General features: G+C 47.9%; 1 non-coding gene across 1 annotated transcript; it reads right to left on the bottom strand.

Annotated features, from left to right (window-relative positions):
• Nucleotides 1-43,332: 43,332 nt before the first annotated feature.
• TRNAR-UCG lies at nt 43,333-43,417 on the bottom strand. Its single transcript has one exon. It is a non-coding gene; the product is annotated as a tRNA-Arg (tRNA).
• Between the last annotated feature and the right edge of the window lie 28,672 nt (nt 43,418-72,089).

Genomic DNA, 72,089 nt, shown 5'->3' with positions numbered 1-72,089 from the left:
ATTCTAACCAATCTAAGGCTCTGTCCCTATGGAAAGCGGGCCGATTTCTGAGACTAAAGCAAATTAACTGAATGGATTAATCTCTAAACTGAAGACTCAAGAAATAATGAAGTAAAGAAGGAGGGTTCAGGGTGCATTATCATGTAGCTTCCCACCCTGCTACTCTTTTAGAAAGCCAAGTGGAATCTTACTGAGTTATTCACACCACTGCTGTCCTACTCTCAGCATCTGAAAATTGATACAAAACAAAGATAGATACAGAAACCATAACGTAACTTCAGATCCCCCATTCATGCCTATAATTGAATGCCACACAATTATTGTGCCCGAGGCCCAGATGGGAGACACTCAAATTATGCTCAATGCGCTATTCAGTTTTATAATTCTCAGGTGTCTCAGCTGGTTAAGTGTCTAACTCTTGATCTTGGCTCAGGTCGTGATCTCACAGTTGTGAGATCGAGCCCCATGTTGGGCTCTGTGCTGACAGTGCAGAGCCTGCTTGGGATTCTCTCTCTTCCTCTCTCTCGCCCCTCCCTCCCCTCAAAATAAATAAATAAACTTTAAAATTCTCAAGATATCACTAGAAGTGGGACCCAGAAGAATAATTCAAGAATAGACAAAACGAAGACAGATGAAAAATGTCAGCAGAACTAAAGGTAGCTGGCAGATTCCATACTGATGTATTAAGCACATTCAGTTCGATTTACGACAATTAATTGGGAAGACTCCTTAAAGTTAACCAAGTCCAGAATGTAACCTAGTAAGTATCTGTCAAGGAGTACTGCCGTTAAAATGTTTGGCTCTGCAGTGTTTGGGCGAGTTAGGAACAGGCGTGGATCTTTGGTAAAGATTTTCTGAATTCAGTGAATGAATGAAAGGACATCTGAAGGAATAAACACGGTTGATAAAGCCAGATCTCCTTAGTGAAGGATCCGGATACATGATAACCAATTATGTGGAAATGATCTAACAATAGCACACACAACACACACTTAATGAGGTCTCAGTGCATGCTAAGTTTGCTCTAGGTAGTTCACACAAGCTAACTTACTTCATTCCCATCTAATAAATCGATGAAATACACCCAGTTATGATCGCATCCCCATTTGTTGTGGGAGCAAGTGACACACAGAAGGATGAGGTAGATTTCTTAAAGTCATGAAGTTAAGTGTGGCAGTCGGAATTCAAAATCCTGCGGATGGTTGCCACAGCCCCCCATTTTATTCACTCTTCTCTGCTTCCTCTCACTGTTTCAGTTAATTCTTATAATGACTGTAGGAAGTAGGATTTGACAGAACAGAAAGCTAAGGCACAGAGAAGTGATAAAGGTAGGATTTGGATCTAGATCGAAACCAAATGTTACGTCTCTCTTCACACCAGAAGGCATCATCCCTTAAGGAACTTTTGGCTCATCTAAAATTGTCACTCTACAAGAATTTTATGCAAGAGATCTCTGTTGTTCCTGATGTTTCTTGGATTCCTCACCCTGGAAATCCACAGCACACCTGAATTCATCTAGAACCATGGACAGCACCCAGGGTTTGGGAACGTCTTCTCAGGTTTTCAGGAGTAGGGTGGTGCAGGTTCTTTCCTTCTTGAATCAAACCAGCAATCATGTATCAATCAGGCTTTATTGGTGAGAAAACAGGTTGGTTCATCTGGAGGTTTATTTGGAAGTAGCTGCTTTACATCACTAGCCACAGAGTCTTTGATGTTGACTTGGTTTGTCAACCTCATCACCAGACATCATCTAGCAAATCATCAAATTGTTTCCAGAGAGCCGGGTATTTTTTAGCTTGCTGGAACCACACTGAAGGCGAAGCCAAAGATATAATTTTGGTCTCCCAAATCATTTTTTCATTGATACCCTCGGTCCTCTACCAGGAATAATCTTAGCCTAGGAAACCTGTTTCAAGTTACACAAATGCCTGGCAGAAATAATGCCATTTAACCAATCTCTTACATCTTCACATTCATTCATGAAAGAGAGGTCAATATGAACCCATATTTTTCATATGGGTAAGGGAGAAACAGACAGTACTCAGAGAAAACACACATATTCTACTTTATCATGTGACCTAGGAACAGTCCTAAGTAAGCTCTTTGGATTCCTGCTCCTACAAAATAACTTGACATTTATTAATTTATTAATTTAATTGATTATTTACTGGGCTTTAATGAGTTGTTTCTGACACACAGCCCCCTTCGCTTCTTTACTCTTACTATATTGTAAATGTTCTTAATATTAACTGTTTTCTGACTTATTGTTATATGTTCTTCTTCCTATTTTTGAGTGTGAGCTCTTTGGTGACAGGGACTATGTATGTTTTCTCATCCTTCATTCTTGTTTCAGTTTATAGCATATGCAAGACAATACAAAAATGTTTTATGTTCTACTGGATGAATCACATTTTTAGTGATTGTGCCTGGCATTCTTTTCTTTACTGATACATTCATCTGTGTGCCTTTCTATCTGCTTGCTCATCAATTAATCGAAGTATGCATTTGGCTATCCGTCCATCTATTCATCCATTCATCTATCTGTCCAGGCATCCATCCATCCACCCACCCACCCATTCACTCATCCATCCATCCATCCATGCATCCATGCATCCATCCATCCATCCATCCATCCATCCATCCATATACCCATTCTTCCCCTGATCTCATCCCACTAGCAATTCAGACAAAGCAATCAGGCAAATTCACCAGAAGAGCTGACAATTGATAAGGCCTTCCCATTCATTCTTCTTTCTTTTATCCTGTACTAATTTGCTTTCATCCAACATCTTTCTCCTGTGCTATCCCGCTTCTCTTCTTCTCTCAGGAGAGTTACAGGAACGAAAATGAGATGGCTCCTGGGGGCTGGAGAGGGGAGTAAATTGCTTGGTGACAGCTTGGGTCCAGGGACAGATGAAAACCTTAGCCTTAAGCAAAGTTCAGGGAAGCCCAAGGAGCGAGCTGATGGACAGTCTGACTTGTCGAGGGTGAAATCAATTAAAGTACATCAAATCCAGAATTCATGCTTTCTCAGAGTGACAAATCTATGCTGGAAACTGAGAAAGACGAAGGGAGAAAAATGTCTTTGACCTCTCGGAGACCGGCTGTTCCTTCTGTCAGGGGAGCCAGGCTTGGAGTGAGATGCGTTCATGATGAATTATAACAGCCAGCCAGCCACCTTAAAAAAGGACGGGGTGAAAAGGTTACCAAAGAGATCCAAAATGTGAGGAATTCAACCAAACACCAAGATAAATCAACTCGGGGCCAGGAGTGTTTGTGCCATGCCTGTTCAAAGTGCCATGGATAAGCTCACTTAGCCCCACACTTTCAGGCTTGATACGCACCAACATTTACAACCACACGCACGTTGTTTACCAAGTCATGGGAAGGCAATCAGAAGGGAAGAGCCCCGAAGACTGTTCGGTTTGGCATCAGAAGTCTGGAGGCATACCATCTCTGGGCAATGCTGTCCAATAGAACTTTCTGCAATGATGGAAATGTTCTGTGGTGATATCCAATATGGTAGACATTAGTCAATGTGACTCCTGGGCACTTGAAATGTTTTACATTTAAATAGCCAAATGTGGCTAGGGGCTGTCACATTAGAGAGTAAAGTTCCAGGGCAAATGATGTTTTTGTCTGTGAGGGTACCATCACAGAAGCAGGGATGGGTTTAATGTCGGATTGCAATGCCTACTGGTCAAGTTGTTCTGAAAATTGAAAGCATACCATGGTTTGTGCACTTCGTAGAGCAATGACAATATCACTTATCCCTGTATATCAGGCATCTGCCATAGCACCTGACACATAATAGGTGTCTATCCGTGTTGAATAACTGATTAAACAAATAACAATAGCCAACTTATTGAACACTTGTTATGTGTCAGATATTGTGCCGAAACTTTGTGTGCATTCTCTCCTTGAATCTGCCTAGTAAGGCCATTGGGGAGGCACTAGCAGAAATAATTATAGTAAACATGGCTTACAACATGGCAAGCTCTCCCCAGAAAGGTTTCCTTGTATTAACACACTTGTTACACCGATTCTACAAGATAGATACTATTATTATCCAATTTGTTTTGGATGAAGAAACTGAGGTGCCAGGAAACCCAAGCAATGCATATTATTATAATTGTGATTAAAAAACAAGTAGGTGCTGGAAAACACCCTGTGTGACTGGTGATGTGCCGGTGATGTGTGTGTGTTCCTGTCTGTCTGTTTAGCCCAAGATGTTCTGGTGAAATTAATGTCCTGTTGGGTGCCCCAGATACATACTCAGCTGTTCTAGCCCAGGCCTGGCTAACACCATGATTTTGAGAGGTGAGAGGCCAGTGAGCATGACTTTTTCTTACCCTAAATGTGTCTGGCCCCTGTACCCCAGAGCCTATCGTAAAGACCTCCAGAGAGGGAGAGGTCAGGAGTCAGGTGTACATGGCTTATAGCCGGGGTGCAGATTGGGGTTTTATGTCAACACTGCCTGGTCTGTCTCTCCCGTTCCCTCACCATTTTTGACCAGTTGTCCCAGTTTCTGGGTCTTAATGAGATGAATTTCCCAGATAACTATGATTTGCATTCTTTAGCATCCACATTTACATTATTTCCAAATTTGAGCCATTCTGCCTGGAAAACCATCTTCTAAGCTTTAATACTTATGTGTATAAAAACAAGATATGGAACTAGACTTAATCTTTGCTCTTTTTTTCCCCCGAGTATATATTTATCCTTGAAAATTATGCACATATAAAACAAGCAGCAAACAAATGTATATTTATAGATGCTTGTGAAATTCACATAGCATAAAATTAGCCATTTGCAAGTTAAAAATTCAGTGGCATTAGTGCCTTTGTGTTTAGTGTTGTGCAGCCACGATCTCCACCTAGTTCCAAAACATTTCCATCATCCCTAAAGAACATTCTCTGCTTTGTAAGCAGTCACCTCCTAGTCTCCCTACCCTTGAGTCCCTGGCAACCACTAATCTGCTTCTTGTCTCTATGGATTTACCTGGTCTGGATATTTCCTAGAAATGGAATCATGCAATTTGTGATAATTTGTGTCTGGCTTCTCTCACCTAGCGTGATATTTTTGAGGTTCCTCCACATTGTGGTGAGTGCTGGTACTTCATTCCTTTTTATAGCTGAGTAATATTCCAGTATACAGATATACTATCTTCATTTGTCCATTTGTCAGTGGATGAACAATTGGGTTGTTTCTGTGTTTTGGCTAATATAAAATAGTACCACTACGTATACTTGGGTAGAAGAATTTGATTGGCGAGGATGTGGGACAAAAGGAACTTTTGTGCACTGTTGGTGGGAATGCAAATTGGTGGAACCACCATGGGGAACAGTATGGAGATTCCTCAGAAAAATTAAAAATCGAACTACCATACGATACAGCCATTCCACCTCTGGGTATTTATCTGAAAAAAACAAAAACAAAAACAAAAACACTAACTTGGAGAGAAATCTTCCCATGTTCACTGCAGCATTGTTCACAATAGCCAATATATGGAAACAAACTAATGTCTACTGACAGATGAATGGATAAAGAAAATGTGATAAATGTATATACTTATATAGATTATATAATATATACAATATATGATATTATATAATAACATATATAGCATGTATTAATAGCAAATATATATAATACAATATATTAGAATTTAAATATTATATATGTAACTTATCCAGAAGAAGAATGAAATATTGCCATTTGCAACAAAGTGGACTGATCTTGAGGGCATTATGCTAAGTGAAATAAGTCAGACGGAGAAAGACAAAAACTATATGATCTCACATGTGCAATCTCAAGAAAAACAATCTCATAGATATAGAGGACAGACTGCTGTTGGCCAGAGATGGGTGGTAGGGAGCGGGCAAAATGGGTGAAGGAGGTCCAAAGGCACAAAGTTCTAGCTACAAAATAAATGAGTCATGGGAGGTAATGCACAGCATGGGCACTATAGTTGATGATGCTATACTGTGTATTTGAAAGTTACTAAAACAATTTGAGTATCTGTTTTCCAGTCTTTTAGTATATACTTATGAATGGAATTTCTGGGTCATAGAGTAATTTTTGAGGAAGCACTACTCTTTTTTTCACAATGACTGTACCACTTTATATCCCCAATAGCAATGTCTAAGGGTTCCAATTTCTCCACGTTTGTTCTAAGACTTGTTTCCTTTCCTCCATGCCTCTTTCTCTTTCTTTTTTACTTTCTTTCTTTCAATTATAACCATCCTAGTGGGTATGAAATGGTATCTTATTGTGATTTTGATTTACATGTTCCTAACAACTAATGATATTGAGTTTCTTTTCATGTACTTATTGGCTGTGTATTTTATTTACAGCAATGTCTATTCAAGTTCTTTGCACATTTTAAAAAGACTTAAGAGGTCTTTGTATACCCTGAATGCTAGACTCTTATCATATATATGATATGTGAATATTCTTCTCCATTCTGCGGGTTACTTTTTCACTTTCTTGGTAACACTCTTTGATGCACTGGAGTTTTAAATTTTGATAAAGTCCAATTTTCCTATTTTTCTTCTTGTTACTCGGGTTTTTGCCATCATATATAAGAATCCATTGCCAAATCTAATGTCATGAAGATTTATCACGATGTTGTATTCTAAGAGTTTTATGGCTTTAGCTCCATATTTGGATTATCTATCCATTTTTGAGTTAATTTTTACATATGGTGTGAGGTAGGGATCTAATTTCGGTCTTTTCCATGTAAACATCCAGTTGTCCCAGCCTCATTTATTGAAGAGATACTTCTGTCCCCACTTGATGTTCATGACACTCTTGCTGAAAATTATTTGGCCATTGATGTATGGTTAATCTTTTTTATTCTTAAGTTCCTCCATTACTGCTTTCTTTTGTGTTTAGTTGATATTTTGTAGTTAATCATTTTTTGACTTCCCTCTCCTTTCTTTTCCTGTATTAAAAAAATATTTTTGTAATGTTTACCATGGGGAGTACAATTAACATCCTGAATTTCTAACAGTCTAGCTTGAATTTGTATCAACTTTGCTTCAATAGCATACAAAAATCTGTGGTCCTATACAACTTTACCCCCTTTGTGTTATTGTTGTCACAATATATTGTCTTTATACATTGTGAGCCATCAATGTCAACTTATAATTATTGTTTTATGCATTTGTCTTTGAAATAGTATAGGAAATAGAAACAGAAGTCACAAACCAAAAAAGGCAATAATACTGGCTTTTATGTTTACTTATGTAGTTACTTTTACTGGAATTCTTTATTTCTTTGTATGGCTGTGAGTTACTGCTTAGTGTTTTCTCGTGTCAGCCTGAAAGGACTCCCTTCAGCATTTTTTGTTGGATAGGTTGACTAGTGATCAACTCTGTCAACTTAAGTTTATCTTGAAATGTCTTAATTTCTCCTTTGGTTTTGAAGGGTAGTTTTGCTGGATATAGAATTCTTGGCATCCCATTGCTTTCTGGCCTCCTTGAGAAATTGAGAAATCTCATTGAAGCTCTCTTGTAGTCATTGTTCTCCTGTGCTTGTCAAGATTCTCTCTGCCTTTGGCCTTTGGTAGTTCATTGTGATGTGTCTAGGTGTGGATCTCTTTGTATTTCTTTTTCTTACTATTCATTAAGTTTCTTGGATGTGTAGTTTCTTTAATCAAATTTTGGAAGATTTTGACCATATTTTTTCTCCTCAAATATTCTTCTTACCCTTTTCTTTCTTTCCTTCTCCTTTTGGAATTCCTGTGATGCATGTTAGTACACTTGATGGTATTCCACAGGTCTCTTACACCGTGTTCATTTTTCTTCATTCTTTTTTACCCCCTGCGCCCCAGATCAGAAAATTTCAATCGACTCATTTTCAAATTCACTGATTCTTTCTTCTGACTGCTCAGGTCTGCTATTGAAACCCTGTAGTAAAGTTTTCATTTCATTATTTTACTTTTCAACTCTAGAATTTCTTTTGAGCTCCTGTTCATAATTTCTGTCTCCTTATTGATATTCTGCATTTGTTGAGACACCCTTCCCTTGGTTTCCTTTAGCTTTCTGCCCATGATTTCCTGTAGTTGTTTAACCCTATTTAAGACAGTTGATTTAAAATCTTTTGTCTCATTTGACAGAGTCCTTTGTCTGTATTTCTTCAGGGATATTTTCTGTTACTTTATTTTGTGCATATTCCATATGTTAGTTCTTGCATTATTAGAATTTTTGTTGAAAATTATACATTTTGAATATTATGATGTGGTAACTCTAGAAATCATATTCTTCCACCTCCTCTACATTTATTTGTGTTGCTGGATTTGGGCCATAGCAGTTTATTTACCTAGTGATTTTCCTGAACTATTTTTATAAATCCTATAGCCTTTGTCATGTTTGGTCTCTGAAGTCTCTGTTCCTCTAACTTGTGTTAGGGTAGTGCTTTGACAGGAACTTCTTTAAACGCTAGGACCCCCACTCAAAAGAGAAAGAAATAGAGAAAAGGAAGGAAGGAGAAATGGAAAGGAAAGCAAAACAGAAAATTCTCAGTCTTTGCAGATGGGCTGTATGCCGGGGCACACTTTCACGTGTAGCTAGGCTATTTACAACTTTGTCTTAGCCTTCATTCCTGTGTGTACGAAGCCTAGATATCTGCTAGAGGAAAAAGTCTGTAATCTTCTCAGGTCTTTTCTGAGGATCTATCCTTCCACGTGCCATGCCATCGGCATGCGCATGGCTTTTTAAATTCCCAAGTCTATGTGGTGACTCTTGAATGCCCTAATCTCCCAAGGAAACTCTCTTTCTAGTTTGTCTTACCAGGCTCTCAGGACATTTACTGTTTGTGTCAACTGTAATCTTTGGGTCCAGATGGCAGTGAGTTATTCATTTGCCTTATGTTTTGAGGGAGGACCTTCTGTGTGGCCACTCATCTGCGTTGTGTGGGTTCTGAGTTAGCCAACACAAAGGCTGCAACATCTAATGTTATTCCTTCAGTAACCTCCAGACAGGTTAGAACAGACAAATACAATTCTTTAAGAATAAGGTCTATCCTTACTATGGTTTGAATTGTGTCCCCTGCGTTCAAAATCACATGTTGAAGTTCTAACCACCAATGTGATGGTGTTTGTTGGTGTGGTTTGGGGGAGGTGTTTTGGTTTAGATGTATTCATGGGGATGGATCCCTTATGATGGGATTAGTGTCCTTACAAAAAGAGGAAGAGACCAAAGCCTCCTCCTCCCCCCCACCACGACTCCACCACGTAAGAAGATGGCATCTGCAAGCCAGAAGGGGCTCTCATCAGAGCCCGACCATGATGAAACCCTGATCTTGCTCCCCCAGCCCCAAGAACTATGAGGAATAAATTTCTGTTGGTTAAGCCACCCAGTCTGTGGTGTTTTGTGGTGGCCGCCCAAGCCGACTAAGACAATTCTGCATCCTCCAGAACCAGGGACCAGGGCCCCTCACTGGGAACGCAGCTCTTTTCAAGACCACCCCCAAGCAGAGGAAGAGGGTGGGACAGGGTAAGTCAAGAGTCACAAAGCTTTCCTACCAGTTTTAAGTTGCCTTCTCTTCTCTCTTGGTCGTTGTAAACCTCTGACCATTTTCCAGAGTTGAGGAAAAGTTGATTCTGCCCATTTTTGCTTGTTTTTCAATGTGTCTATGGAGTGACAGGCGCCTGGGGCTACCTGCTTCATCATTTTCAGTGACATCACTCCAAGACTTGGTACATACTGTCCCCTGAGAGGCCCTGCTGGACCTCGGTCACTGTGTGGTATTGAAATAAACTCAAGGATGTCCACAGTCCAGATATGTAAGGCTGCTTGCTGTCCACGCAGTGGCCTTGCATAGGTAAGCTTTGTATGTCTTTGTGAGTGACTTTTGAAGCTATCTTTTTTCTTTGTTAATAGCCATCATTTACAGAAGTACATATAGGCTGTCTCTAAAAAGCCTGTGTTCTCCCACCAGCATGACCAACTGTTGGGATTCACCAGAGCTGTGGGGTTTCATGAGACGCAGGATTTTCAGTGCTAAAATCAGATAGTCTTGAGCTAACCAGGATGGTTGGTCATTCTACCTCCCATCCTTGAAATGTCTCATACAGCCCAAACACATTTACGCACAGCCCCCCTACACTGTTACAATATGTTCCTTTTGATATAAGTAGTTCCTCTAGCTGATTACATTCTTGGAGAAGCAGAATACAGTTAGGCTCAGGGTGAGTGTGAATGAACACCTTCCATGCATGGTCTTGATGGCCGCTCTTTTGACTGCACAAAGGTAGGTTTGCCAACCCCAGGCTCTTGGGTGGGTTTCAGATATTTGTGTGGGTTGGCCGTGTGACCCTTCAACATTACTCGAATGAAAAGTGTATAATAATGCAAGTAATGATCTGCATATATCTTTCATTGAAATACCAAAACTCAGTTATTTCACTTGGATTCTCTTATTCGAAATCAACTTGGGGGCGGGGGGGGCGCCTGGGTGGCTGGGTCAGTTAAGCGCCCGACTCTTGATTTCAGCTCAGGTCATCATCTCGCGGTTCGTGAGTTCGAGCCCCACATCGGGCTCTGAGCTAATGGTGTGGAGCCTGCTTTGGATTCTCGCTCTCTGCCCCTCCCCTGCTAACTATCTGTCTCAAAATAAATAAATACACATTTAAAAAGTCAAAAGCCAATGTGGTTTTCTTGCATGTATTCACTAATTCCCCTCCTCTCACTCCAATGTTAAGGACTCTAGAACATTCTAGGTTAATGAATTGTGACTGTAGAAAATTGGCTTTCAGTGGAGGGGGCGGGCATTTTGGACCCTCACAGCTGGGGAGAGGGCAGCCCTGGCCTCTAGGGGTAGGGGCATCCAACATTGGACAACCCCTACCAGAAAGGATCACCTGGCTCAAGGGTCAACGGTGCCCAGATCGACAGGTCCTGCTCTTGAAGCATAAATTGGAGCCTGTGATTCAAGTGAAGTCAGCGAGGCAGTTAGAACAGACTTTTAAAAGCGTCTGTGGAAATGTTTTCCCTTATTATTATTATTTTTTTTATTTAGTTTAATAAGAGGCAACCTCTCTACCCAAATATGCTCTGGCTTGCAATAAAAGCTCCATTTTCGGACCTTGGAAACTCAAGTCCCGGATTCAGTGAAGCCCAAACCACTTGCCACTTCTGCTCCTCTCTCTTGGCAGAAGGTTTTGGTGCAAGAGAAGAGCAGGAGGCATACGCCGTATGTTTTTCATTCATTTATGCTGAAGTCGTCGAAACGTTCCTTCTTTTATGAGCCATTTGATGTCCAACAAACCTTTTGAGTTGCATTTATAACCCTTTAAAAAGCTCATTCCTCTTCGAAACAGGAAGCCACTTTGTGAATAGAGTAAACACAGCCAACAGCGTGGAAGATGGGAGAAGAGAGACACCCCCCCCCCCTTTAGGAGACTTTGTGTAGGGTGAAAGCTTCGCCGCCCCTCAGGGGACCTCCTCGTGGCCGTGGTTGGGGGAGGGAGTGGCAGGACCAGAGTGGACAACAGTGGCCTGTGCTGATGGAGCGGCTCTGTACTGGGCGCACCTGGGATTGGTCATCCTTTGTGTGTGTCTATCACGGGACCGTGGAAAGGATGCTTTGCCAATTCTGGACCCGTCTCTGCCTCCTCAAGGGACTCACAGTCTGGTAATGAGCCTTTTCCACCGACCTCAAATATGAATTCAGAACTCCTTTCAACAGAGTCCCCCAAAGTGGCCCCTCCCAATGATTTAGCACTGGTCCACCCAGAACAAAGCAGACCACAGGTCAAGCACGGCCCAGGTAATAACAGGAGGTACAGTAACAAGTCCTCTAGAGAAGAAGGCTTAGCTAAGACCCAACTGTAGAAGCAGGTGCAGTTTAAAAAGAAAATAAAATATAGGGGCGCCTGGGTGGCTCAGCCGGTTGGGCGTCCGACTTCGACTCAGGTCATGATCTCACGGTTCGTGGGTTCGAGCCCCGCATTGGGCCCTGGGCTGACGGCTCCGAGCCTGGAGCCCGCTTCGGATGCTGGGTCTCCCCCTGTCTCTGCCCCTCCCCTGCTCATGCTCTGTCTCTATCTGTCTCTCAATAATAAATAAACATTAAAAAATTTTTTTAAATTTTAAATAAAAGCAGTTTTTACGTACACAAAGTCTTAGAATAAAACAAAAAATGGGAATAATTTCTATTTACATAATACGTAATGTAGTCCTGACAGTGTCCTAAATTGTCACAACGGCCTATAAAGCAAGTATTTATTAACATTATATGTAGTAACATCTTTTTAAAATTTTTTTTAATGTTTATTTATTTTTGAGACAGAGGGAGACAGAGCATGAACGGGGGAAGGTCAGAGAGAGGGAGACACAGAATCTGAAACAGGCTCCAGGCTCCGAGCTGTCAGCACACAGCCCGACGCGGGGCTTGAACCCATGAACTACGCCATCATGACCTGAGCCGAAGTCAGACGCTTAACCGACTGAACCACCCCGGTGCCCCTATACATTTTAACATCTTTGCCTTATTGAGATGCAGACAGGGAGATGCTGGAAGGTTCTCTTACTTAAGGACACAGGGCCAAAGACAGAGTTGGGATTTGAACCACGGCCCTCTGGTACCAGCTTTCTTGCTTTGGCCTCACTTAACCCTGGGACGGAAACTGGGGAAGTCTCACTCTTCTCCTTTCTTGGCGCACCAATGGAGACTCCGGCTGTGACGTGACTTTGTTTGGGGTCGTGTTGAGAAAACATTATGGATCCTGGGGCTCACAGCTAAATAGGAAAAATAATCACAGTGTTCTGTAACTTACGATGTTAATCTCCCATTGATCGTTGGCTCTGGGACAGAGACTGTGCCTGAGGGCTGCTGCCTCCTCCCCAAGTTTTAAGAGGCCCAGGGGAGCCGGGAAGGAAAGACACTTCAACTCGTTGGAAAGTTGAACAAGATGTATGTTCCCAGGGAGATTTCAGCAGATGGTCTGTGACATTTGTTCATTCGTTCAGGAGGGCAGTTATTGAAAGTCCTCTGGATGTCTGGTCGGGTCAAGACACTTGGGTGAATGCGGTGCTGGTGGGTGGGGCTGGCGGGTGGCGGGGCGGGGGGGGACAGGCTGGGAACTTACAAAGCGTACGTCACGTGACAGGGAACAAAGCAAATTGGAAGGGCACCAGCTTGGAAATGATCCTCAACTCCAGTTGAAGGCTGGCTGTGCCACTCTTTAGCTGTGTGACCCTGGGCACATGACTCCACCTCTCTGAGACTAATTTCCCCTCCGTGTAAACCAGGGCGAGCAGTAGACATCTACTCAACTCATGGGGCGGTTGTGCGGGCTTACTTGAGATGCAAGATGCCTGTCAGATTGCCTGGCACGTGATGGGCACCTCAGAAAGGAAGTCGAAACCATTAGTTGTGCAGCAGATGTTTACTGACCACCTACTGCGTACCAAGCATAGTTCTTAGCACCGGAGAGCGCTATCCATCGTTATTACTGTCTCATAGTGAACTGCAGACCCAATCTCCTGGGGTTTCACTGAGGTGTCCTGAGATTTACGTTGGCTCTCAACCCAGGAGGCGAGGTGTCGAGGACTCACAAATTCTCCAGGGATGGAGAAAGGAGGTTTCCAACGGAGAAAGGAGGTGAGGCACATTTCACCTTGTGTCTGGGGCCGTTCAGATCCCTTCTTCCTCACGGTTTTCCCTCCTTAGATGATTTTTGACTGAAGTACTGATGACGTGGCGGTGGACGGCGTGGGTAGGGGGCACAGCTGGGGGGAGGGGCTCTTCCGATCCACCGCTAGCCCTCACACCACCTTTTCAACCTTCCACGGCTGCCCCTGGGGCAACCATGATGCAGTGCATTCTTATCTTGAACCTGGACCAACTCCCTCTGGCCCAATGACAGGGATGATGATGTCGATGTCGTGCTAGATGACGGCGATGGTGACGTTGGGGAATTACCAGAGGCTGGGCGTCCGTCAACGCGGTTTTGCGTACCTTCTCTCCGACCCTTGCGGTGACTCTGCAGAGGAGGCCTTACGCTGCAGGAATCGGAGGCAAACAAACGCCAAACCCCTAATTTTGCCGGTGAAATTATAATACCGAGTCCACAGCGTTCGTCCGCGCGCCTAGTATTTGCCAGACTCCCTTTACATGTATCACCTCGTGTAAGCCCACCGCCCTATGGGGTGGGTACACTTGTTTTTTACAGACTCCGAAAGGGAGGCACAAGGGTTAGGACACTTGGCCGCGCTCAGAGAGCTGGTTGGCTGTGGATCAGAGATGTATACCTAAGCAATGTGACCACGCAGCCTGCACTGGTCTCAGTTTTATTTAAAAATACGTGTATGGGGGCGCCTGGGTGGCTCAGTCGGTTGAGCGTCCGACTTCAGCTCAGGTCATTATCTTGCAGTTGAGGAGTTCGAGCCCCGCGTCGGGCTCTGTGCTGATGGCTCGGAGCCTGGAGCCCGCTTCGGCTTCTGTGTCTCCCTCTCTCTCTCTGACCCTCCCCGTTCATGCTCTGTCTCTCTCTGTCTCAAAAATAAACAAACATTAAAATAAATAAATAAATAAATAAATAAATAAAAATACGTGTACGGAAGTCTTAATTTTTCATGGAGGTATAATGTGTGCTAATAAGCTGAATGAACGCCTATGCCTACGCAACCCCCACCGCTAGATAAGCCTGAGCTACTAACCCCCTCGGCCATGCTAATCTAATCCCCCGTTTGATGTCAGAATTACCTGATGTCACTTCACCTTCCAGATTTATCTTCCGCACGAATTCACTGTGTTACTACTAATTGCCAGCCCATGTGGTATTTATTATGGTCTACGCCCTGTTCTAAGTGCCTCACGTATATGAACTCGTCGTGACACCAGCCCGTGAGGCTGGCGCTATTCCCGTGGTTCCCGTTTTGCACACAGGACGATGGGGGCCCAGGGAAGTTAAGTGACCTATCTCATGTTACACAGCTCGGGAGTCACGGAACCACGAATTCAAGCTGGACGTCTGGTTCTAGAACCCTCCACGCGCTCGGTTTCTTGAATGCGCCCAGAATCCCTACAGAGAAAGGGCACTGATCAATCTCAGTTCACAGGTAAGGAAGTGAAGATTCCGCAAGGTTAACGTAAATTGCCCAAATATCTCTACGAGTAAGCGACAAAGTGAGGACTGCCCTGACTTCCGAAGACATGTCTTTTTTTGCTGTCCTGACAGGTGCCTGAAACTTCTCTGCTTTAGATAAGAATCACTGATGTACCTGTTCATCCCCTTCCAGGAATACCAAGTTTATGGAGAGCAGAAGCTCTCTCTTAGTGGTCTTTTGTCATCTGTGGCCCCCAGTCCCGGACCCCGCGCTCGAGTGGAGCCCTGTGAGAGGAGGGAAGTTTCTGGAAGAAACGTGCTTGCTGTCAGAAATGCCGGAGTCCCAGGCCCCCGCCTTGATGAGGCTCTGACCAAATAAATGTTTGTCTCTCCAACTCACCTCGGCAACCCCCGCTCCCCACCGCCCCCAAGCTCCTGGGTCCACCCCTTCCTAGCTTTACCTAGGGGGATAGTAAATCTTGACTTTCCCATTTTCCTGCAGCTCGAAAGGATATGAATTCCGTAAATCTTGGCCTGAGTGACCATCGGGATGCATGAAATATGACAGGAAGAGGCCAGGGAGGCAGAGTTTACGCAGAGCGCAGCATCCAGGGCCGGGGATGGGCAGGCCGGGGGGGCCCCTAGGGACGCCTTGGGCTACAGAGAGACGCCTCCACGGTCTGGGCTGTAACAGACGGTCAGGGTCCCCGCCGTGCCGAGGTTCCAAGAGCACTGCCGCTGCGTGGGGCAGAAGTGACTCGCTGCGCAAAATCCATGCGGTCCCTGTCCTGGTCTTCACTCTTGGCCGCTGCCTCCAAGGATGTGGGGTGGCAAAGGTGCCCCATCCATTAGGGCTGACAGGGCAGCAGGAAAGACCTAGCTGTGATGAGAGGAAGAACTTCCTGCAAGGAAGGTTTATTAAGCCCTGCTGTGAGTTATTGACGGAGGCGGAGCAAGTGACTTCCTGACTTTGAGACCAAGATGGATAGTTGTCGGTCTGCAAGAGTCTGGCCCAGCCGTCTGCTGCGCGGGCCCTTGACCCCTTTCGGGGGGACTGCGTCAGCTGCGTCTGCATTGGAGGGCATTGGAGAATGCTCGCCGATGATAAAATTCCTCTTTGAAGGCAGGTTTAGTGTTTTTCTTCTTCTCCCTCCTCCTCCCCCTCCTCCTCCCCTCCTCCTCCGTCTCCAGAATAGAATTACTATATGTTCCTTCCAAATTTTTAAAAATCCAAATAATCTGCAAATCCCATTCCCCTTTCGACTGCTAACAGTCGGGGTACATCTTCATGGATGTTCTGAGCGTGCATTCACCCACACGCTCACGCGCACCCATCTCTGTTTAACCACACAGACGGGCACATACTGCATTCATTGGCCTCGGGTTTGCTCTCCTGCCCTGCAAACATCGTGGGCGTCTTTCCACGGCGGTACGCACATTTCATTCTGTTTGTAAGACAGTAACTTCATATTCCATAGTATGGCTATGTCATAATTCACGTAATCAGTCCTCAGTGGCTTTACTTCCAAGCTGGTTTTCCAAGTTTTTTTTCAATGCAGAAACGCTGTACTGAACCGTCAGTGTTTTCGTCCTTCTGCACGTGTAGGGGCGTGTCTTACAATGGATTTCTTTTTTAACTTTTTTTTTTTTTTTGAGAGATAGAGCGTGAGCAGGGGAGGGGCAGAGAGAGAGAGGGAGACACAGAATCCGAAGCAGGCTCCAGGCTCCGAGCTGTCAGCACAGAGCCCGACGCGGGGCTCGAACTCACGAACCGCGAGATGATGACCTGAGCCGAAGTCGGATGCTTAGCCGACTGAGCCACCCAGGCGCCCCATAGAACAGATTTCTAAGTGAAAATATTAGAGATAGAAGCTAAAAGACCTTTGGGTATTGCCCGGTGGGATGCAGCTGCTTTCTGTGAAGGTATAAAGCACTTGTCCCCAATTTCGTGGGAGGCGTGGGGAAAACGGCTCACCCTTCGCCAACAGTGCTTATGAGCCCTTTGTAGTGTTTGTCAGTGGGCCATCCGGTTTCAGTTAATTTCTCGTATTTCTTCTAAGACTGAGCTCTCTTCGTATCTTACTGATTATTCATTTCTTCTGCCCATTGCTTTCTTTGTTTCAGCCCTTTGTCTTTGTAAGGAGACTTGCAAGCCATGTTTAAGCCTTTTGTCCTCTTGACCACCTTCCAAGGTGCCACTATGTATCCTCTTTTATTTTTCTTTGTGTCTCGTCTGTTAGCCACCCCTTCCGCTTTGCAAATGTATGAAAATATGTTTTGTTGTCATATGTTCACAAAAGTAATTTGTGCCCATGCTGGGAAAATGTACAACATAAAAAAGGAACGAAAGGAACCAAAGACACAATAGGAATATATTTAACACTTAAAAAAATTTTTTTTAGTGTTTTTATTTTTGAGAGAGAGAGAGAGAGAGCTGGAGAGGGGTAGAGAGAGGGGGAGACGCAGAATCTGAAGCAGGCTCCAGGCTCTGAGCCGTCAGCACAGAGCCCGACGTGGGGCTCAAACCCATGAACCTGAGCTGAAGTTGAACCCACAAACCTGAGCTGAGCTGAACCCACAAACCCATCCGACCGAGCCACCCAGACACTCCTATATTTAACACTTTTGAACTGTACTCTTAAAAATGGTGAAGACAGTAAGTTCTATGTTACACGTATTTTATCACAATTAAAAAACAAAAACAAAAACGGGGGCCCCTGGGTGCCTCAGTCGGTTAACCATCCGCCTTCGGCTCAGGTCATAGTCTCAAAGTTTGTGAGTTCACGCTCTGCATCGGGCTCTCTGCTGTCAGTGAGGAGTCCGCTTCGGATCCTGTCTCCCTCCCTCTGCCCTCTCCACCCTGCCCTCTCTTTCAAAAAATAAAGGTTTAAAAAAAAAAAAAAAGAACAAAAGAAGAAAAAAAGCATAGTTTCATCTGTCAGAGAAAGCAGCTCTTTCCCCTAGGGATGGTTTTCTCCACGTTAATACCCCGAGTTTACTAATTTCTAACCTGCTGCATTACTGAATATGTCATGATCAATTTTTAGCATAAAAAACTCACGATGATTGTTGACAGCTCCCTGGTATTGCGTGGTAACAATAAACTCAACAGTAACAGTGTATCATTGAGGGTTTACTATATGCCAGGCACTGAGCTTGGCTCTCTCTTCATGTATAATCTCATTTAATCCTTATAACAACCCTATGAGGTGGTTACTGTTATGCCACTTTTTCCAGAAAAGGAAACTGAGGCTTATGGAAGTAAAGCCACTTGTCCAAAGCCTTAGAGCTGGTTAGAGACGAGAGCTGTACTTGAACACAGTACCCGGAAGCCTCACTGTGTTCTTCATATTGTCCTAAGGGCCAGGGGCTCTGGGGTGCTAAGCAACATTCAGTTCTTGGGCCTTTCTTCAGGCTGCTTTCAGTGCCCCATCCAACCTGCCAAATATGAATCGTCCTTCATTCCATTCCTTCTTAATACCATCCCATCCATTCTGTATTTTGGGGCCACCCTCCTTCCCCTACTTTCCCCCAACATTCATAAACCCCACGAGGGGCAGCACAATGGGGGTGAGTCTAGACTCTGAACCAAGATTCCCCAGGTCTGAGGCCTGGGTTCACCCCCTCTCTGTCTCTTAATGTTCCCACCTGCGCACTGGCGTTAATTCTACTATTCTCTATTTCCAGGGTGTGTGCAAATACACATACGTGCGCACATACGCATTCATACGTACATAGGTGTCCATACGTCCATATTTAATGTGTTAGTTTCCTATTGCTGTTGTAATCAATCACCATAAACTTAGTGGCTTCAAATGATAGAAAGTTCTGGAGGCCGGAAGTCCAAAATGAATCATTTGGGGCTAAAATCAAAGCGTCGGCAGGGCTGGCTCCTTCTAGAAGCTCCAGGGGAGAATTCGTTCCTTGCCTCTCCCAGCTTCAGGTGGCTGCTGGCATTCCCTGGCTTGTGGCCCCATCCCTCCAACCTCTGCTTGTGTCTCTTCCTCCTCTTCTGATGTCACATCTCCCTCTGCCTCCCCGTTATGAAAACACCTGGGATTGCATTCGGGGCCCCACCCACATAATCCACCCAGGATAATCTCTTCCTCGCAAAATCCTTGATTTAATCACACCAGCAAAGGGGCGCCTGGGTGGCTCCGTCGGTTAAGCGGCCGACTTTAGCTCAGGTCATGATCTCGCGGTCCGTGAGTTTGAGCCCCGAGTCGGGCTCTGGGCTGATGGCTCAGAGCCTGGAGCCTGCTTCAGATTCTGTGTCTCCCTCTCTCTCTGCCCCTCCCCCATTCATGCTCTGTCTCTCTCTGTCTCAAAAATAAACGTAAAAAAAAAAATTTTTAATCACACCAGCAAAGGCCTTTTTGGCATATTGGGTAAAAATCACAGGCTCCAGAGATTAGGAAATGGATATGTTTGGGGTCCTTCATTCAGCCTCAACATACACTTTTTGTTTTAAGTAAGTTGCTATTATTGGGAAGGCAGACACCATTTCTGATTCTTCTAATTCAGTATCTAGATAGGAAACACTCAGTGTGCTTCTGCTATTAGGCTGTAGTCAAAAGAGTTCTTGAAAATACAGACTACCGGGGTGCCTGGGGGGCTCCGTCGGTTGAGCGTTCGACGTCAGCTCAGGTCATGATCTCACGGTTCGTGAGTTCCAGCCCCACATTGGGCTCACTGCATCAGTGCAAAGTCTGCTCTGGGTCCTCTGTCCCCCCTCTCTCTGCCCCTTCCCCACTTGTGGGCTCTCTGTCTCAAAAATAAATAAAACATTTAAAAAAGAAAAAGAAAATACGGACTACCAAATTCTGTAGAGGTCTTTCAAAATAAGTCCTTAGAGGACTAAAAGATATAGAGTTGGTCATTAGTAAAAATTGACGATACTTTCTAAAAACTCAGGGGACTGTGGTTGTCCTCCCTTTCTCTTTGCTGACTTTCGCCTTCCTCTGCCCCACGGCCTCTCTGGCCTCTTCTCTGTGTCTCTCGGGCTACCTTGTACCTTATCTCAGGGTAAAAATGAAAGCCGTGGTTTCCTGGTTCAAGTTCCTCCTTTTCTACTTGGATTGTACCACCAACCATTACTAAAATTCTAACATTTCCTCCTTTCCTTCTTCCAAAATAAAGGGAGTGTCTCTTCTCCAGTATACAGCGACTCCCTTTACTTCTACATCTGTGAGCATCACCCCCTCTCGACTTCTGTAGGGCCTTTGAGGCATTATTTACACCAGATTCTCTCAAATTGTGTTTTGCAAAATACTAGTTGCCTAAACATGTCAAAGGAGGCTCTGAGGGGGTAAATGCTATCTCTGTCTCTGTCTCTCTGTCTGTTTTTCTATCCATCCATCCACCTGCCCTTCCTTCCTTCCTTCCTTCCTTCCTTCCTTCCTTCCTTCCTTCCATCTATCCGTCCATCTACCTGCCCATCCATACATCCATCCACCTGCCCATCCATCCATCCATCCATCCATTCATCCCTCCTTCCTTCCATCTATCCATCCATCCACTTGCCCATCCATCCATCCATCTATCCATCCATCTGTCTGTCCATCCATCCATCCATCCATCCATCCATCAATCCATCTATCTATCTATCCATCCATCCACCCACCTCCCCATCCATCCATCCATCCATCCACCCACCTGCCCATCCATCCATCCATCCATCCATCCATCCCTTCCTTCCATCTATCCATCCATCCACTTGCCCATCCATCCATCCATCAATCCATCTATCTATCTATCCATCCATCCATCCATCCACCCACCTCCCCATCCATCCACCTGCCTATCCATCCATCCATCCATCCATCCATCCACCTTTCTATCATCTTCTATGATCACATATATGGCAGCTTGCCTGTTTCCCCATCTCACACACACCCTTACCTGTATCCTTCACCTGGGTCACCTGGGAAATCCACAAAAGTGCATTTGCATATTAAAGGCCCTGAGAAGAACTGCCTTAAAAATACAACGAAGCAAAGAGTGTTTATTTTTGTTTTATCCAACATTTCCCAAACTGAATTGTAGATACGCCCTCTTTCTCATGTACTTCCCCTCACAGAACACTTTCCGAAACCGTGCCCCTTGGGTCCCCTGCTGGGAAGTGCCGAGTTGTACACTTTCTGACTAGAATTCCAAACAAGGCCATTACCTGTTTCCTACACTGCCTCGCCAAGCTCTTGGAGCTTCGGGTGTGACCACAAACTGAGCACATATTATGTGCCAGCCACGTTATGCTTGTGATTACCCTAGATGGGGCAACCCCATGCAATCCCCATCTTACAGATGACAAAGAACAGGCTTGGAGATTAAGTCATCGGTCTTGGTTAAATTCACATTGGGTGGCAGGGTTGGGTTTGCACCAAGGCTTCTGTGGATCCAGAGTCCATGGTCCACACCCTCCATTTTTCCCCCCTAGAAGCATAAAATCCAAAGACTATGCTTTTATCTTTCTCTAAGGAGAGCTGATGTCCCAGTTAATTTCTTCAGAGAATGCCAGTTTCCGAAAATCCTACCTGCCTTAGTTCACGAAGAGTCGTAAGTGTGTTTTAAATCCAGAGGGAAAGACCAACAACAACCCCTCTCCTTTGGTGGCACATTTATAAACAGACGCAAGGCAGGAAATAGGTACCCCCCACCCCTGCCCCAGGGTGTCTGCAGACAGAACAAAGAACAGGGTTCTGTGCCCGGGCCGTTGTGCACAGCCTGTAACGTGATTGCTGCCTGATGGTGCGAAATGGATTCAAGGCCCAGGTCCATCTGGTTTGTGTATCGTGAACGAGCTGTTAAAGTGTCAGGACTTAACTTCTCTGGATTTGAGGAAGTCTCATGAGGTTTTATTGAGCAGTTAAGATGGGTGTAAACCTCACGGGTGGGACCCGCTTCTCCCTATGATCTTAGAGACATGCATGGTTCACAGGTTGGAGAAGCACAGGTTAAAAATAAGAGGATGGACCCCCCCCCACCCGAATCCACCCCCCGCTCCAATTAAAGCACTGGGGACTTGGGATCCAGACAGTCATGAGCAATTCATTTTCTCTCTCTAAGCCCCAGGACCTCCTCTGGGACGTGGGGACAATTATCTTGCCCAACTCACAGAGCTGCTTGGATATGAAAGATAACGAGGGCTGTCGAGGAGTCTGCTAATGGGAGGGGCAGTCCTAGCTTCTTTGATTTCCTTTTCCAGAAGGAGCCAGAAAGAGCTACAGGGACCTTGCGTCCTGTTTCCGCGTCCCCTCTCTCCTGGTCACAATTAGGCAGCATTTCTACTCGTCGAACTAAAAAGTCGTCGGGAACAACGTGCTCTGGGTTGCGCGGTGATGGCTGCTTCCGAAGGCCCAGCAGCCTTGGAAAGCATCGAAGACCGCGGCCCCAGGCTGAGTGAGGGGCAACAGGAGGCGTGGTGGTTTTAAAACACGTTCGTAAATTCCCTGAGACGCTTCTCGGCAAGAGTTGGGGTCTCATCCTCCCCTCCCTGCACACGGCCAGGCCTCGTGGTGTGCGGGCGACCCTTCTGAAGCCAGGCTAGGAAGGCACTCCGGCTTCCCCCTGGCTCCCTTGTTTGGAGCGCTTGCCCTTGGTCTTCTGGGACTTGAAGCCTGTCTTCTAAGGACTCCATGACTCATCCCGAAAACGGGTCTTCCTTGTGTGGCTGGGCTTGAAGGACAGGTGTCTGTAGACAGATGGTCCCATCGCTACATCCCGACCATGTCCTTTCTCCCTGTGTCCTGGTGTGAATTTCCAGGCAAGAACTCTCATTGGTTCTGCTTGGGTCACGGATCCATTTGTGACAACCAATCACTGTGACCCAAGGGATGAACACCTGTGATTGGCCAGTTACCTGTCCTGCCTTTGGACCTGGACTTGGGGAATGTCAGGATTCAGATAGGATGAACAAAACCACCTGGCACGGAGAAGAGATAAAAGAGTCTCTCTCCAGCCAGCCAGCCCTTGCATTCTGGCCCCCCGTTCCTCAACCAAAGGGCCATTCCACTCTCTCACGCACTCTCTCCCCTAAAACGTAGGTGCTTTTTGCTTAGAAGGGGGAAAGAGAGATACTAAGCAATGAAAAAAAAAAGCAGGTATCTATGTCCACAGATTCCACACATACAATTCTGTTTGTTTCCCGGACTCTGCTAGAAGTTTCTTGTATCAGAGGGCTACGTCCCCAGGCCTCGCATCAGTAGGCGCTCAAGAAAACCCCAGTGTATTTCTACCATGTCAATCTAGGATTGCCACGAGACCTGTAAGAACAGGTGAGGATTTCACCGGTGACATTGGCATTGCTGTTGCACTCGTCAGTGTAGGAACCACTTACTGGGTGCAAGACTTTAGCTTTTGACCTGTTTTGTCACCTGTCAAATGGGGTCAGTGGTGAAACTTACCTCAAGGGGTACGGAAAGGATCCAGAGGGAATGTGTGCGGATGCGCTAGAATGCCTTTTTGGTTTTTTAAAATCAACTGTGTATTATCGTCCCTGAGAGGTTCTCTGGGCACAAGTTTCCACCCTTTTCCTGGAACTCAGTTAACAGACTAGCTTTTGGCGATAAAAGCCATCAGTTAGGCCCGCTGAAAATCGCTTCGTTTTTTTCCCCCAACGTTCACGCCTGTCAAATGGGAATAATAATTCTGTTTCTTGCCCCAGGCCCTTGGTCAAGGTGGATGCCTCCTGGACGGAGAGCGCTGACTGGGGTCGCTGCGGCCTCTCCCTGTAGTGATGAATCAATAGCTTGTAAGCGTGGCTCTTTGGTTTCGCATCTGCTGGCTGACTGGGAGACAGGGTTTGAGGGGGAAGGACGGGTGAATACTGTGCTTTTTAATTTCCTCCGGCTCTCCAAAGCACCAGAAACCCAGCGTACATGGTGAACCAAGGCGGGTCGCTCGGGGGATGGAGGAAATTACAGAGGGGGCATGGCCAGGCTCAAGGGTCTGCATGATATCGTCAGCGACCGCTGGCTCTGGCCCAGGAGGCTCACATTTTGCCCTAATTTTTTTTTTAATTTATTTTTGGGGGGGAGTGAGATCTTGGCTTCAATCGTGACTCTGTCACTTAGGAGCAGAGAAGCCCTTCAGCAAGTCGCTTTACTCGTCCGCGCCTCAGTGTTCTCATCTGCAAAATGGGAGTAATCATCTCCACTCCACCTGCATCCGTGAGAACAGACAGCCCCAAGGACAGCTCCCGCCCCTCCTCCGGCAGATGTCGGCGGGCAGGATGCCCTCAAGCCTTCCAGCCAGCTCTGTTCCTTAACCTTCTCTAATGTACCAGGATGGAGCCTTGGATCCCACAGGCAGTGGTCCTTGGCCCCCAGGGGCTGTTAGCGGGGACAGGCCAAGTGAGTCATCACTCAAACGGATAATTCTAGACGTGATGGCTGCTGACATGGTTATCTGCTCTTTTTCTTGCTAGATACCTTTCCCCCTTTCTTCAGCCCAAAGCACCTCACCTTCTTCAGGGGACCTGCCCCTTTCTCCACACTGCGGAGTTCTTCAAGGCTTGCTGATCATGCCCCTGGCCTTACATTCAGGGTCCCAAGGGGAGGGTCATGTGACCCGTGCTGGCCAATCATATCATAGCTGTTCGTCCCTCTGGCTGCAGCGGTTGGCTCCAGGGTGGGCACATGACCCAAACAGAGCCAATTGGGAGTTCCCTCCTGGGAATTTATAGGGGCGAAAGGAAATGGAAAGGGTAGAGGTGTGGCCGGAGCTGTGTGGCCCGCACACATACCCTCCTCAACTGCAGCCACGTGCAGAAGCATTTCTCAGGAGGAGAAAAAATAGGGTCAACCTGTAAGGAGGCAGAAGGATCCAGCTTTGAGCAGGGGCGGGGTAGGGAGGGGAGACACAGAGAAGAGACAGGGAATGAATGGGATGCCAAGTCCCAGACATCTGTGAGTCGCCTCATCTCTGGGACGTGGGTGTCCCGGGAGTTAACAAAGCATCTTTCTTGGCTGGGATGGCTTAACTTCAGTTTCTGTTACTTACAGAATCAAAGGGTTCAGACCCCAGCAAGTTCTTTGCAGGAAACGCGCACAATGCTATGGAGAGAGGCTATAACAGGATGAACTGGTAACCTCCACGGGGCGGGAGAAGGGTCTCCTGAGGAGGTGAAACCTGGCTCAAATGACCAAGACGAGTAGGGACCGGCCAGGCCAAGGGTAGAGTCAGGGGAGGATAAGAGCATTTTCCAGGTGGAGGCTGGGACACCTGCTTAGGGCCTCAGTCGGGAGAGAGGCTGATTATCCACCGCCATTAAGCGAGCCGTTAACCAAGGCTCATATGTACATATACAAAGTCCTACCACCTATATGGATATATACGGATAGAGAGAGATGGTTGGACGTTACAGAGGGTCATTCTAGCCCAAAACCAGAAATAGCCTCAAACTTGATCTCCAACCTGCCGGTTTCGAAACATGTATCACTCACGTGTTGCCCTAGGAAATTTCTAACTCTGTCTCCCCTGCCACCAGACATGTCCTCAGGGCCCCTTCTTTCCTGAGCTTTCTCGCCTGTTCCAACGGTCCTTGGTATCTTCCCTCCTAGCTCTGGTCTGCCTGCCCCAAGGAAAACCACTGGTGAAGAGCCTTCGTCTCTCTCCAGCCAGCCAGTCCTTGCATTCTGGCCCCCCGTTCCTCAACCAAAGGGCCATTCCACTCTCTCACACACGCATGAGGCGTTGCTTTGCCTCAGTTTACTGATCTGTAAAATGGAGACAATAATGGCACCTAAGTTGATCAGCTTATATGCTGTAAAGTGGTTCAAACAGTGACTGGATAGCAAGCACTCCTCAGGTGTTAGTTGTGAGTGTTTTGGTATTTTGTATTTCCCAAAGATGGCCACCACAGTACCTCCCATCCCATGTGTTTGTCTTACAACGCAGCTTTGATACTGCCCCCACCCCCATTGTGTGTAGACATGACATCTCCTTGAACTTGAGTGAATGCTTGTGATTGCTTTAACCAATAGGGTGGAAGACGTGGTGCTTTGTGACATCTGAGGCCAGTTTAGGAAAATGCCACGCGCTTCCTCCTTGTCGCCTGGATGGCTCACTCATGGAGCCCGGCCGCCATACTGTGGGGAAGCCCACACAAGCCTGTGCGGGGAGGCCACGTGGATGTGCTTTTCGTCCGTGTCCCGGCCAACAGCCTAGTTGTTGTCCCAGCCAACAGCCAACATCAACTGCCAGACGGGCAACGGAGAGACCCTCGGATGATTCTAGCCCCTGGCCATTGGATCACCTCCAGTTGTCAAGAGCGTCAGATGGTCCAGCTGAGGCCCCAGATGTCGCGGTGGAGACAAGCTGTTCCCACTCCGCCCTGTCCAAATCCCTGACCCGCAGAATGAGTGAGCATTAACTACGGGGGTGGTTTTGTGCCACCAAGTCTTGGTGTGGTTTGTTGTACATCCATACCAACTGGAACAATTATTATTATTATTATTAGCCATTTGTATTACTTATCCTGAGACAAATTGTCAAACAGTGCCGTTCCCCAAGAAAGCAGAATGAGCTCTAGTTGAATTTTATCGTAAGACCAGCTCTTGCAGGAGAAGGTGGCCAGCCTTGCTTCTGCCCTCAAGAGTTCCCTGCCTCAGCTCAGAGAGAGGCAGCAGGCAGGAGGCAAGGAGAGTTTGCATGACTCTGCTTGGAGGTTTCGAGATTTCCGTCTCTTGTGTCACCTTCGAGGAAAGGCTGGCACAGCATCTCTGGCGCCCTCTCTGTGCGTGCCTCTTGCTGTCCCTGTCACCTGTGGCCAGGTGGCCAGCTGGCCCTGCCCTCTGCTCCCTGCCTGTCTCCTGTCTCTCTGGTCCTTCCCCAGGTTCCTGTCCTGAATCTCCTTGGTGGGAGTGGCCACGGATGGTGACTGCCCAGCACAGGACTGAGAAACCCAAATCTGCTGCTCTGAGCCTGTGACTGGTCTGCTTAAAACCCTCCGAAGCCCCCCCCCCCATTGCCGCAAGGACCCCTCCTCAGGATCGCCCGGTCCTGGGGGTCCTGCTTACCCATCTGCCCTCGTTTTGTGCCTTAAGGTTTCAGGTCCTCAAGATTCCAGCTGCACTGACTGCCTTTCAGTACCTTGAATACCATATGCTCTCAAACACTGGGCCTTTGTGCATGCTGTTCCCTCGGCCTGGATTGCCTTTCCCTCCCTGAGTTCACTGCCACACCTCCTTCCGATCGCAGTGCAAGGATCCCTGCTGCAGGGTCTGAGGGGGCCTCATCCTTCCCTTCTCATCATGCCTTCGATTGTGCACTGAACCCCGGATCGATGCCTGTTTGCACCGTTAGGTTCTAAGCCCCATGAGGGCAGGAACGTTGCTCCGTTCCTTCTCTTTGTCTCCCAGTAAATATGCACAGCGCTCGGCATCGTGGAGGCGCTCGGTAAATGCGGAATAAATGAATGGACAAGCAAGCATCGCCCTTTCTGGGGCTTGATCTTCCCGTCAGATTTTTAAAAGGAAGCGGTGGAACCCTTCCAGAAAAGACAGAACAAAGCGCCGTTGCAAGGCGGGCTTAGGGCACGCAGATTGTTCCTTCCGTATCTCGCTGGTCCTCATCCTCAACAGGAACCAGCTCTACCCAGAAGAAGCACGAGCTGCCAGTTCGGGGCCAGGCTGCTTGGGCTTGCATTCGGATTCCGCTCCTTCCTCTCTGTGTGGCTTTGGGCCAAGAACTCACCCCTCCAGCTCTAACCTGCAAAACGGGACCAACAAGAGTCCTGCTTCGTGGGGCCGTTATGAGCTGTTAAGTGTCAGTGGGCATCTGGCCTACAGTCAGGACCCTGAGCTGGCCGTTGTTGTGGTTGTTATATTATGAGAGGCTCCGCCCTGCCAGCCTGGTCTGCCTCCGTTCACCTGCCTTGTCTAAGTGCCTGCGCACAAGTGGCCTTGTCCTCATTACAGCCTCGCAGACCGCAAGATCATGGCCTGAGCCGAAGTCAGGCGCTTCACCACCGGAGCCACCCAGCCGCCCCTACTGTGCCTGGGTTGAAATCCCAGCTCCGTCACTCCCTCGCCGTGGGAAGTTTTCTCGCCTAATGGCAGTCGTAAGGATTTGAGGAGTTCCACATTCATAGGCAAAGATGTGTCACAATCTATGTTCACTCTCACTTCTGTCATGACAAAGATGAGTAAACACGACCCCGGCCCTTCAGGGATAGACAAATCTCAGGGGAGGGTGGGGGGTGGGAGGCAGAGCAGCATAGAGCAAACCGTGGCACCGCCCGACCATGAGAGGACTCGAGGCCATGTCTTCAAGGAATACTGTGGAGGGGATGGCTTCTTGTTGCCTTTGGACTGCAGGGAACGCTTTAGGGAAAGGCTCACTTGATTTGGATCTCGAAGGATGAATAGGAAGTTTGCCAGGTAGAGAAGAGGAGAAAGGAATACCAAGTAGGTGGAAGAGGATGAGCGAAGCCACAGAGATGGGAAGGGTCACAGCACAGTCCAAGTTGATACAGAGGTTTTGGGGATGTGGCTGCAAAGACGGGAGGGTGTCCAGTGACGCCCAGCCTTGAATGTCTTGAGACAAAGCCAGTGCCCTGCCATAGTTTCCTAACATTGCAGAAGATCAGACCCCTCTTCGCTGCTCCAACCTTCTTCCACGTTGGTGGGTCTTTCATTCTCTTTCCCTGTTTGTTGTCCTCAAGCAATGATTCATCCTTACCTTTCTCAGATGAGGTTCCTCAGGAACAGACTCTGAGATGAAATTTGAGTTCAGGTAATGTGTCTGGGAAGTACTCCCAGGAGAGCAGAGAAAACAGGGCGAGGGGAAGAAGGCAAGAGAATGTGAAGTCCAGCAGAAGAGGCTCCCGATCCCCTGAGGGAGCTCTGAGTGGAAGCTCCGTCTCAGAGTTTGTCCCTACCTGAGGCAAGGACCTTCCCATTCCTGCACTAGATAGACAGGGATGGGTTGAGCGCTTTGCAAGATCTCCCAGACACTGCTCTCTCCTCCCTGTAGACACAGGGGTTCCAAGGACACGAGGACCAGTCTCGCTAGGAAGGTTGGAAGGACAGTCTTTACAAATAGAATTGCTAGAAGCTGGGAGAAGGGCATGCAAAACCTGTAACCAGATTGGGGACACTGCCAGTGCTCTACCACTGACAGCCAAGAGCTTGATGTTCTCCTGCGTTTGGCATGACAGGGTATATAACACTCCAGACCTTCTGACTGAAGGTCATATTATCACCCTCCCCTAGCCCAAGTCTACCAAGGTGAGCAAAACGAAGTGAAAAGCTCTTAAAGGTGGGGCGCCCGGGTGGCTCAGTCGGTTGAGCGACCGACTTCGGCTCAGGTCATGATCTCGCGGTCCGTGAGTTCGAGCCCCGCGTCGGGCTCTGTGCCGACAGCTCGGAGCCTGGAGCCTGTTTCAGATTCTGTGTCTCCCTCTCTCTCTGCCCCTCCCCCGCTCGTGCTCTGTCTCTCTCTGTCTCAGAAATAAACATTAAAAATTTAAAAAAAAAAGTGTTGTATGGAAACCAATTTGTCAATAAATTTCACATATATAAAAAAAAAAATTAAAAAAAAAAGAGCTCTTAAAGGAGCCCTCAAGCCCAGCAACAAATTGGCCCCAACCCCACATCTTAGTTTGATGTTCCTTTGAAGCGTCTGCTAGATTCCTTGTTACATCCCAGATCCCTTCCCAGGATGCTCCTTCTGCTGTCTAATGAACCCTGGTCCCCCAGTCTTCAATTCTGACTTCAGAGTTAACTTTTTTCTTCCAGCTCTTCAGTTGACACTGTAGGCTCAATGAATGTGTTTGGTGTGGGTTCATGAGAGCATGATTTAAAAAATTTCTTACTGTTTGCCATGGAGCAGAGATTTGGTACCCAAGGAAGAAAATAGGAAAGCTTGGTAGCACATCACAGCATGCCCTACTGCTTTGTCCACACCAGATATTGTTATTCCTATGGGTAAGTGAGGGAACTGAGGCACAGGCAACTGAAATAAATAACCCAGGATCTCTTAGTCAGGGCTAGAATTCGAATCTACTTTGTTCTTGTTACTCTCAGAACTTGCTAACCCTGGAGGCAAATTCCGAGAGGGCTAGTAGGGAAATCACGATATCGGGTGCTCTTGGCATCTAATTCATCACCCAGACACCTCCATACACCCCTTAGTGTTTTTCCTTAAGAGTCCCTTCTGTAGATCTATCATCGGATGTTCTCATATTTGGTTGAGGTAAAGAAAAGACCAAAAATGAGGATTGTGTAACATAATGGTTAAAAGAGGAGTCCCGCAGCCTGGCCAACCTGGGTTTGAATCCCGGCTCCGCTTTCTTTGCTGGGTGACTTGGGTTGCCCAGCCTCTTTGAGCATCTGCTTTTTCAACTTCTCCAAAGGTGCTAACGGTGTCATAGATTGTCAGGAGGGTTATATGAGGTGATGTCTTAAAGTGTTTGCTCGATAGATGATGGAGATGAGGAGCTGATGATGACCTCAGTGTTAATGGTGTTGATGTTGATGATGATGTTGGCGATGGTGGTGATCGTCGTGATGGCAATGATGGAGACAGACACCTTGGACTTGGCAACATTTATCTTCAGTCCCCATCTCTGGTTGTTGGAATTACTGGTACCTATGATGAAGCATCCTTTTTGGCACGGTCATGCTTGGGGGGACATGGGAGGAACTTCACTGGGACACACAGATAAGGCTGGAGACCACGCACGAGAAGAACAGGCTTGGGAATCAGAGGATCTGCTTCTCTTGTTTGTACAACCAGCACCAATTCCTGTGTGTCCCTGGAAAGTCAACCCTCATCCCTTGTCTGAGTCTGTACTTTCTTCCTTCTAAGTTGACTGGGTTGGACAAGATGGAGGGAACTCAGATTCAGTGAATCCTGCTGGTGATAGCCTTTAGCGGAACTTACCGCAGAACCCGTAACTTGGCTCATTTGAGTCACCCTTTCAAGAACTTTCGATGTTTTAAATCTTTCCCTCTTACCTTTTGTGCTTAGAACTGTACCCAGCACATGGACGGAGGCCATTAAATACACATTTTCCAAAATAAAGAATACCAATGGCCAGCAATGAATGAGAACTTACTTTAAGGGCTCTGTCACAGAAGCGATTCCCCGGGAGGCGGACCCCGAGGTGGAGATTGACAAGCAGGTGTCTATGAGGACACTTTCAGAATCACTGCCTGGGCAACTGAAATGACAGTGCTCTAGTGACCAGAAAGATCAAACAACAAGCAGGATTGGGCAAAGGGAGAAGCTGGGTTGACACAGTCTGAGCAAAGGCCTCGGTCAACCCCGCAGGGAGCCCTAAAGCCGTGATGACCCTTTGGAGTCTCTGTCGTTGCGGCCAGGGACAAGCTGTCTTGGGAAGGCGGGGTGCCCTGGGGTGACCTGGCTCTTTTCACAGCTGAGGTGACCCCAAAGAGACTGACAGCTGAGGTCTACCAGATGACAGCATGACTGGCAGCTGAGACAGTTAGACCTTTCCTTCCTGAGAGGGGAGCTGGGCAACACGTCATAGCACCCGGTACAGATTCATCTTATTTCTGTTAAAAATGAGGAAACTGAGGCACAGAGAGGTGATCCACATTGCTCACATTTTCAGAATTTATAAGGAAAAGCTCTAGGATTCAAGTCCAAAGTCTATGGGGCTCCAAACCAACTTTGTTCTTGCTATGCTCAGAACTTGCCGGGAGACATATTTGGGGGGGCATCTCTGCTCCCTTTATTGGGAGATGGGGACAGCAGGGTAGGTTGCTCACAGAGCCACAGAGGAGGGAGGAAAGAGGTGAGGAAACTCATTGGTCCAGAGGACACATTTTAGTGAATAACAGTTGTTTCTGCAATAAACTAATTCACTGGCTGGGAAAGATTATTCCCCTCGAGGAACGGTAATACCATCATTTACTTCTTCCTCAAGAAAAGTCATCCTTTGTTCCCTTTGAAGAGTAAATTCAGAGTGAGTGGTGGTTAAGAGCATTGGCTCTCGGACCCAAAAGACCTGGTTTGGGTTTCCGCTTTCTAGCTGTGTGATGATGGGTTGCTTCCATTTCTTCATCAGGAAATTGAGAGTAAAAACAGCATTCACCTATGGCCATTGTCGGGAATAAGCGAGATAAAGTCTCTAAAGTGCCTGGCACATATTAAATGTTAAATAAAGTTAATTAGCTCTGTATTCCATGGCTTCACATTCTGTACCTGGACCTGTTCTTACGTATCTTTGGGGTACCGTCTCCCAAAGAGTGCTCCCCAAACTGGGACTCTCTGTGGGGGAAACAGAGCCGTTGTTGCTTTCAGAGATTCATAGATGTTTTGATTTCAACCGTATTTGCGGAGAGAGGTGACATTGTTCTAGAGCCCCGAAAGATCAGACGGCAAACCTGTTGTTATTCCGCGTGCATTTTCAAGAGGAGAGAGCATTAGGGAGGCTCTTGGCATTCAGTCCATCAGTGTCCCATCACCGACCAACGTGGCCCTTTCGTGAGTCTCCACTGGCACACGGTGCCTGACGATCAGCTCAAGACCCCGATCCCTGGAGGCATAGACACCTCCAGAGAAGGGTTTCAAATACCAGTTGTCTAACTGTCACACCTAGAGTGAACTCGCTTTCTTTCCTTGCAATTCCACCGACGCTCGCTGAGGACCTGCCGTGTGTGGGAAGGAGGAGAAGAGCATCTAGAAAGTAACAGTCGGATAAGCAAAGGAGGGGAACGGGGGCCTTGCTTCCTGCACAGGCAGGGAGCCCTCTTTCCCTAACTGTGTGATCTAAGCACCTCCCTGAGGGTTTCCAAACCTCAGCTCCCTCACCTATAAAATGAGAAGAAAACAGCTACTTTGGAAAACATCCAAGACTTCCACGAGATGATATATGTGACGCTGAATGTGATGTTCAGCTCGCGGTAGCTGCTCACTGGTATTTCTGCCTTCTCTACAATCACCTTAAAAAAAATTTTTTTTAATGTTTATTTATTTTTGAAGGAGAGAGAGAGAGAGAGAGACAGCGTGAGCAGGGGAAGGGAGAGAGAGAGGGAGACACAGAATCCAAAGCAGGCTCCGGGCTCTGAGCCATCAGCACAGAGCCCGACGCAGGGCTCGGACTTGTGAACTGCAAGATCGTGACCCGCGCCGAAGTCGGGCACTTAACCCACGGAGCCACTCAGGCGCCCTCTATAATCACCTTTTAACGTGACAGCGTGGCTCCACAGAGCATCACCCAAGACCGGGGTCTCTGTGCAGGAACGTCTGCATAATTTGAAAGGCTGGTGCAAGAGGAAAATGCATGGGCCTTGTTCTTAAAATAAAACCCAGCCCGGGTACTGCAAAGGCTACATTCAAATGCAGAGAGAGGAAGGGGCGCCTGGGGGGCTTAGTTGGTTGAGCCTCCAACTCTTGATTTCGGCTCAGGATCCCCTGGAGGCTGCTTGAGTCTCCCTCCCTCCCCCTCTGCCTCTCCCCTGCTTGCACACTCTCTGTCTCTAAAAAAACAAATAAAAATAAAATAAATAACATAAAACAAAATAAAAGCAGAGAGAAGAAACGGTGGGCTTGGGGTCGTATGAAGTGTATGTCCTCGGCCATCTCTCCCTTGCTCGTTGTCCCCTCGGACCTCGAGTGCAAAACACAAAGATAAAGCTGTTACGAATTTTGAGCGCTCAGAGGCGGGAGGTGAGGCAGAAGGAGGTGACAGGATCTGCCCGGAGTCACTGAGCGGTCAGGCCAGGATTTGAGGGAGACTCCCCCTATCCGGCTTGGGCAGGGACACTCCCCACCCCCCCCAGGCCTGCCCGCACCTGTACACGGCCAGTCCCCACCAGCCCCTCTCGCCCAGCTCTGAACTTCTCTAACACAATAAGCCGGAAAAGCCATACATCTGGTGAGTTCCAAAAATAAAATGGAGGCCTTGTGGATACGTCTATGATTGACACAACGTATTGGCTGGTTCCATTGTTAATTAATGCAGAGAGGAATCATTAAATCAGATCAGATTCATTTTCAGAATGTTCGGCTGTGCTCCGCTCACGTCTTCGTGCCGTTGTGAGGGCTGTATGGGGGGCCGGGGGGGGGGGAGGGCAGAGGGTACAGGTACCGGGATGTAATTTTTCAAGTAACACGGTTCAAATAAAAATACATTCGTTTGAATGAGATTGCCCTGAAACAGTGTTTGCATTGATGGTCTGGGGGTAATTCTATTAAGCCGGAGCATATTTTTCATCAGGAGGCAGGAAAACAGGGTGACGGAGGGAGGGAGGGAGGGAAGAACTGAAAGCAGAATGTGATGCTTTAGAGCCGCAAAAAATGGAATAGTTTAACCCATTTTATCTGGGGTTTCTCCGCTGAAGTTGCCAAGCCTTCTAGAGCGTGCCGTGGGGTTCAGAGGGCTCCCCCCTGTCTCACATGTGACTGGGCTGTGGGCTCCAGCCGGGCAGGCGGCCCCAGCTGGGCATACACGCGAGGTCTCTGCCCTGGCAGGTGAGCGGGAAATCATACACGCCTTCAGAATTTACTTCTCCGTTGCTCCCGGAGAGAAAGGCAGCTTGAGGAAGCACTTTGTGTGGGTGTCCATGTATGTGCGCAAACACGTGCACACATGAATGCGCATGAACACGCTCAGGCATGCGCACACAAGCCACATGGGCGTACGGGTGTGCACGCAAACATGTTTGCACAAGGCACACACAAGCGCACGTGTGCCTACATGTGTCGCACGCGTGCACAATATACATGCATGAACACGCATGCATGCATACAGAATGCACACATATACCTGCATGCACAGCTGAACGTATAGAGTGTGCATGTATATAGATACATAAATGCATACATATATGCATTTATATCACCTTTGGATGAGCTTAAATGTATATGTATACACATGTACATATACAATGTGCATACATGTTTACATATGCATGGAATCCATCCATCCATCCAGAAAATCATCTTAGGATGAGACTGTGTATATATGCACCCATATACCCACAAATATACAACATACATACACACACAACATGCACGCACGTATACAACAAACACATAACATGAATATACACACATGCTTCCTTCGGTTGAGACCGTGTGTATATACACGCATAAACATATAACACACATAGACATTGGATGCAACATACATATACATGCATGTGTATCCATACATGTTATATAAATACCTTCAGATGAGACTGTGTGTATATGCACACGTTCGTCCTCACATACACCTTTGTCAGCGTCTGAACAAGTCTGCCAAATAAATCCAACGGTCACTTGTGACGTGCTTGCCATTTACGGGAGCCTGTGCTAAGTGCCACACACTAGGTCCCCACTCTAACCTGCAGGGTACATGTAAGGTATTCTGATCTCCATTTGACAGACGAGGAAACAGACTCACAGAGGGGAAGGGATTCTCCCAAAACTACAAGGGGTAAGTGATAGACCAGTGATAGATCCTAAAACTCGGGTTCCTCATCTGGTTTGTGTTTCTGAGTCGGTTGACAAATCCCCAGGAGGTCTCTGATGAAATCACAATTTGCCTATTTTCTCAGCTTCCTTGTCTGTTCAGTGGGAGAAATGATCCCTGCCCTCTGCCTAATCGGGGAGGAGTGGGGGAGTGAGGGGGGCAGTTAGAGACCTGGAACAATCCCCTGATGCCCCCTCCCCCCACCAGAGAAAAGCAGTGCCCTTTCTCTTCGCTTCCCTTCCTTCCCTGTGCCTTCTCCCCTCCTCTCTTCTTAGAAGGACACTCCGTATTGGGTTTAGGCCCCACCCAGGGAACCCAGTGTGATCTCATCTTGTGAACCTTGACTTAATTACATCTGCGGAGACCTTTTTTTTTTTTCTCAATAAGGTCACATTCCCAGGTCCTGGGTGGACACGTACCATTCAAGCCACGAGGCTCACAGAGACTCTTTTACTCTCTTTCAGTTCCTAATCCTTCTTTCCTCGCCGCGCTGTCCCCTTCTGACATATTATTATGTATCTGGTCTATTTATTTTTCTTAGTGAACGTTTATCTCCCCCTGCAAAGATAGAAGCTCCCGGAGGGCAAGGAAGTTTGTCTGTTTTGCTGACCGATGCGTCTCAGATCTTCTAACAGTGCTGGCACACAGTAGACCTTTCATAAATATTATTATTCCTTCTGTTATTATTATTATTATTATTCTCTGCTATTATTCCCTCTGTATGCATCTGACCCCTCGACTGCTCAACGGTGCCAAGAAGGATGGCAAAGCCAGGGCCTCTGTCTTCCTCCTCACTGCACCTGTCGGACCGCCTGTGGTTCTGGCGCACAGGAGGCGTCCGATTAAAGCGTGTTAAATAATTATCTTTAAGGAGAACTAACTCTGTATCAGACCTTAGCCTCAGTGCTTCATGTGCGGTGAATCACTTAATCCTTACAATGCGACGGGAGAGGCAGCATCCATGTGGCCATTTTACAGAGGAAGAAACTGAGGTTCGGAGAGGGGAAGTAACTCATCCAGGTCTGTGGAAAAGGCCGTTAAGTGTAGATCCTGAATAAATCGCTGTAATACCGTTGCTTTGTACCTCCACGGGTTTTAATGTCTAAGTCTTTAAATAAGACAACATACATGCACACACATCAACACAGGCAACCTGAATACACACGCGTGCACACACATGTGCACGCACACACACGCAGGTACCTTTGGATGAGACCATTTGCGCATACAAATGCACGTACATACGCCTATGGACGCGTGGAAGCAGTATTTGGCCGGGGGAGGGACAAATGGCTTCATTACTCCACTGGAGGTCAACACCCAGTGGGGCATCCAACTCTTGGTCTCGGCTCAGGTCACGATCTCGCTGTTTGTGGGCTCGAGCCCCGGGTTGGGCTCCACGCTGTCAGTACAGAGCCTTCCTGGGATTCTCTGACCCCACCCCCTTCTCTCTCTTTCTCGAAATAAACAAACGCGCTTAAAAAAATAGGAAGTCAACGCCCTTCTCTCTGGTGGACAGTCTGGAGCACGTGCCACACTTAGTTGCAAACACGTCACCATCGTTTTTCCCGGTCTGGTCCAATAAGGGCTTTTCTCCGGTCGCCCACCTAACGCGGCGGGGTGTGATTCAGGTTCCCACGGCAGGGCTGTAGGGACGCCGTGACATCTGGAGTAGGAACTGGGGGCTCTTGAAGCCACATGTGACATTTGAAATCAGAGGCGTCTTCGGGGTATGTCAAGAAATAGTCCTCAGAGGGGCGCCTGGGTGGCTCAGTCGGTTGGGCGTCCGACTTCGGCTCAGGCTGTGATCTCACGGTTTGTGAGTTTCAGCCCCGCGCCCAGCTCTGTGCCGACAGCTCGGAGCCTGGAGCCTGCTTCGGATTCTGTGTCTCCCTCTGTCTCTCTCTGCCCCTCCCCAACTTGTGCGCTGTCTCTCTATGTCTCTCAAAATAATAATAATAATAATAATAATAAATGTAAAAAAAAAAAAAAAGAAAGAAAGAAAGAAATAGTCCTGAGAGGGGACCAGACAGAAAAACGGAAAAGGCTGAGAGTTGGAACAGCCTTTGTGGAGGGAGGAGAAGGTGAACTTCATTTATCACTCACTAGTGAAAGTCCTCAAGATGAAGACCATGTTGGAAATCTCTTTATTGGATGGCTTAGAGACAGCCGCTCAATGTCACGTCCCATGTACTTCCCTTAAGGCAGTTGCGGAGAGGTTTAGAAAAAACAGGTGCGGGGGAGAGAGCGGTAAGGTCAAAACTCCCTAAATCCCTGCTGTGTCCCGGCCTCGGAGAGAGCCTAGCAGTCGTGGTGATTTTTAGCTCTGTCTGCACAGCAGCGCCATCCAAGGAGATTTAAAACCATACGGGACACCCAGGACCCAGACCCAGAGATTCTGAATCCATTGTTCTCGGCTCGGCTCGCTCCGACAAAGGTACGTTCCAGAAGTATCTCAGATGATTCTATTATGAGGCCAGAGTTAAGGATCAGTAGACTGACCAGGTCGATCTTTGCTGCAACTCTCCAAGGTCGACCCTATCTGCACCTGCCTTTTAGGGATGATGAAACCAAGGCTCAGAATGACCAAGAAACCAGGCCAAGGCCACACACGGTGGAGCTGGGATGCATGCCCAGGGGCGTCCCGCTCCAAATTTGGTGCTTTTTCTACTGCCAAAGTGACCAAAGGGAGCTGGGCCCCTGGACACCTTCAGCCTCACTTGCTACGGCCCCCAGTCACGTAGGCCTGGTGATGATCGATGCCATCAGAGTCCAAGTGGCTCTTCCCAAACACTCCTCCCCAGAGGACTGAGCCTTGGGGACGCTACCTTGCACAAGTCAGACTGGACTCCTGAAAACTGAAATAGCCACGGAGGCAGGGCTGGATCAAGAGGAGGAGAGTTCCCCTGTGTCTGGATTTCAGCCTCGTCTCTTTTCTGACCCCAGGGTTTGCCGGGACCTTTTCCAATATCCCCTTGCACTGTATTTCCAGACAACAAGGAAGCACACGGGTTCCTTCAGGGGGTTTCAGGCTCCCAAGGGGGGGGGAAGGGGCAATTTGGCCTTCTGTCTCTTTATTGCCTTAATTAGCTGTTTGGTGACCCGGCAGTCTCTTTGATGTACATCCAACGTCGGCCTGTGAAATATGGGGAAATGTCAGCCTGTCGAACAAGGGTCAGCCAGACTGTCAATACTGTCGTCCGTCAGACTGATCCGGCCGGGTGCTGACCTGCGGAGAGATGATCGAGCCACCTGTCCCCTCCCCCTGGCCACAGTGTTGGTGGCGTGTGGAACGTAGCCTGTGGCTGGAGGTAAGGTGACAGTGTCGAGGCCACGGGTCGGCCGACTTCAAACCAGGGGCCCAGGGCCGCAAACAGCAGGGAGAAAACAGAGGCAGCACAGTCCAAGTTAAACAAACGACAGAAAATCCAGAGGAAGACAAAAAGTCAACAAGTCAGGATAAGAGGAGGATCTTTGGGACACCCAGTGGGTGGTAAGGTTAACCCTGTCTGCACTGTTGGCTTCTGGGAACACCGAAATGTTCTCTGAATCATTGCAGTGATGTGCAACACAGGGAGAAACCAAAACCATTCGGTTTTGGAGAACGAAAACATCAGTCTACGCTAATAATATGACTTGGAAATACATCAAAGGGGTTGTGGATGCACTAATAAAGGCATCCTTATGACAGTAAAGGAGGTGAGTCATTCATTTCCCACGTATTAATTGAGCATCTGTTATGTGCCATGGATTATTAGAGTTGCTGGAGACGTTGCAGCAAACAAAGCAGGGACACATCCTTGCTCTCATGGAACTTCCACAATAACGAAAACAGATTTTAAAAGAATAACGATGAAATTGTGTCGTGGGCTAAAATGTGCAATAAGGAAACCTAAAAGATAGACTTCAGGGGTTGGGAAGCGGTTTGTCACTTTAAACAGGGCTATAAAGAGAAGTTGTCTCTGAGAAGGCGACATTGGAATACAGTTCCAAAAGAGGTAAGAGAGCAAGAGACAGAGTAACACAAATACCTGTGGGAAGGGTGTTCTGGGCAGAGGGACAGCACGTGCAAAGGTCCTGAGGTGGGAGTACACATGGAACATCCGAGGAATTACACGGCGGCTATTGAAAATGGAATGAACCGAAATGCAGGACAAGGTCTGTCAGAGATGACGTTAGAGAAGTAACGCAAGCTAGGCTTTATGGAGCCATGCGGACCACGGAACAGCTTGTACCTTCCATTCTGAGGGAGACGGAGAGTTGTGGGAGGGTTTCGGCTGGGGGAGTGATACGCTGTGATCCCTGGGAGGATATGGGAGACCAGTTAGGAGGTTTCTAGGTGGGCTTCTCTGAAATGACATGGCTTGAAGTCCGTGTCTGTGTCTGTAATTACATTTGTATCTATACTTCTTTTTATATGCAAATACTGTATATACCTATATACGTAAGTGGATGGAGGGATGAAGGGATGGATGGGTGGATGGATGGCTGGGTGGATGGATGGCTGGACGGACAGCTAGCTAGCTAGCTAGATGATAGATAGTGGTTTCATATAGATAAGTATCTATATAATGTTATAAATATATATTTACATATATACCCAAATGTGTGTGTGTGTGTGTGTGTGTGTGTGTATATATATACATATACACATATATATATACATATATACATATATATATACACACACACACACATACATATATGGTATATTTATTTGGCTAATTGGAAAGAAGAGAAACAAAAGTTCCAACGTGTGAGGAGTTGGGAAAAAAGAGTCTTTAGGGAAGCATTTGGGCAGGCAAGGGAAGCGGAGACTGGGCCGGAGACACCCTTGGACAGCACCTTAAGGAGTTTGGACCTGATCTGTGAGTACCGAGGAGCCATGGTAGGTGTGAGCGAACCAGCGTGAGTAGGCTGGTTTCAGAAGGATCCCTGACTGCAGAGCAGAAGAGATACGTAGGGACCACAGAAATGGCTTTGGGAGTCGTGCAGGTGGAGGCCCAGTAGCCTGGTCTAGAAGGTGGTGGTGAGGACGAAAACAAGTACGCAGCGTGGAGCTGGTAAGACAACGGTGGGCTGAAGTTATCCTGGTGGGAGTTTATGATATAGTCACATGTCCTCTTTGCAATGCCAGACCCCTCCAGCCCCTTCCCACCCTCTTCCAGAACCCCCTCTCCACTCACATGCTCCTCTCCACCTAGGAAGGCCTTCCCTGTGCCCCGTCTCCTTTTGTCTTCCTCTCTCCACTTGCTCCCCTTTCAAGACGGCTTCCATTTCCTCCTCTACGAAGCTTTACTTGACACCTTGATACTGGTTTCCTCCCTGATGTCACTGAGTCTGCTTAGATCCCACTTGTACGCTGTAGCAATTTTTCTCAGGGCTGCCACACAAGGTTGTGCAGGTTGGGCACTGTGCGAACAGTCTGACCAGAGTGGCAAACAGGGGCTGAAAGCTATCAATATGCCAAACCTTGGCTTCCCAGATGGGGCACCTTTTCATAGAAAGCATGGTGTAGGCTAGCCCTGAGGGCCACCCTGAATCTTAATCCTCCATCCACTTGTCAACCTCTCTCATTAGACTTGGATCATTTCTCCAGTGTTGGCACTTAGTACAGTGTCTGAGTGTTTACTGAATGAATAAATCGGTGTATAGACGGACGGATAGAAGAAAAGGTGCTATTCTTCCCGCAGGATAAGCAACTCATCACAGAAAAATAATCAAGTGGCTCATTACAATCCTCTTGGAGCATCGTGTCAAGATAACCTCCATTCTGGGGCACCTGGGTGTCTCCGCCGGTTAAGCCTCGGACTCTTGATTTCAGCCTAGGTTCTCATGGTTTGCGAGATTGAGCCCCTCCTCGGGATTCTCTGCTTGGGATTCTCTCTCTCCCTGTCTCTCTGTGCCTCCCCCACTCGTGCACACAATCTCTCTCTCTCGAAAAATGAACTTTTTATTATTTTTTTAAAAAAGATACCACCATTCCTCCAAACCGGGGGAGGACAATTTTTTCCCCAAAAGGCCGGAGAGTACTCAGCTCTAATGTTGTGTACGAAGGCAGAGTGGTAGACCGTGAATCAATGAAGGGGCGTGGCTGCGTTCCAATAAAACTTTATTGGCAGAAACAGGCAGCAGCTAGTTTGTCTCCCCCTGGTCTAGATGTCTGTCTCGCCAAGAAATTCTCCCCTCGATTTGTTGCTTCCCAACAGTGCCCTTTCACCTGGTAATGATAGATGATGATGATGGTGATGGTGATGATGTGATAAAAGTGGTCATTGCTAACATTTAGTCTATGTTTGCCCCGGATCAGGCACTGGCCTAAGCCTCTTGTGCGTAGAATCTCAATTAGCTTCCACAGCCACCCCACAAGGTGCTGACGCTATCCTATGCCATAGCACGGAGAAAAACGGAGGCACAAAGAGATAAGACAGCCCGGGGCACATAATTTTAATGGGCAAAGCAGGCGGTCTGGTCTGAGCACTGAGTCTGGGGCATCAACAACTCGACTCCACGTGTCAGAATAACCACGTTAGTAGTAAGAACAATAATAACAACCTTGGCTGCAGGCTTGCTCTGTTCCGAGCGCCCAAACACACGCGAAGGGCTTTGCGACGACCTCTCTGAATTTTCTCAACCACAAGGCAAGGTTAGCACCTCGCTGTGACAGCTACCCAGGGTGACACAGTCACAAGGTTGGAATCGTCCGTACCACCTGCCCCAGGCCCGTTGCTCGGGACTTTCCAGAAAATGGACCGTTTGACTCGATGGCCTTGTTCCCCTGACGCCTCGCTCCATCCTGAGTTTTTCCTTCCTGCAGGGGGCTGTGCCTTTGGACTCTCTGGGGGCCTTTTATCTTATCGGACCCTTTCCCCTGCTCACTTTGCTAGCTGTCACGTTTGTTATTCTAGGATAAACTTTCGGCCGATGTAGCACATACTTTGGGGTCAATGCCCTGTGTTATCCCCAGGATAGTTCAAATATTTGTGGCCTTGTCAACCTCCATCCCGCTGGACATGTGCGGTGGTGGAGTGGGAGGGGTGTTCCATGCCTGGAGACCAGTGTGGGCCAGCGCGTGGCAGGAGACCCTGCCTGGGAGGCCACTGAGAGCAGGTGGCAAACACATAGGTTCTTGGCCCCGGGTTGGATGCGCGCAAACGTTAAGAAGAGAGAGAGAGAGGCGAGCATCGGCCGACCATCTCCTCTATGCCTGGTGCTTTCACACACGTTGAAATAAGTGATCTTCCAAATCCACCTGAAGGAAGGCATTCTTCATGACCATTTCATTGACAAGAACACTGAGGCCAAGAGAGCTTAGTGGCCACCACCAAAGGGATTCTTAATACTGTGCGTGCGTGTCTACACCGTATGCCGAGGCCTAGGAACCCCTTCTCAGAGTAGTGCTTCAGGATTCATAAAACAAAACTACATAGGATTAGGGGCACCGGGGTGGCTCGGTCAGTCGAGCATCTGACTTCGGGTCGAGTCATGATCTCACAGTTCGTGAGTTCGAGCCCCGCGTCGGGCTCTGTGCTGTCAGTGCAGAGCCCGCTTCAGATCCTCTGTCTCCCTCTTTGAGCCCCTCCCCCACTTGTGCTCTCTCCCCCCAAATATATTTTGAAAAATTCATAGGATTAGTAAGGAAACCAACCAGACTGAAATACAGTCATCAAGTAAGAAATTGGTGCAGTGTTATTTGTGCTTCTAAATCAATTCTTTTTTTTTTTAAAGTTTTCTAAATGTTTATTTTTGAGAGAGAGAGAGATGCAGAGTGTGAGCGGGAAAGGGGCAGAGAGAGAGGGAGACACAGAATCCGAAGCAGGCTCCGGGCTCCGAGCTGTCAGCACAGAGCCCGACGCGGGGCTCGAACCCACGAACCGCGAGATCATGACCTGAGCCGAAGTCAGATGCTCAACCGACTGAGCCACCCGGGCGCCCCCGCCCCCCGCCTTTTTAAAAATTTTTTTGCTAAATCAATTCTTGAAACGACAAGTCATAACAACCACGACGGCAGAGATGTCCTGTGACTAAGGAATTCAAAATTCTCTGTGACACCAGTGAGGTAGTAGGCCAGGATCTGTGATTTGTACTGGTGACAAGGTCGTGGGGACGGACGGTCCATCCTGCCATGCGTCTGTTGCCTGCCTTCGTCATGGAAAGAAATTGCACTTTGATGTTCGTGATAACGAAGATGTGATATATTTTCTTCCTGATCAAGGTCACGGATGCCGAGTTGTATCCACGGAGCCCTTGGGGGTCTGGGGCCCCAGAGCGAGACCCTCTGAGCTGGGAGAAGCATGGCGGGCTGGGCCGGGCTCCAGAGATCCACACTCGCCACTGTGAGGTCCCCCCCGGCTCCTCACATCCTGTCCTCTGGCTTTGTCCCCAAGTGAACCAGTTAGCCTGACTGCTGGCTGGGAGGGCAGGGCGGCCTTTGAAGCCATGCCTCTCTTTGATGTGCACATTCCGTCAAGGCCCTTCCTCGAGTTGGGCAAATCTCCGTTGCCCCCTGCAAACCCTCCCTTCGTGAACATCCCCCCCCACCCCCCCGCCCCCGAAACAGTCCAAAGACCTCTCTCACACGGTTTCTGTTAGTTTTATGGTTTTTGTTTTTCCGACCCAGTAAACCGGCGGCCTGGGGGGGGGGGGGGGGGGGACTTTCAGACAGAACTTTAGACTTTGGAGACCGACGTCGTTTTCAGAGAAGTCTTCATTCCAGGCCGGGCTTAAGAAACAGAGTGGCTTCGCTTAAGGAAACCATACACACGATTCAAATATAGCGGCACGATGACCGAGCCACGAGGGTTCTCAGACGTACACGGGGTTGGATTGAAACTCCTTGCTCTGTGGCTCTGGGGAAGTCACACACACTTGCTGAACAGAGAAGAGAGAGAAACTGAGGCAGGCTCAGAAGGGGCACCGACTGGGTACCTGGCACTGTATTAGGCATTTACAGGTGTTTTCTCGAACCTTCCCAACAGCCCCCAACAGCCCTACTTTCTCCCCATGAGAAACCTAAGGTCAGAGAAGTGATACGGCTTTTCCCAGGTCACACGGCATGAATGGCGGAACCCAGGCCTTGCTGAGCCTTAACGCTCCGCGGAAGCAAAGCCCCGGAGATCGCTCTGGGAAGGCAGGGGACTGTCCCTTCCAGGGCAGGACTCCAAATGGTCCCACTCCCAGTGGGCTGCTCCTCCAGGATAAAAGTCAACATGGGCGGGGCATCTGGGTGGCTCAGCCCGTTAAGCAGCCGACTCCTGATTTCGGCTCAGGTCGTGATCTCACGGTTCGTGGTTCGAGCCCCACGTCCAGCTCTGTGCTGACAGTGCGGAGCCTGCTTGGGATTCTCTCTCTCTCTCTCTCTCTGTCTCTCTCTCTCTCAAAATAAAGAGATAAACTTAAAAACAAGTTTTTTGTTTTTTTTTTTTTAAAGTCAACATCGGCTACTCGCAAAGATGACACGAGGGAAGGGCTCCAGGATCTTAGAACAGGCTGAAGAAGGAGGGGCAGAGGGGGCCTAACCCATTGGAAGAGGCAGCTTTCTGCCGACCCAGCAGACGCTCCAGGGCTGGCTGGGCTGCAGGGATGACACAGGGTTGTGGCTTATGTCCACGCCGATGCGGAGGCTGCAAGACGAGACAGCCGTTGCCCGGGATGTGCTCTGACAGCTACCCGCATCACAGGAGCGTGACCGTATCTTCAGCACCACCTTCCTGTTGCCAAGACTCTGTGAACTTGAACTCCCGGGACCCCCGCATCACGCTTCTGTGGCCTCCGGGGACCAGGCTTGGGGCCCGACATCCCACGCGAGGAGATGAGCTTTGCCTGTCCCCTGGCCTCTCTTGCAACCCGGAGCTCACATCTGCAGCCCATCTGGCGGGGCTGGGGAGCACGGTCCAACGTCAAGGGGAAGGAAGCCTCTCTGTGGGTATTTCAGGCCTGGCCTGGACAGCCTGACCCGCCTCCTGGGCCAAGATCAGTGGAGAAACTCAGCCCAGAGGGCCGCTTGACAGAGAGGCTTCTGGCCTTGACTTTCAGATTCCTGAGTCATCTCTCCTTGGGCCCATCCTCGGCCTGACTTCCTTGCAGGGGCCTTTGATGAACAGATGAGATAATGGATCTGCTTTGAAAAAGATAAAATGCTGAACAAAAGGTTGTGCTGGCCCCAGCAATGGGTGTGATGGGCGGGCTAAACCTTGAACTTCCTTCCTGTCCCAGGGCGAAGACGGCTTCCAACCTCCACATATCCGGGGCAGCCAGCTTGCCCGGTCACCCCGCCTCTTCCCGCCCCCATTAGAGCGAGTCGCATCCACGAACCGGCGGAATCATCAAAAAGGGACGATCGGTTTGGCCGGCGTTTGAATTTGCCCATTTTACAGATGAGGAGACCGAGGCAAGGAGGACTTAAAGAACGGGCTCGAGATCGGACAGCTACGTGGTACCGGCGCAGGCTTTGGACCCAGGCTTACTCATTCGAAACCCTGACCGGACACCAGGCATTTAGTTAAAACGTCTTCAGCTGGAAGAAAATACAACAGAACCATGGCAACAACAAACATGCGATTTTGCAAAAATGTCCGTGTCGGCTCCTCCAAACCTGTATGAAAGATGACGCCCCCCACCCCCACCCCTCCCTGCAGCTGGGGCTTTTGGCGTGAGTTGTACCAAGTGGACGTCCCACCGCAGGAGGAGGAGAGATTGTAGGATCGCACACGTGGAAGGAACGCCAACGACGATGTAGGGCCAGCACCCCCTCCACCGCAGCTACGCCAAGAGGCTGTCCGGCTGATGCTTGGACGCTCACGGACATCCTGCAAAGTGGCTTACGCTATTCCCAGACAGCTTACCTTTGGACAAACTGACAGAATCTGTTAGCACAGAAAAAGTTCTCTTCCTGGAGGAGCCTCTGGAAATGCGTGAAAGAGGGATGGGGCTCTCACACGGTAACAGCAAAACGTCTGAACCAACCTATGTATCTCCAAACAGGGCAATCAGTATGTGCATAAAATGTAGTACAATTAACCCTTGAACAACGTGGGGGTCAGGGGGGACTGCCTCCTGGTGCAGCTGACAATCGGCACGTAACTGTGGATCCCTGAAAACGTAACCACTGATAGCCGACTGTTGGCTGGAAGCCCTCCAGATCACAAAAGTAGGTGGTATTGTGTCACATGTTGTATATGTGCTGCGTAATATACGCCACATTCTTACAATGAAGCAAGCTGCAGGAAAGAAAACACCGTTGAGCCAATCCTAAGGAACCTGGCTGTGCTTCTCGAAGAAAATCTCACTTAAGGGGACCCGCACACCGCATACCCGTGTTGTTCGAGGATCAACTGTATCATCCTTCAACGGAATATTATACAGTCGTGAAAAAGAATACGCTAAGTCTAGCTGCCCAGTCTCTCCGTAACCCCACCCACCCACACGTACTGTCGTGAATTCAGAATGCATATCCTCATTTTCGTATGAGTTTTACAGACTGTACATGAATTCTGAAAAACATACGGGGCCTCTCGGGGGGGTTTCAGTTTCTTAAATGGGCTACGGATCACTTCGTGATCAGCATTTTCTCTCTCTGCCACGGTTTTGAAAGATCCCCCTGTTGACACACAGACCTCTATTTCATCTACTTTGATTGCGATCTTTTTTAAAAATTTTTCTTTCATTTATTCATTTTTGAGAGAGAGAGAGACAGAGTGTGAGCAGGGGAGGGGCAGAGAGAGACGAAGACACAGGCTCGAGGCTCTGAGCTGTCAGCACAGAGCCCGACGCGGGGCTTGGACTCCTGAACCACAAGATCTTGACCTGAGCCGAAGTAGGATGCTTAACTGACTGAGCCACCCAATTTGTGGGTGTCCCGATTGTTCTCTTAAAACACGTGCGTGCACGGAATTACCTGTGTCCAGTCACCTGTTGGTGGGCATCTAAGTCGATTCCGATAAAAATTCTATAGTGGACATACTTGGATATGTCTCCTTGGCCACACGTGTGAGGCTTTCTCCAGGGATGATGCCTTCGTTCCCCACGAAGTGACATGTATGTCTTTCTCCTAATAAGCAAGGGCGTCCAGAGTGGAATCCAGTCTTCCAACTGTGGCCTCGTCAGACTAGAACCTGCTATGTGCCCCTTTCCTAGGCATAGAGAACGCAAGGCAAACATTCCACCCACCTCCACCCCCGCCTCGTCAGGGTTTATGACCTCATGCAGGTGAATGACAGTAAGAGAATATTCCAGGCTGTTAAGTAAACATAAGCGTGCAGTGTTTTGTGATGAAGAACGGGGGCAATGAGAGCAAGGACGGGGGACCTAGCCTAGCCCGGTTCAGGGAAGGCTTCCTGGAGGAAGTGGCGATTAACTGTGTTCCAAAGGTTCGGTGAGTAGAGAAGCATTTCAGCAGAGGAGACCTAGAAATGCAAGAGAATGAGTATGGTCCTACATCAGGACTTTTGCACATGCTTTTCCCTCTGGTTGGAATGTTTCCCATCGGTTTCTTTGTTGAGATCTTTGGAGACTGGCAGCTCCCCCTCATTTATGATCCGTGTGGTCCTGTCTGCCTCCTCACATCACCAGGTCCTATTATCTGACCGCCGAATGCCGTGTTGGTTCCAGCAAGGAAGAGCAGAGGGTGGGAGGTGTCTCTGGCGTGGCCTCCAGCCCCGGCCAACAGAACCCCTGTTAAGGCATAGACTCTGGAGCCACACTGCTTGGGTTCAAATCCCAGGTCTTCTACTTTCCAGCTTCGTGACCTCAGGAAAGTGAATTCCCAATCCGAGCAGGCTGTTAAAAAAGGATGAAAATACTCTCTAACCCTGAGAGTTATAGCAAGGACTCAATGAGGAAATGCATGTAACACAGTTAGCTTAGGGCCCTGAACACAGTGAGCACTCAATCGATGGTGGCAAAAATAATAACAGTGATAACAGTAAGGACGTGGGCTGCTGCTTAAAGGAGTAAAAGGAAGTGGGCACTCTCCCTGGGAATGAGGAAGGAGAACTTCCCATGAGACAGCTCCAGACCGTCCCCAGAGACAAGGTGGGCAATTCCTGATGACTGATGACCTTGAGGCCCAGCCACCTTTCCTGGAAGCCTTTCGCCTTGAACCCAAGGGTGTCTCTCCAGCCGGACTGTGGGCGTAGAGCTAAGTAAATACTTCATCATCGATCAGCCCCCACGGTCCAGATGTTTCCCCAGAGGCTCAGATGGGGGTGAGTGGGAGGTCCCGTCCAGGTCTCGTTAGCTGTGCCTGCAGAAAAGGTACAAGAGGAGGTGGGGTGGGATACATCTCAGCCCTGCGCCTTGGGACCCCTGGCCTCTGTTGTCACGATTGGATACCTCGTAACTCCTGACTGATGTAGGCGGGGAGACCTGATATGGTAGGTCCTTGGGACCTCTGAATCAGTAAGAACAAAAGTGTATCGTTGATACACTTTTAATAAATACCATGCACTGGGGCGCCTGGGTGGCTCAGTCGGTTAAACATCCGACTTCGGCTCAGGTCATGATCCCGCGGTTCACGAGTTCGAGCCCCACGTCGGGCTCTGTGCCGACGGCTCGGAGCCCGGAGCCCGCTTCGGATTCTGTGTCTCCCCCTCTCTCTGCCTCTCCCCTGCTCTCTCTCTCTCTCTCAAAAATAAACATTTAAAAAAAGTAAATAATAATAATAAATACCTGGCACCATACTAATCATATATCATCTCGCCAAAAACTTTCTACGGCTCTGCGGTGGAGGTCCTTACCTCCGTTTTCTAGAGTGGGGAAACTGAGGTTCAGAGAGGTGAAGTCATTTCCCCAAGGCCTGTTTGGTCGGCTGCAAACGCAGGCTCTTATCATTTAGGTACTTAGAACAATCCTTTTCCCCTCTACTGCCTGTCTCTTAGCAGCTGGGATCTTGGGACAGGGACCTCAACTCCCGTGTGCCTTAGTTTCTATAGACATTACCTCTTACTGCCGCAGAAAGGATCAAAACCGGTTAGTGGGTGCCCAAGGCTCATGTCAGTATCTGCCTTGCCACAACGATGCTGTGGGGGATGATCTGAATGATGAATGTATTTCTTCTTCGGTGTTTGTTGGTCATTTTATTTCTTTATTTTGTGAATGGTCCCTTCATGGAGTTCCCTCACTAGATTGGCATTTTGATAAGGTGTGTTTTTTTTGTTTTTGTTTTTGTTTTTTGTTTTGAAGACTGGAGAAACTTTGTGACAAAGGACATATTGGTACTCAGCACCAGGCCCCCACCCCACGAGTATGGGATGGGGATTGATCACAGGGGCTACGTCAGGCTTTGAACCCCCGCAGCCTTCAAGGACCAGGGGGTGGCTTCCACACTGGGAGACCAGCAGACAGACTCCAGGGGAACAGGGAATCAGGAGTTCACACGAGAATTAAACGAGATTCCCCTCTTAGTGGGCCACCCGGACTCATCGAAAAGAGCCAAGGTCTTCGAGGAGAAGATCTGTCTCCCTTCTATTACTGAAGAGGTCTGAACTCCCAAGGGGCCTCTGCCGCGGGGGGGGGGGGGGGGCTGACTTCCTGCCTGGGACCTTTCCAAACCTTCCTCTTGAACCCTGGCCGACCAGCTCTCCTTCCCCGCTCTCCATTCCCTCCATGCCCCCCTGCTGTGGGCCCTGCCCCGGATCCTGGCAACATCCTGTTCTTCCCTTGAACGAAACTCCCCCTCCAGCTTCCCAGCGCGATAGGAATCTTAAAGAAATGCTTCCTGTCTCTTGACCACCTTATCGCCCATTCCTCCCGAATGGCTGACGTTCAAGAAACACACAGGCAGCCCTGCACTCCCTTCTAATTTTAAACCTGCCCTCTGAAGCTCTCTCCTCTTCCTTCTTAAGGTTCCGGGAAAGGCCAGGGGGTGTCAGAGGTCTCTGGTGACCCGCTGAGTCAGCAGAGACTGAAGGTCTCCTCCAGTTCCCAGGGAAGGAGTCTGGAGCTGGGAGATCCTGGGTGAGGCCACTCACGGGCCCGGCCCCGGCAAGCGTGATGTTCCAGGGGCAGCAGATGCTTACGTAGGGTATCTTTCCTGAACTCATAAACGAGGTTAGGAATAAAGGCCGCGCAGGGGTATCCGAGTGGCTCCGTTGGGTAGGGACGGGACTCTTGATTTCAGCTTAGGTCATCGTTCCGTGGCTGGTGGGTTTGAGCCCCGCTGACGGCACGGAGCCTGCTTGGGATTTCTCTCTCTTCCTCTCTCTCTTCCCCTGCCCCCCTCCGCTCTGTCTCTCAAAATAATCATAATAATCATAATTATAAAAGAATGAACGGGGTAGAGATACTCAAACACGTGTATCACGTAAGGAGCCAGGAAAAACTCGGGCACAGACATGCCGGATGGTCCTTGATTCGCGCAATACTGTGTGGCACAGGCCCCAGCATCCGGGCATTCACGTCTGCTGGCAGAATCTGACCACTCTTGGTCCTCGGGAGGCTGACTTCCGGCCGCGTCACGTGACCCAGTCAGGCCCCGCCAGTGAGAGCGCGGCTGGCCAGTGATTGGCTGCGGAGGAAGACGTGACGCAAGTCGGCCCGTCTGGGACCAACGGAAAGCGGAGGCTGAGGCTGAGGCTGACTTTTCTGAACTTGGGGCAGAGTCGCCCTTTCCGGTGGACGGAGCCGTCCGGCAGCTGACGTCCCTGTCGGGCTGGAGCCTACGGGAGGGGAAGCGGAGCCGGGATCCAGAAAGGACAAGCAGGAGACCTGACCTCACCTGATTCCTCGAGTCTCTCTCTGAAGCCAGTTTTTAGTTATTTATTTATTTATTTAAAAAATTTTTTTAATGTTTATTTTTGAGAGCGAGAGAGAGAGACAGAGCATGCACAGGGGAGGGGCAGAGAGGCAGAGAGAGACGGAGACACAGAATCCAAAGCGGGCTCCAGGCTCCGAGCTGTCGGCACAGAGCCCGACGCGGGGCTCGAACTCACAAACCGTGAGATCATGACCTGAGCTGAAGTCAGATGCTTACCCGGCTGGGCCACCCAGGCGCCCCCGAAGCCAGTTTTCCTCTTGGAATTTTCAGTCACCTGAGCCAATAAAATCCCTTTGTCTTTAGTTTTCTGTTGCTTGTAACCACAGACAATGGTCACCTCCCCCCCCCCCCCACACACCCGCACACAAGCATACACGGCAAGGTGGGGAGAAAAAAGAAAAACGTGTACTGAGCCTGTATCACGTGCCAGCTTTCCGAGCGAAAGATCATTAGTCCCATTTGACGGATCAAAACCCCGAAGGTCAGAGAGGCTAAGAGGCCTACCTAAAGTCACACAGCCAGGAGGTTGTAGAGACCAGATTTCAATCCAGGGGTGCCTACATCAAAGTTCTCACTTTTTTGCCGAACGCTGAGCTGTCTTTAAAAGAAGATGAAGGAGGGGCGCCTGGGTGGCTCAGTCGGTTAAGCGGCCCACTTTAGCTCAGGTCACGATCTCTCGGTCCGTGAGTTCGAGCCCCGCGTCGGGCTCTGGGCTGATGGCTCGGAGCCTGGAGCCTGTTTCCGATTCTGTGTCTCCCTCTTTCTCGGACCCTCCCCTGTTCATGCTCTCTCTCTGTCTCAAAAATAAATAAAACGTTAAAAAAAATTAAAAATAAAAGAAGATGAAGGAGGTCTTCTAGCAGAGACTGTGGGAAGTGAGTTTGGCCACCGTAATTAACTGCAAGGCTTCTGTGTACCGCGTCCCGCGAGAGATGCCCCTTCAGGCCCTTGTTGCCCTCTTCTGATCTTGCCGTAGTTCTGTGAAAGAGTAGAATCTCTTTTTTCTCTTCCTTCTCAGGAGTTTTCACTCGCTTCTCTTCCTCGGCTCGCCTCCAGCCCAGGGATGTCTGGCGGTTCACCCTTCGTCGACTCCTCGGCCCTTAACGTGCCTCTTCCCTAAGCCTCAGACCCATAAACACCTACGTGCGTCTCCTCGCATCGGCTCCTGGATGTCCCCCAGGCACCTTGAGCTCGGGACGTCCAAAATGAAGCTTCTCACCTGCCCCCAAACCTGCACTTGCCCCTCTGTTTTCCAGCTCCTCTGTGGCATGATCAGCCATCCGCTCAATCACACTAGAAAAATCTTGGAGTCCTGTTCAACTCATCTCGTCCTGCACGCGCCCCACCTGATCCATCTTGCAGTCCCGTGACTTTTACTTCCCATGTAATCCCGGAGCTCGCCCTTGCACTCCATCCCGGTGAGCGCTGTAAGCACCAGCACATGGGGGGGGAAATGATGGCGTGCCTCCTGCTTTCGGAAACCAGACCTGGGCAGCACCTGCAAAGCACTTAACCCGTACCTGGCACACAGAAGCATCTAGTACCTCCTAGGACTGTGGTAATCGTTATGACCATTCTTATAAGGAAGAGGCTCTTTTTGTTATTAGTCTCATGTTCTTTCTGGGTCATGTCCTTAAAATTTCACTTCTTGATAAATGATTACAGACAGCTCAGACAGAGCAGTTCCCTTTTCATCCTGAAAATGAGCACCACCTCCTTAATTAGCAGCCGCTGGGAATATCACAGCGTTGTTCTCTCACTGTTTATATTAACAGCTTTCATTCATCACACATAAGATAATAGACGTCGCATCGCACCACACCACGTGCGGAGAAAAAAAAACACTCGAGTTAATTTGGTCTGAGGAGATGTCTGCACCCTCCGAGGAAATGCTCAGAACGGAAACTAGTTAAGCCTCTCTTTCTTTATACCGTCTGGAAGTTGAGCAGCGGCTCCCTGAAAGGGTCTAAGAGACGGGCACTCACTTTAATTGTGTTCCTGTCGTGGAACAGTGACTTAGCCAGCGTTAATGTTTGCACCTGCTTCACCAGCTTGGAAACTGAGGCTCAGAGGGACCAAGCCAGCTGTCTGAGTTGACAGAACTGGTCACTCCCCATACAAAGCAGTCGGCGCCATGGGTGAATGGTTGTTTCTGGGGATTAAGTAAAATAACACAGGCAAAGTGCTTACAGCAGAAGTGACCCCAGAGGACGCGTTGTGTATGTGCTGGTCATCGTGCCCTGGAAATGAAAAAAAAAAACAAAAAAACAATTGTGGATGTTCTGCCTCGTCCTTTTTTAACAGCTGTCTGGGATTCTGAGGCGGGGGGCCAGCATGCTATGGGTTACTGGCTAAATCCAGTTCCCCGCCTGTTTTTGTAAATAAAGTTTTATTGGCACACGACCACACCCATTCGTTTGCACATCGTCTGTGGCTGCTTTCACAATAGAAGGGTGGAATCGAGCAATTGTGGTTCCAACAGAAAAGCTAGATGTCCGCCAAAGCCTAAAATATTGACTCCACAGCCCTTGACAAATATTTTGCTGACTTTTGTTCCTTTGTTCTAAACAATAGACATTCAGATTGAGTCCTTTTTTTTTTTTTTTTTTTTGCAATTACCTCCGTATCCATGCATATTTGTACATTCATGCCAACGTAGCCGTAGGATATATTCTTAGGTGTTGTCTTGCTGAGACAGGTAAAAAGCAGGAGGTTTCTGAGAACAGAGGGTAGTAGCTTTTAAAGTGTTGGGGTCCTCTGCAGAATTGGCACCTGACCTTTGTTGTTTGGGAAGGAGAAGTAGCTGTGAGTCAGGTTTGGGGCTTTCAGAGTTCTTCACTCATAGCTGCAACGACTCGAACACAAAATCAGAGCAACTCAGAATCCCTGGACCATATTTGCGTCACAGTTTTATGCAACAGTGCGGTGACAGACATTTTGCATGTGTCTGCCTTGGGCCGGGTAACATGATACAAAATCTCCCAGAACTTAATTTTTAGTGCAGTGGATTCTGAACTGGTTTGAGTCTTGATGTTCTTTGGCAACTCGGGAAAGCTACGGAATACTGTCCCTTAAGCTGCCCATTCACGTAAAATTTTGCAGAGTTTCAAAGGATTGACAATTTTCCCCAAAGCCCTTCCATTGACTTTCATCTATAAGCTCTTGGGTTAAGAATCACTTCTCTAAGGGAGAGACTAAGCCATAAAGAGCCAAATAGTATAAAGTATCACAAATGTGTGTTTGAAGTACACACAACCTACAGTGGGTGTGTAAGAAGTGAGAAAGTCAACATTGCTTTGTGGGAGAGCATGGAGTTGGGGAGGTCAGGGAAGGGTCCTCATAGGAAATGGGTCTTGAAGGATGTGTAGGAGTTCTCTGGGCTGTCTAGAAATAAGGGAGGCAATTTCATCAAGGAAAAATCAACTGGGGTAGGAGGAGCTCTGAGAAGGTCTTAATGTTGATGCCTGAAAGTCTGGACTGTTTCCGGTTTGTCAACTGACTCCGGAAGGCAAGGGCAAATGTCTTAGCCTCAGTCCTCCCTCCCATCCGCCCTGGTCCCCCGTGCCCTCATCACACGAGGAGCAGAGCAGAACTCACTCCCTTTTAAAAGTTGTCTGGAATCCAGAAATAAAAGGCTACACATGAATAAAATATCATCACCAACGCTAAAGAGGTCCAGTTCTCTGGTTTCGCTTTTCATGTCTGAAGTTTATCTCCATCCCCCCCCCCCCCCACACACACACAGCCTGCGTGGTCAGAGTTACAGTAGCAACGTGTCTGTCTTTTTCTTTTCATTCCCTTCTTGAGAGTTAGTAGTCATGTCAAGAAAGCGCTAAGAAGGCTTCCTGGTCATTCCGCTTCTCTGAAGTGCATGGTGCCCACACGTGCACACACGCGCGTGTGTGCATGTGTGTGTACACGTGCACATCTCCTAAAAACCAAAACACTCTGGGTGGTCGAATTTTGGAGGATGAATACATTGCCCTAACACATTGGAAAGCACAGAACTGGTTCTAAAGGCGTGACTCGTGGGTTACTGATAAAGAGTTCGGGCCAACGCTTAGGTTCAAATCCTACCTCATCCACTGAGCTGGTTTCCTAGAACTTCCATAACGAATGACCAGAAACTGGGGCGCCTGATACAACAGAAATTCCCTTACAGTTCAGGGCTGCACACGTCTGAAATCAAGTGTTGGCAGGGTTCGCTCCTTCCAGAGGGGTTAGCTCCTTCCATGCCCCTCTCCTAGTTTCTGACGGTTGCTGGCGACCTTTGACATTCCTTGACCTACAAACACATCACTCCCAATTTCTGCCTTCATCTTTCCATGGTGTTCCCCTCTGTGTCTGTGCCTCCAATCTCCCTTCCCCTTATAAGGACGCTAGTCATTGGATTTAGGACCTTCCTAAGTCGAGGATAATCCCCCCTTGAAATATTTAATCACATCTGCAAAGATCCTGTTTTTAAATAAGTTTGCATTTGTAGGCTCTGGGTGGACATGTCTTTTGGGGGCCACCATTCAGCCCGTGATAGCCACATACTCCCCGAGTGCCCCTGGATGTGTTCCTTCCCCACTGCTGAGCCTTAGAGGTGCTCTCCTCTGGAAGTCGGGGCTGCTGGTAGAACTTCACTCGACAGTGTAAGATAATGCGCGTAAAACCCACCGCACCAAGCCCAGCACCCTCGAGGCGCACACACAAAAGGCGGTGCTGTTATTCATAGTAACAAGAGTGATATCAGCGTTGCTGTCTCTCAACCAGGAGCTCTGACACGCAGAGGGTGGGGCAGCGCGACCTCAAACATCTGGATGACAAGATCGTGGTGCTTTCCGGCTCCGGCTGTTTGACATCCCGTAGACCCCAGAAGCAGATGACGGAATGTCAACATGAGGGACTACCCTCTTCCTTTTCCCCCAGACGCAGTTTGGCAGGTCGACTGAGCCTCCGTCTCGTGGACACCTGCCACCGAAGACACACGCTGTGTTTTTTCAAAGTCAGTTACCAATGATTCCCATTGACTAGGTGGCTGCCTTGAGGTGGTGTTAAATATACACATAGTCTAGAGGCCCCTCTAAAGGGACTGGCCGGGAATGTCATGAACCCGGGGGTCACGCAGAACTACGGGTTTGAATCTCAGTAGTGCTACTTGGGAGCTGAGAGCCTCTGAGCAAATCTTTGCACCCCTTTGGCCCCTCACTTTCCTCTTCCTTAGCCTGGAACCAATTATGCCTCTTGCAAGGTTATTCTTACCATTAGCTGAAATGATATATATTATATATTACATATCACGTATTAAATACTACATATCATATATTATATATTACATATTATATGGTATATATTATATATTACATAGTATATGTATATATTATGTTGTATAAACAACATATAATATAAAGTATATATTATTATAATATATAAAAGTATATCTATGGTTTCTATATGTTGCAAGCACTCAGTAAGGTTGGCATCATTATTATAATCACTATTCATAGTAAATTACGCAGCGTATTGGTTCCGATGATTTGTATGGAAAGTTGGTGAATTCTGTCGCACCCCCATAGCGGACCGTTTTGCTAGGCAATTGAATTGACAGTCCCCAGGCACTTGTGGCTAGAAAATACAGATTCAAGCCCTGCTTCCCCTCTCCCGGCTATGTGACTTCCCCTCTCTGAGTTTCAGTGACTGCCTCTGTAAAATGGAGGTAATAAAACCCTCTCTTTTTGATGAAACAAGGCTCCTCTGGGGCTTAGCAGAAGCCTCTGTTCGTCCTTGTCCAGTCAACAACTACGTACTGAGCCCTTACTAAGGTGCAGGCCTCGGACAAGGATGGGAGCCGTGGTGAGCACAAGACAAGATTCGTTCTTGCTCTCAGGGCGCTTATAGTTCGGAGAGTGTATCGTAAGCGATGAGGGAATCTATCAATGTAACGGCCTCTGCTTCTCATTCAGCCTTATTATGCCTTTTCCTCTGATAGATGAATGCAGGTGGCAGTGCATCCTACGAGGCTTTTTCAAATTTGGCCTGACTTGGGGCAGGGCTTGTGTCCTACTGGATGTGAGTGCATTCGGCTGGCGGATGCTTCCGCAGCCCGGGCCTCCTTGCCTGCCCCTCCCCCACCCAACCAGCAGCATTCCTGGTTTCGGGGAGCATTTTCCAGAGTCTGGAAAACCGCTGCGAACCCAGAGCTTCTGCTTTGTAGGAATCTGGGCTTCCGGGTTTCAAAAACTCCAAGCCCTCTGAATTGCACGCTTAAAAATGCTTAAAATAGCAAATTCCGTGTTATATATATTTTATCAGAATAAAAAGCACGTTGAAAAAAAAAAAATTCGAAGCCCTGACATACTCTGGGCAAAATATTTCTTCCAGAAACGGAAGACTGGAAGGCATGGGGGGAGGGGGATGATTTGTGGACGAGCTGGCATGCCTTGCCTCAGAGCTGGGCAGTAGAAAGAGGCTCCAGAGCTTTCCATGACGGCCATGTCCCTGCTGTGGGCTCGCAGGATGGAAATCCAGCCTCCAGAGGAGCTTAGAGAACAGAAGGAAGAGAAAGCCTGTGCCTCCCCCAGGCAGGCAAGGCATCTGGAGTGAAAAATCGGAGATGCTCGTCGTCCGCCGTCCAGCATCAACTTGCAAGGCTCTGAGAACATCGCCTCCTCGAGTTTTAGGCCCTGGGCACTTCTCTAAGAAAACCCTTTTCATGGTGGTAAAATACGTATAACATAAAATCAACCATTGTAACCATTTTTGACTGTACAAATCGGTGACATCAATTACGCTGACGATGTTGTGCAACCATCGTTTCCCGTTTCCCAACTTTGCCATCACCGGAAACAGACGCTCTGCAAACATGTGGCAGTCATTCCTGATTCTCCCCCTCGCCTCGCCCCTGGTAACCTCTTACCTACTTTGCGTCTGCATGAATCCACCCGCTCTAGATATTTCGAGTAAGTGGAAGCATGCAAAGATCTGTCTTTTTGTGTGCTAGCTTGAGGTTCTCGAAATTCATGCGTGTTGTAGCATGTACTGAAATTCCATTCCTTTCTATGGCCAAATTCCATGGTGTGCACAGGCCACCTTTCTTCTATCCATTCATCTGTCGATGGACATTTAGGTTGTTACCACCTTTTGACTCTTGGGAATGATGCTGTTGTGAACACGGGTGCATAAATAGCTACGTGAGGCTCTATTTTTCAATTTTGGGGGCGATCGTGGGGGCCGGAATTGTTGGGTCATCTGGTATTTTCCATATTTCGCTTTTTGAGGATCTCCACGCCGTTTTCCATGCAAGCTGTGCCATTTTATGTGCCCATTTTTTGTCATTTATATGTCATTTTTCTTTCTTTTAATTGTAGCCGACCTAGTGAACGTGAAGTCGTATCTCATTGTGGTTTTGATTTGCATTTCCCTAATGACTAATTACATTCCTTAATGACTAATTATAAAGCACTTACTAGCCATTTATATATTTTCTTTGGAGAAATGTCCCTTTAGGTTCTTTGCCCATTTTTAAACTGGGCTGTTTATCTTTTTGTTACATTTTAGGAGTTCTTTATATATTCTAGACCTTAAGCCCCTGTCAGATATCTTACTTGCAAATATTTTCTCCTATCTTGCAGATTATCTTTTCATTTCCTTGATGATGTCTTCTCGTGCACAAATGTTTTAAGTTTTGGTAAGGTCTAATTTGCTTAGTTTTTTTCTTTGTGGTTCGTGCTTTTGATGTCATGTCTAAAAATCTGTCGCCAAATCTAAGGTCATGATTTTCCACTATGTTTTTTTTTTTTTTTAATGTTAATTTAACCCTAACGTTTCGTGCTTTTGATGTTATGTCTAAAAATCTGTCGCCAAATCTAAGGTCATGATCTTCCACTACTTTTTTTTTTTTAATGTTAATTTGTTTATTTGGAGAGAGAGCGTGCACCAGCGGGGGAGGGACAGAGAGAGAGGGAGAGAGCATCTCAAGCAGACCCCACGCTGTCAGTGCAGAGCCCGGTGTGGAGCTCAATCCCGTGAACCCTGGGATCACGACCTGAGTGGAAGCCCAGAGTTGGATGCTTAACACACTGAGCCAGCCGGGTGTTCCAGTCCCACCCCCCTCGCTGCTATGTTTTCTTCTAAGAGTTGGTGTCATTTCAGCTCTTACATTTGAGACATGGATCCATCTGTTTTGGTGTCACACTCTTGAGAAGGCACTCACACTCAGGGTCGTGCAAGTGAGAGTTGGTATCTGACAGCGAGTTGCGTCTTCAATTGTCCACCCTCGGTGCCTCCCATCCCTTCCCTGGGGGAGCCCGTGGAGGTGGCAACCCTCCCGCACCTCACCTGAACCAGGCACAGTGAGGGAGGTCAAGAGCAGGCTAGCCAGACTACCTTGGTGGATGGGTCTCAGATGATAAGCACACGAAGGAGGCACCAGAGCCCCGTCCTGCGTGGCCCCAAGAGCGGCGTGGAAGCACCCAAGGAAGGTGACAAGGTCCGGACAAACTCTGACAATGAGACAATGCAGGAGACACCCAGGCACTGGGATAACTCAGCGCTTGCTGGGAGGGTGGAATGGCCATGGCCTCAGAGCCTGTAGATCTTAGCCATGACTTCATAATTTCAGAGAATGTGGGGGTGATCAGGTTCCAGACAGACTAAGCCAACCCTGGATTGACCGTCATTAGCCTCAGTTAACAGACGGGAAACTTCTGCAACCCAGTGGGATGGGAGCTCTACCTAGGAATTACGTTCCGCCATAGAAGAGGCAGGAAAGAACCATGGCGGGGCGACGCTGACACCATCCCTGAAGAGAATGCGTGGAAGTGATACATTTTACCTCAATTTCCCACGTTCTACGTCACTCATTTTCCCCAGGAAGGGAGGACTGCTTTCCAGCCTATATTTCCACTTTGGGGCAACCGTGTGCAAGCAAAACTTTTACGAAGAGGCAGAAATCTCTTTTGGCGGTGGTTTTCACTTGGGGAAGGGGGTGATTTTTGTCCCTGGGGCGGGGGGACACTTGACAGTGTGTGCACCGAGGAGGAGATTCTACTGGCATCTAGAAGGTAGAGACCGGGGATGCTGTTGGACACCCTCCTGTGCACAGAGCCCCGCCCCGCCACGATGACAGAGTCCTGCTCAGGTGGAAGACCCTGGGGTCCAGTGGCCTCTGTCATGCTCTCTGCACAGGCAGAAGGCAGCACGTCTTCACGCTTCTCATCGTCACGTCTCGGGGAGAACGTAGGGCTGGGGGGTGTCAGCTCAGGTGTCTCTGACTGGCTAGGAGCCTTCGGCGGGCCCTTCCACCAGCAGGAGACTTTCATTCTGCATAGCTTTAAAATTCCAAGATTTTAAATTCCAAGGAGACTATGATCCTCCTGATCATAGTCAACGGTAGTGGGAATGAGCTGATTATTGAAACAGTGATGGAAAGTTCTCAAAAATGCTTCCAAGCACTCTAGGAGACCAGGATCCCAGCCCAGACCGCCTTTCCTCTAGACGTTTGTGTTATTCAAGGTGATTAGCGCTAGCTGCCATAACGACCCATCACACGTTGGTGGTTCAGTGCCATAATGGTTTGGCTCTCGCTGGTGCCACAATCCAACCTGGTTGGGTGACTCCTTTGGGTGAGCCTTCATAATTAGCAGCTCAGAGACCCAGGTGCCTGTCTTCCTTCTTTCCTTCGCCTTCTGTATCCTCCGAGCCTTGGAGTACTTTGCCTCCAGTTTCATAGATGGAGAGAGAAAGCGGAGAGGTTCAAGGGGGAGGTTTTCTCAGGGGGCAGACCTAGAGGTTGTGGGTTGTTTTCCAATGGCTGACCCTTGGCCACATGATCCCACCTGACTGCAGGGGAGGCTGGAGAAGGTCATCCAACTCTGTGCAGAGGGCGAAAAAAAATGGGTTTGGAAAACACGGAGTGGCCTCCTCTACAACGTCCTTTTTTACCCACACAAACATATGCGGGTTCGGTCTGGATTGGGTTTTGAGTCATGCAGACTGGGAGTTTTATCTTCCGTGAGCACCAGAAGGTGTTACACCCGCTCCCCATCAAAGGGTAAAGTGCATCCACCCTAGAGCTTGTCTTCCACACAGCAAGGATTTGTGGACGTCTTGCCGAGGGCCAGGAACCGTCCTGGATGCTGTGCATACAGCCATGAACAAAGAGACAGAAAGATCCCTATCCTACGGCACTTGAAATCTAGTTGGGGAAGACAGTGCATGGGCACATGTAAACACACAGACAGACAGACAGACATGTCTTTGAGGGCATTCTGCAGTACAGACACTAGCCTGCCTTTATTTAAACAAATTTTTTTTTAACCTTTATTTATTTTTTGAGAGACAGAGAGTGAGCGGGGGAAGGGCAGAGACAGAGGGAGACACAGAATCCGAAACAGGCCCCAGCTCTGAACTGTCAGCACAGAGCCCAACAGGGGCTCAAACCCATGAACTGTGAGATCATGACCTGAGCCGAAGTCGGACGCTTAACCGACTGAGCCACCCAGGCGCCCCATAGCCTGCCTTCATTTTAAGAGGGTTTAGACCAAGTGCCTAACTCTTTTTTTTTTAAGCTTATTTATTTGTTTTGAGAGAGAGAGAGACAGAGAGAGAGTAGAGGCAGAGAGAAGGGAAGAGGCAGAATCTCAAGCAGGCTCCGCGCTGTCAGCACAGACAGCCCAATGCGGGGCTCGAACTCACAAACCGTGAGATCATAACCTGAGCCGAAGTCAGGAGTTGGATGCTTAATGGACTGAGCCACCCAGGCGCCCCCTTAAGTGCCTAAATCTCACTGAGCTGGGCCAGTCGGATGTTTCTCTCCTGGGAATTTGCAGTGGGGATTTGGAGACTGAATTTTCCACATGGTTTTGGAGGCCGGAAGGTCAAGATAAAGGCATTGGCGGGTTTGATTTCTTCTGAGGCCTCGGTCCTTGCTGAATCCCTGGTGCCCTAACCTCTTCTTATAAGGACTCTAGGCATATTGGATTAGAATCCTACCTTAACAGCCTTGTTGTAGCTCACTTACCTCTTTAAAGGTCTTCCTTCTCTCCACTTACTGTGACATTCTGAGCTGCTGGGGGGCTGCGACTTCAACATCTCCACTTTCGGGGGCCGGGGGCACAAGTGAGCCCGTCATACCCGGCTAGCTTTTCTGTCCTCCCATTGTGTGAGAACGTGATTTCCTGCCACCGGCTCTTCTCACTCCCCCCCCCAGCATCTTTAGTTGGTGTCTGTCCCCATCCGTTGCAGAATCCCGGCCCGTTTGATTCCTTCCTTCTTCCGTGCTGTCCTCAGCAGGACATTTGTTCTGTAGCAGACATGGTCTTAACGTTTGGGACACACCCAGGGACACAAAGATGAGTGAGACCTGGGTGCCGTCCTCAAGGAGTTAGCACTGTGGCCTTCTGGCAATTGTGGGCTGGAAGTTTCAGGCAGGAATTAGTCCCTATGGCCCAGACACGGATGGTATATGGCCACATCATCTGCTGATTTGGCAGTGGTCTCTCCAGGCATCGCTTCTTTTAAAAAAAAAATGTTTATTTATTTATTTTGAGAGAAAGAGAGAGTGGGGAGGGGCAGAGAGAGAGGGAGAGAGAGAATCTCAAGCAGGCACCGCACTGTCGGCTCAGAGCCCGACAGAGGGCTCCATCTCACGAAGTGTGAGAGCACGACCTGAGCCGAAATCAAGAGCCAGACCCTTAATGGACAGAGCCACCCAGGCGCCCCATAGGCACTGCTCCTCTTGACTAAGGGACAGATGACACAGCCTCAGACAGGTCTATGGCTTGGCCACGGAGTAAGAACCACGTGTGCACAGGCTTTGAAGAGATGTAATCTCACAAGTGGAGGTTTCAGTTTGCTGTGGGCTCATCTTAAACTGATGAGCCTTACTTGGCCTAACATTTACCCAAACGTGCATTATTATTTCTAGGTTAGGAGGCAGTCTAGCTATGGAACTGTAGATCTCAAATGGACAAATCAGACCCGTGATGAAATTTCCAGCTTCCTCAATGATAAAATAAGGGCAGTGTAGCAATGACTTACCACGTCTCCCCTAGCAGATTGGCAATTTCTGTTTCTTTGTCTTTAATGAATTAAAAGGTCCAGTGTAGGGCCACTGTTTGGGAAAATGGTCCACACAACAGGCTGTGACGGAAGGAAAATGTTGCTCAACCTGTATTTATGAAGATTCAAGCATCTTCAAAATTTTCAAAGCAGCAGATTTACTGCGAGGAATTTTCTTAGGAAAGTCACAGAACATAAAAGTCCAGTGACAAAGATGTTCCTTTCAGTGAGAGTTGCAAGAGTGAAAGTGGGAAAAAGCCAAGGGCCCAGGAACCGGGAGTTAGCAGATAAATTATACTTCTGGAGGATGGAATGTTCGACCATTATAAACCATTGCTATAAAAGACTGTTTAGGGGCATAGAAAGATGTTTGTGGTGTATTTTTGAGTGAAAAAATGAGCCCATCATGCACCATAGAGAGGAATATCCCATTTAAAAGTTTTTTTTAATGTTTATTTTTGAGAGAAGACAGAGAGAGAGACAGAGTGCATGCAGGGGCAGGGTGGAGAGAGGGAGACACAGAATCCGAAGCAGGCTCCAGGCTCTGAGCTGTCAGCACAGAGCCCAACGCAGGGCTCGAACCCACAAACCCTGTGAGATCATGACCTGAGCCAAAGTCGAACGCTTAACCGACTGAGCCACTCAGGTGCCCTGGAAGATCCCATTTTTGAAGAAGAAGAAAAAAAAAAGGTGACGAGGAGAAACACACACAATGGGCAATAAAGTAGAAATAATAGGGGGTACCTGGGTGGCTCAGTCAGTTAAGTGTCCAACTTCTGCTCAGGTCACGATCTCACCATTTGTGAGTTCAAGCCCCGTGTCGGGCTCTGTGCTGACAGCTCGGAGCCTGGAGTCTGCTTCGGATTCTGTGTCTCCCTCTCTCTCTGCCCCTCCCCCACTCATTCTCTGTCTCTCAGAAGTAAATAAATGCTAAAAAAAATATTAAAAAAAATAGAAATAATAGGTGTCTCCAGGTGGCAGGCATGATCGCTTTCATTTTGTTCCTTTTTTATTTCACTGAGATAATGTACAATGCCAATCACTGCCTGACCCCGGGAATCACTAAATAGACGTTAACTCTTGTTATTCTTATTCCCCCTGTCCCCATCAACTGAATGGAGTAAATATCAACTTCTTAGATTCGTTGTTATAAGTAATCAAGATCATAAAGCCTCTGGTACACAGTAGGCTTTCAATGGATAGTGTTTTTCTATTTATTCCTTTTTTTCTTGTCTTCCCCGAAGAGAGGGTGATATATACCACAGGGGTGGAGAACGAAGATTCCGCAGACAGGTAGACTTAGATTCACATCCTACTGTTTGGCCGTTTGCAAGCTGATTGAGAACGGGGGCAAGTTACTTACGCCCTCTGAACATAAGTCATTTGAAGTTCATTTGAAGATAGAGACAGGAGTAGTTTCGTCGTGTGATGACTGTCCTCGTGAAAGATCGCGTATCTAAATCATGTAGCACGTGGAGTGTTAAGCGTTAGTCTCTGTTTTCCACCATCTTGTGGGACAAGGATATGGATGAGATTGTTAAAGCAGAAAAAGTGCCATTTCAAACGTCAGAAATACATAGATCTTAAAGCATTCCACGTCCTTCCTTTATCTGCTGCAAAGAACAGCGGAGATACATTTGGCATAGAGCGAGGCTCTTAGCATTTTCGGTAAAGAAAAAGGTGGAGAAGGAGCTCAGGAGAGCGAGGAGTTGCTGGTGGGAGGAACAGAGAGAGGCTGATGTGAACTAAAAGGAATCTAGCTCAGACCTTTTGCAGCAAGGCTTCAGGCTAGCACAGGGAGGGTGGCAGGAGCGTGAGCCTTATCCAGTTTCTGAGGATCATCTGCTTTTCATATCTCACAAATCCCCTGTGATCCCTGAAACAAAGCCAGCTCAATTAGCAAGCTGCCCTCATTTGATTGGTAAAGAAGTTATTTGCAAGCAAAATGGACAAATGGATAAAGCTGTATAGTTACAAGGGGCATCATATATTATGGATACGCACGCATCATATATATAATTCTACGCTATCATCGTTCCTTTTTCCTCTTTGATTGACCTCTTTATTTTTTTCTGGCTTTATTGAGATGTAACTGACACAGAACATTATATATGTTTAAGGTATACAGTGTGTTGAGTTGATACTTTTATATATTACAAAATGATGACCATAATAAGGCTAGTTAATGTATCTGTCATTTCAAAGAGTTGACGTGTGTGTGTGTGTGTGTGTGTGTGTGTGTGTGTGGTGTGAGCATTTTAAGATCTATTCTCTTAGCAAATTTCAAGTATCCAATATCGTACTGTTAACTATGGTTCCAGGTCCCTGGAACTTTTTCATCTCATAACTGGAAGTTTGGACCCCATGACCTACGTCTCCCCATCTTCCTCACATCCTCGTCCCCGGCAACCACTAATCTGCTCTCTTTTTTATGCCTTAGCATTTGTTGGATTCTCGCCATACACGATGTCATATAGTATTTGTCTTTCTCTGATTTATTTCACTTAGCATAATGCCCCCCCCCCCCCGTTTCATCTGTGTTGTCGCAAATGGATACATCTTGGAGTGTCAAGGAGCTTTACCGCTATCCTTTCTTCTAGGAGTTTTAGGGTTTTAGGTCTTATAATGAAACACTTAATCCATGTTGAGTTAATTTTTGTGAGTGATGTAAGATAGGGTTACAATTTCATTTCTTTGCGTGTGAACATCCAGTTTTCCCAACACCATGCATTGAGGAGAATATCTTTTCCCTATTGGGTATTCTTGGCTCCTTCGTCAACTTTTAGTTGACCATATATGCATGCACTGATTTCTGGGCTCCCAAGTCTGTTCCATCGGTTTGTGCCATATTGTTCCGATTATTATTGCCTTGTTGGACGGCTTGAAATCTGGAAGCGTGATGTCTCCAGCTTTGTTCTTTCTCAATATTTAAAAAATTTTTTTAAGTTTATTTATTTATTTTGAGAGAGACAGAGCATGTGAGTGGGGAAGGGGTAGAGAGAGAGGGAGAGAGAGAGAGAATCCCAGGCAGGCTCTGAGCTGTCAGTTCAGAGCCCAACTCAGGGCTCGATCTCATGAATGGTGAGATCACAGCCTGAGCCGAGATCAAGAGTCAGATGCTTAATGAACTGAGCCACCCCAGCCCACCCCCCACCCCCGTTCTCAAGATTTTTTTTTTTTTTTTTGGCTGTTCAGGGGCTCATGTGATTCCATGGGAAGCTGAGAGTTATTATTATTATTTTATTTCTGTAGGAAAAAAATACCATTGGAATTTTGCTAGAGATTGCATGGAGTCTATAGATGGATTTGAGTTGCATGGACATTTTAACAATATCACTCAGCCGGGAAGGGGGAGTGTTGCACCCAAACCCAGGTCTAGGACTTTATAAATCTCACTGTCACATTCTTCTAGAATTCATGCTCCAAGGTTATGGTGACTCTTTCCATCCTTTTGCTTGGAGTCTCTTCCAGGGGGCCCTCTTTTGATTTCAGCCTGATGGGAAAACTTGGAGGATGAAGATATGGAGAGAACTCTTGAATTGTTCCCCCAGGTGTCAGAAAAGGCCAAGGACTTGCCTGGTCCAGGGCTTGAACCCAGGTGTCTCGCCTCCCCGCCGTAGCTCCTGTAGTATCCCTCAAGCCTCGGGAGGAGGTGAAGGCAGAGACCCAAGCCAGCTGCGTTTGACCCAGACAAGCCCAGGAGAGCTGCTGGAGGAGGACAGATTTCCCAAAATGAGGGCATTTATTATTTAAACATTGATTGTTCTGTTTAAATCATACAGATGGAAAAGGCTTTCCATTTGTAAAAGTCATTTCTTAATGGCAGATCAAAGTCTGCCGACATTTTGCTGGACCCAGTGTGGTCGTAGATGCCAAGGAGGTGTGAGGCCAGCTTGCCAGGGCGGGATGGGGAAGAAGCGACTCGGGATACTGCTGAGCCCCCCTCTCCTGTCTGGCAAATGGCTAGATCAGCGTCATTAGCTCCCGATAGTGGTCAGTGCCCTGCCAGGAAGACGGACACCATTCCAGACCTTTCGCATGGAAGGAATTTCACGTAAAGAAGGAATGACCCAGGTGACAGAAGAATGTGGAAGCCAACAGTCAGTGGCAAGGCAGCTCAGGGATTAGCAACGTCCTCAGGCTCGGGGAGTGACCGTAGGCGTCAGGGCCGACTGGCCAGGGTTCATCCATGGCAAGGACTACTCTCCAGGAACTGGACCGACATGAGAAGCTTGGTCAAAGTATGTCATAGGACAGCTCAGATCCAAGGGAAGGAGAAATAGACCACTTCTTGACATGTAGAGGGACATGTTACCTCTAAAGAAGGAAAAGAATCGATGGCGGCCATCTTTGGAGACGCTATCACAATACACATTTAGTATTAATTTGTTTCAGTCATTTGGTATTTTTGACACTTTTATCCATGTAACATGCTCTGGTTTAGCTCTAATAACACTCCTTATCTGGAATTATGCTTCATCAGATGTTAATACAACCATCCTAGCTTCTTTGTTTTCACCTATCTGTGTCTTTTGACTCGCGGTGTATCTCTTGTGACACAACAGAGTTGGTTCTGTTATCCGGCTAAATGATCCCTGTTTTATAATTAGGATATTTAGTCCATGTATGTTCGATGAAATCATTAGCATGGCTGGGTTTGTCTATCATCTTATTTGTTTTCTATTTATCCTAGCTGTTTCGTTGTTGTTGTTTAACCCTCATTCCTGCATCCTTTTGCACTAACTGAATATTTTTGAGTTTTAAGTTTTGGTAACGTATTTTTGGCACTTACATTGAAGATCATAATATGTATCCTTAACTTAACCCCCACTGTCATCTGAATTAGTGTTTGACTTACCGACACATACACTGAAATTAACTTTAATGTCCTACTTCTCATATAATGTAGGAACCCTCCCACAGGACACTTGTATTTGTCTGTCCTATCCTTGATGCTATTATTATAATTTATTTTGCTTTTATAAATACCGTAAAGCACACATTTTGTTCCCATGTTTTGCTATAAGCCATTTTCTTTTAAGGAAATTAAGAAATTGCATATTTAAAAAAATTTTTTTAAACGCTTATTCATTTTTGAGAGACAGAGAGAGACAGAGCATGAGCAGGGAAGGGGCAGAGAGAGAGGGAGACACAGAACCCGAAGCAGGCTCCAGGCTCCGAGTCATCAGCACAGAGCCCGATATGGGGCTCGAACTCACAGACCGTGAGGTCATGACCTGAGCCAAAGTCGGACGCTCAACCGACTGAGCCACCCAGGCGCCCAAGAAATTACGTATTTTTAAAGTCATTTGTGTGTGTCCATATATTTCCCATATCTGGCCCATTTCATCCTTTTGTGTAGATCTAATTTTCTGTCTCAAGAACTTCCTTTAACGTTTCATGGAGGCAGGATGGCTGGTGATGAATTCTTTCAGTTTGTTTATGTTTGTCTTTCGCTCATCCTCATTGTTGAAGGATATTTTCAATGGATATAGCATTTCAGGGCAACTCCCTTTCTCTGCTCTTTAAAAATGTCATTCCTTGTCTCTGATCTCCACGGCGTTTTACGAGAACTCAGCATTTATTCCATTCTTTGTGCACTGTGTGCCTTTCTCCTCTGGTTGCTTTTAAGATTTTTTTTTGGTCTCTGTGTTTCATTTTCAGCAATTGGATTATTATGTCGCTAGGTGTGTTTTTCTTTGTGGAGACGGTATTGTTGAAAATATGAATCACTTTCTCTTCCTCTAAAGAGAACGGAGTGTTGTTTGGGCAAGTAGTTAATTCGCGGGACGCTCAGGTGGATCTTAGTGAGTGACCTGGTCAGGCTTTGTTAGCAGGGGTGCAGAGCAACTCTGTCTCCAAGGCTGGAAAGTTCTGCTGCTAAAGGCATGGACTTTCTGAGGGCATCAGGTCAATGCTTGGGTTACCCAGCACGCTCTGTTCCTTTCCTGGCCAGAACCCCAACATCTCCTGGCCCGGGGGAACCTCTGGAGTTGCTCTGCAACTCTCTCCCTCCCTGCCCCTGCCAGCCGCCCTTCTCTGTCAAGCATCAGAGTCTTGTCCTGCACATCCGCCATTACTATCTGGCCCAGACATAAGAGGACCTCCATGCAGGTTGTGGTGTTTCCTGTGGGTACAGCTTCTCGTCTCTTACCGTCCTGTTCCCCAAATTCCAGCTGCCTCACCGAACTCCAGTCTCTCTTTTCTCTGCCCGGCAAGGTCACTGCCTGTCTGCTTCAGCCACACTTCTCTGTGCTGGCGATGGAAAACAGGGTGAACACGGGGGCGGTCCCAAGCGTTCATTTCCCTCCAAGGTCGCAGCTCCTCACTCTGTGCCGGCCCACGTCTGAAAACAGTCGCTTCCCATGTTTGTCGATGAGGGAGAGGGAGGCTCGTATCCGTGACTCCACTGTGGCTGGGACCAAAAGTCTCACGGGGTTTTGAGAATACACGATAGAATGCTCATGAAGTCTCGGGTACACAGTAAATGATTAATAAATGCAGCTGGGGTTGCTTTCCTGTTTTATGACACATTTAACTCTATTTCTAGACCATAGATTCTTGAAGTGAAAGACTTCGTCTTCATCATTTTTATGTCCTCAGTACCTCGCCCGGAGCCTGGCAGGCGGTGCCTATCGGCAGACGTTGCTTCAACTCGCGACACCTGACCTGGGAAACGGGCCGGCGAAGCCCCTGCGTGGGCGCGAAGACAGAGTTCTAGAAGCATAATTGTCAGTCGGCTGTCGGCGCTTATCTTGAACGCATTCTGGTGTTAAATCGGGACCAAGTATTTCAGAATCCCCAGGAATCTTTCATTTACTTATTTCCCCATTTTGAATGTAGTATTCAATATCTAGGCTCCTCCTGGGGCACCTGGGTGCCTCAGTCGGTGAAGGGTCTGACTCTTGGTTTCGGCTCAGGTCATGGTCTCAGGAACTGTGAGTTCGAGGCCCGTGTCATATAGGCTCTTCCCAAGCCCTTTGGCAGGGCTGGAGTGGAGAGATGGAATGAAACCGTGGCCCCGACTCCCTCAGTCCCTGTATCAGAGATGAGTCAAATATGTGCACGAGACTTTAATGAAAACCCAACTTTGGTCAGTCTTTGAAGTGAAGTGATCAAAAGACTTCAGGAATTCCAGAAATGGGAGATAATGCATATATTCCGAAGTGTGAAGGCATGGGGTGAGGGGTGGGAGATAAGACTAGGTGAGTTACTGGTTGGATCAGATTTTATTTCGGGTCTTGGCTTTCCCACTAACCCTCAAGCACAAAAGCTTGGACTTTTGGGGTGGTGTCGATGGGCAGCGCCTTGGAAGGCTTCGTGTGCAGCGAAGCAATCGACTTTGACGTTCTCATATATGTTGTCTTTTCACCGGACGGTACTAAAAATAGAGGACAGTAAGACAGCTAGAGAGAGCCAGCCCGGAAGAGGAAAGAGAAGAGTCCAGGTGGCCTCAATGTCTGCTAAAGAATCCATAGAAATCTGACACAGGCTTCCAACTCTCCGATTCCTTGTTTGGGCGATCCTGGCTTCCGCTCATACACTTTCTTGTTCCTGGGCGCCTGTCTCAAATTCAATAGGACAAGCCTGGTGTGTGGACTCACGAGCAGCCGCCGGCTGATTTCGGATTGGTCCTGTGCACGGGGACTTCATGTGGCCATATTTGCCCTCACAGCACACAAAGTCCAGATAAAGGTCCCCTTCGTGTTTCCCATGGTCTGATTCCCGAACACTTTTCTTGGAACACCAAGCTTGATTTGCTGTTAACTAGTAGGACTTCTGACCTGCTATTTGCTTTCTTGTTTTGGCCCTACTCAGGAGGGCTCTTTTTGGGTCTCCTGCCTTACCTCCATTCAGTCTTCCAACCTCTCATCTGGTCTCCCGATGGAACCCTTCCTCTTCGAACAGCTCTGACCCGCGTATTCTAATCCCAGACACGCTGTCGCACTTTCCTCCAGCCCCTTCCCACTTCGTCCCAGATTCTTATGGAGAATCTAGTTGGCTTCCTTCAGGGAGGCAAGAGAACACTTTGGTTAAAAACCATGGGTTTCAGGGGCACCTGGGTGGCTCGGTGGGTTAAGCGTCTGACTTCGGCTCAGGTCATGATCTCGGTTCATGGGTTCGAGCTCTGCATCGGGCTCTGTGCTGCCAGCTCGGAGCCTGGAGCCTGCTTCAGATTCTGTGTCTCCCTCTCTCTCTCTCTGCCCCTCCCTCTCTCTCTCTCCCTCTCTGAAAAATAAATAAACATTAAAAAACAAAACAAAAAACCACCATGGGTTTCAGAGCTAGGCCTGGATTCGAAACTTGGCACTGAAATTTTTGTAGATGAGTGCCCTATAATGCTCTGTTCTCATAGCCTCAGTTTCCACATCTGGGGGCGGGGGGAGGCAGCACTTATGGGGATTAAATGGGATATCGAACACAAAACCCCCTAATTCGGGATTAAGCCAAGGTTGTTGTCCTTCAAAAACTCCTTCCCTTAGCTGCAGCTTTCGCTTAGCTAGGTTTTGGGGATTTTTCATCAGTGCCTTGGAAAATCCAGACATGGTATCTAGGTTGCCCATCTATTATCCAAATGGATGGCTTATTATTGAATTTTTTTCATCAGAATTTCTTAAGGCCTCGCTCCCTTCCCTTGGGCCTGGGTCTCCTGCTGGGAGAAGTGAGAAAGAACCACAGAAACAGCACAATCCTTTTCCAGGATTGCCCAGTGACATCTGATTATGCCCAAGGCCCCAGGTGGTATTTGGGATACAGTCAGAGACAGGCAGTGTATCTCCATCGAGGGGATGGCGATTTACTCT

The sequence above is a fragment of the Lynx canadensis genome, chromosome D3 (assembly GCF_007474595.2).
Source record: "Lynx canadensis isolate LIC74 chromosome D3, mLynCan4.pri.v2, whole genome shotgun sequence".
Classification (NCBI taxonomy): domain Eukaryota; kingdom Metazoa; phylum Chordata; class Mammalia; order Carnivora; family Felidae; genus Lynx; species Lynx canadensis.
Note: the sequence above shows the minus strand (reverse complement) of the source record. Positions and strands in the feature narration are given on the sequence as shown.